The 60,948-nt window shown below is 40.5% G+C and overlaps 2 protein-coding genes and 1 pseudogene across 6 annotated transcripts; 1 reads left to right on the top strand and 2 right to left on the bottom strand.

Moving 5' to 3' along the window:
* Positions 1-3,187: 3,187 nt before the first annotated feature.
* arm (armadillo) lies at positions 3,188-17,127 on the bottom strand. 4 transcript variants are annotated; one of them, XM_028174606.2, is made up of 16 exons: positions 16,994-17,127; positions 16,640-16,707; positions 15,832-15,956; positions 14,871-14,976; positions 14,531-14,741; positions 13,816-14,398; positions 13,517-13,663; positions 13,005-13,130; positions 12,201-12,371; positions 11,258-11,428; positions 10,125-10,316; positions 9,724-9,838; positions 9,000-9,154; positions 8,264-8,330; positions 7,474-7,506; positions 5,891-5,996 (listed from the first exon to the last, which is right to left on the bottom strand). In XM_028174606.2, the coding sequence occupies exons 2-15, from the start codon at positions 16,674-16,676 to the stop codon at positions 7,502-7,504; spliced, it is 2,211 nt and encodes a 736-aa protein (XP_028030407.1). In that variant the 5' UTR covers positions 16,677-16,707; positions 16,994-17,127; the 3' UTR covers positions 5,891-5,996; positions 7,474-7,501. The 4 variants fall into 4 exon arrangements, with proteins under 4 accessions (XP_028030406.1, XP_089586562.1, XP_089586563.1 ...); XM_028174605.2 differs by lacking the exon at positions 7,474-7,506 and having other exon boundaries at positions 3,188-5,996; positions 13,005-13,127; XM_089730436.1 differs by lacking the exon at positions 7,474-7,506 and having other exon boundaries at positions 3,188-5,996; positions 16,640-16,709; positions 16,995-17,108.
* Positions 17,128-17,789: 662 nt separating this feature from the next.
* On the top strand, positions 17,790-53,460 carry LOC114243221 (uncharacterized). 2 transcript variants are annotated; one of them, XM_089730443.1, is made up of 9 exons: positions 17,790-17,926; positions 18,346-18,805; positions 20,284-20,439; positions 21,452-21,575; positions 22,310-22,413; positions 25,064-25,213; positions 37,450-37,530; positions 51,258-51,416; positions 53,123-53,460. In XM_089730443.1, exons 2-9 carry the CDS (start codon positions 18,461-18,463, stop codon positions 53,402-53,404), a joined length of 1,401 nt encoding a protein of 466 aa, XP_089586569.1. In that variant the 5' UTR covers positions 17,790-17,926; positions 18,346-18,460; the 3' UTR covers positions 53,405-53,460. The 2 variants fall into 2 exon arrangements, with proteins under 2 accessions (XP_089586569.1, XP_089586570.1); XM_089730444.1 differs by lacking the exon at positions 25,064-25,213.
* Positions 26,642-27,964, bottom strand: LOC149502238 (uncharacterized; annotated as a pseudogene).
* Positions 53,461-60,948: the final 7,488 nt, after the last annotated feature.

The following is a 60,948-nucleotide window of genomic DNA, read 5'->3' as shown; positions in this document are numbered from 1 at the left end:
CACGAGAAAATACGTCATGTGATGCGACTAACACTTGTCTTGCTTTTTAGGGTGAATTTATTATGAAATTATAGATTGTCTTAATTAAATAACAAAACAAGCGACACGGTTCAAGGATATTGTGAAACCATTCTTAGACATCGTTTTTTTTATTGCTTAGATTGGTGGACGAGCTCACAGCCCACCTGGTGTTAAGTTGTTACCGGAGCCCACAGAAATTTACGACGAAAATGCGCTACCCACCTTGAGATATAAGTCTTAAGTATAGTTATAACGGTTGCACCACCCTTCAAACCGAAACGCATTACTGCTTCATGGCAGAAATAGGGAGGGTGGTGAGACCTACCCGCGCGGACTCACAAGAGGTCCTACCATCAGTATCTTTGCGCAGTTTAGCTCAATACAATTTGACTTTAAAAATTCTAAACAAATTTTATAGCGGTTCTTATAGATTTTTTTTAAGCCCCATTTGCCGCTATTATAGCAAGATACTACTACTCATTTCAATGTATTTCAATATATAGTTGTAGGGTTGTAGGCAAATTTCTCACAAAAATGTTGTATAGATATGTAGAAACTCAGACTGATCAGATAGTCTACTGAGCCCATATTCAATAGCTCGGTGAAAGTTCTTGCCTGTGTATAATAATTTCCTATCAATCACTGTCACGCTTCACGGGCACCTAATAAATGCAAATCATATAAAACATTTAATTTTGTTAAAAATACTCGTGTGCTATAATATGGTAATGTAGTGTAACAGCCTGAAAAAATGCCAACACAATACAATACAATCGCCTAACTTATGAACAAATCGAAGAATATGGATTATAATACATTTTTAAAATTAAAATGGAACACCCTGTATTCAATAAAAGTTTTCGATCAAACGTCAGGCTAATTACTGACGGTCACGTGGGAAAAGACCGAAAACCGTTTAATGTAAATCAAACATGCATGAGTCGAGTTTCTTGATTGCTGACTTCGTGCTGTGATTTGGGGAATTCGAATTTACTGTTCACAAATTGCTAATTATCGTTTAACTTATTAATTGCCGTAGATTTAAAATTGTAATACTTATAGACCATCGGGTAATTGCTGGTATTAGCTTACGCTCTTTTGGGGTTTTCGAGCCCTTTGAATTGTTTGAGGACTGTGTAAAAGCTGTTTTACTAATCGTGCGTTACGAGTCGTATATTTTTCTTAATTTATTAGGTATCGAACACTGTAGTACATAAATATCTTCTAATACGACCTCCTGACTTGGAAAATTTTACTTATTTATTGCATAGAAGCTCATAGACGTCACAATTCAATGCCGCCATCCACCTTGAAATATAAGATTGAAGTTTCAGTTGTATTGTATAATGGCTGTCACACGGGAGAAATAGGACTATCAAAATTTCTACCACGCAAAGCCATACTGTCGTAAACTTGTGGACGTATCGTAAAGATCTATCACCATTAATAAAAATATTATAATATAATTACCATTTTAGGCTATAATATAAAAAAATCACCGATTTCTTATTGTGGCCCAAAAAAATAGTGGCAAAAGTTTCCCCATACCGCAAGTTAGACAAGAACGTCTAGATTCCTCACAGTTAAAACCAATAAGTCCCAGGTCGTAAATACATTTAGCAAAAACAACTATCTATCGACGAACTTTCATTCAAGAGGAATTTCGTAGTTGATGTTTGTAATTATTGAGCGGAAACTATTTCGCTACGAGCCGAGCGACTTGGAATACGTTGCGAGATTAGTGCTGCATGCCTCTAAGTCCTAATTGTGCATAATAACCGTCGGAACATAAGGTGAACTTGGCTCGCGGTTTGTGGCCTCACTCACCTACGGTAACAATTTGCGGTTTAGCCAAGTATGCTTTGCTGATATGTCTTGTACTAAAGTTTTCATTGTTATTGAAGTCTCGATTCTTGGAAATTTCTTAAATTAGATTGTCTTACAGCAATATTGTGTGAGTGATGCCGTGATGCTTGTGATCTCTTGAGACGAGGTTTAGTCAAAATCGATATTGAATTTAAAGGAGTTTAAATCTGGTCTTTCATATTGTGGAGCTGTTAGTGTGTGATGACGCGTAAGGCGATTAAAGTTAGCCATAAAATCTTGTATGACGCTTAGTTCTAACAAAAAAAGATTTAAGGGATATTTCTAAAAAACTAATTAACAATCTCACGCCGTTAAATATAGGTAGGTCCCTTGCGCATCCAGCGTACCTATCTAATATTGTATGTAACATAATTTAATGCGATTTATTGGTATTATTACGGTGCGCCGAATTCCTGTTAGATGCAAGCACGGTGTGGAAAAATAGCTACCTGATTTTAACATGAAAATCAGAATCAGGTCATCAAATATATTAGGAAAAAAACAAGGCGCTACCTACCGCCGAGAGCCCCGTTGAAATCATAGATAGCTTTATGTTTAAAAGTTGAAACCTCGTTTGAGAAAGACATGTAGTTGGACGCGGGATGCAAGGTATTCATACCAGTGACGGTTCGCCCCAAATACGTTCTCTCTAAATATGTTGAGGATGATCATAGTGGTTCAGGGTGGCTAGACAAGATACATTCAGATTTTTCGTTTATCGCCGCATAGTCTGACGAGCATACGGCCCACCTAATGGTGATTGGTTACCGTCACTCATGGATGTCGGCAATGCTAGGGGCAAAGCCAAGCCACTGCCTATAGTCTATGTTTGTAGAAGTCTCTAAAATCTTGCATTAACATTAGTAAACGGGGTCACGTGGTGTAATTAATATCAATCCTATCGATTGCGTACTTTCTCCAAGAGTTAGCACTGGTAGATTGGCACAGGTCGCACGAACGGCGTTTTCTATAAAAAAGCGGGAGCATCTTGACTATTTCATAGCAGATACTACCATGCTAATGACACAGAGCCGATTATTTCCATACATTACTATGGTTTCAAAGAGAGAATGAGTTACGTTTTATTTCGTCTTTTAAGATACCAACAAAACAGTAAATTTTTGTTCACTTATTGTGCACGGATTTGTGAACATACTTGTACCTATTTATTATTGTTTAAAATGGCAGCACGTGGTACAGGTAACTGCAAGAGTCGATCCAGTTGACAGCTGAGATTACTATAAGCGATTTACACCAACATTATTTAATCTTCAACAACACGATGAAATAAAACAAAACATTATTTAAAGTACTTAACTTTATTATCCATACACATGGATTTCAAAACGTATTTGAGTAATGTCACGATTCAATACAAAAAAAAATCGGTAAATCGATTTTTAAATACAAATAGAAAAAAAAATCATAAAGATATCCCTAGAGGATGTTTTTACTTTTAAATTAATATTCTTAAAACTACTACGATTACATTAGTCTAGAACGTTCTAAGAGTGCATTCACTAAATGGTGTGCTTTTTTATTTAAGGAATTCTATGATTACGTCATTACAGAATTACGGTTTTCCATCGATTACGTGGATCATATGGGCATGTTTCACAATGGCCGATAACAAATAGGTTCCGATAAACTGACCTTTGCATTACCGCTGACAAAGAGACATTAAGGCGATTGTGAAACAAAAACATATTGAACTTACACTAACACATGAGAACCAATCACACCTTTCACGATCACTTAGAAACGATTTATTAATTGAACCAAAACACTCACCTCGTTCAGTATTCATAGCCGCGTATGTTTAATTCTTCATTTCTTGTATACGACAAGAAACCACGTACGCAGTTTTGAATACCAAACGCGACACAACGTAGCTTGCACGCGACTTCGAAAAACAACAATGGCAGTCAATTATTTAAAAAATAACGTTACAAAATACATGCCTCACTCGTACGAGCAGTCTTATCCATAAATAACTATTAAAAAAAAAATGTCAAAGGAAAATTCACCAATGAACAATCAATTAAAAAAAAAAAAACGTATATTTTTAAATGCATCACTCTTGCATTATGTAATAGTAGTGCCCAGGAAATGTTATATTTAAAGCCTATTCAAAAGAAATCTTATCGTATGTATCCTAATTAACGCGTATACGAATTCCGTAAGTACGCTTATTAGAGTCGACGTAAATAATGCAGAGTTCTTGGTAATATTTTTAGGATAACAAATAATAACATTCTCATTTTCAGCAAGAATTTTAACCCGTTTGGAAGTCCATGTTTATTATTATTACAGAAACCTAAAATCACAATGAAACGTTTATTCAATAACTTCTCGAGCAGCACCACTTTTTTTTATATTTTGAATAAAACAAATACACAAATTAATATAACAATAAAATAAATGTTTTTTTTTTTGTTAGCTGTTATTTTAGAATCACAGTTTTGTTCTGTCGTCTCAAAGCAGATGTTGGTGTGAAAAGTTTAATTCCTAAATTCATAAACATAATATCATGATAATACATATTATATGCATGATTGTAGTCTGAACTGTCCAAGTAACAAATCATGGAAGGTTAATAATTTATTTTTTTAAAAAGACAGGTTTTAATTACATTCTGTGTCGTTTATCTCTTGCAACATAATTTCACTGGTTAGTTTTTAAAATGCATTTTCATTTAATCTTTGTTGATTGTTATGTTAAAAAATTATGTAATAATATATATAATTTTGGCAAACTACATATAAATGCATGTTATGTAGCAATGAAATTATTTCGCGAGTATACCAGTTTTAAAATTATCAACACCAACATTCTACAATTTGTACTACCAATTTTTGATGGTCTCCACACTGCACTAAGAATTAACTTAGCAAGAATGGAATCCATAGCTTATGTAATGCCGGAGGTATGGCTGACTAACTAAAATACGAATAAATGTTCTGTAACACAATACAATATTTAAAAAACAAAAATTGCATCGTGTAATAATTTAGTATGATATTAAACTAAACACAAAAGTAGGTATTTTTGTATCGTTCGGTCTGTGATAAAAGGCAAATGACGTCTCGGTCATTATTAAAACAAATTTTGTTGTATTTCGAAATGTCTTCACTTTGAATAAATGAATAAGATTGAAATTTAGTTGTTCAAGCAAAATATTGTTATTGCAATGACCATTGAGACGTATGTATTAATAAATAGGGTATTGGACTGAATCAAGAAAAACGTGTTAAGTTTAATGTCGCGATTACGGCGAAACTAATCTATCTGTATATCGAATTTTGCATTGAACGATATTTATCAGTTTAGTTACGGAAATAAAATTCACTATCTTATGACGTCACAAATCAATAATCATACTATGACAGTTTGTAATTACTAATCATTTAAAAAAAAACGTATTTTAATACTGAATAGTCTGAGAATAGACAATAACGAACAATTTGTACTTTGATTTCCCTAATGCAGTCAAATACCCACCCTATTGCATTTATGTACTATGACACAATTTAGCACGGACGATACATATTATGTATTACAATTCGCCTTTTCGCATTAAAAGTGTACAATTTCTAAAAATATTCGGAATTGAGTTAATATGCATAAGTATTTGGTATCACCAGTATTTTTCTCATAAATATGGTCAAAAGAGCGTAGTTTAGTTTTATTTTTATTTTTTTAGTTTACCAATGTTTTGACTACTATTAACAAAATGAAATTAAAAGACAGATATGTAACAGGTAAAAAAAATTGCAAAAATGATTAATGGTAAAAATTTTAACATATTAATTCCTGTAAAATTAGGAAGTTTTGAGATTATACAGTTTTATTGGTAGAAGACGAATTACGTGTGAATTACAATTGTGAATCGAGTTACATACAATAAAATTACATTTGAAACGTTCGATTTGTTTAAAGGTCTGTGTCGTACCAGGCTGCCACATTGTTGTTGTCGTGGGGTGGCTCGGGGAAGGCCAGGTCAGCTGACGCCGCGCCCGCGCCTTCCGCCTCGCCAATGTCCATGTCCATACCAAAACCGCTACCGATCTCAAGCCCCTGCATCGAATCTATCGGTATTTGATCGTAGCCTGAAATAATACGTTATGACTTTTTGGCGGGAACGCGAGGAGCGCAATTTTTATTTTTTTAAATTGCCCGTGTAGGCAAACGAGCATACGGTCCACCTGATGGTGAGTGGATACCGTCGACCATGGACTTCAGCCATGCCAGGGGCAGAGCCAAGCCGCTGTTTACCAAGCCAAGGAGAGTCGAGAAGTTGTGTGATATTTGTTTTGTCTATTTAGTGTTTGTTCAGGTTTAAATGTGTAGTAACAGTGGTTTATTAACTGCTTAGTTTACTGTGAAAGTGCACAAATATGGGAAAATTAAATAAGGCCGCTGAACGTAGCTTCTCGGGATCCTCCAAAAAGTCAACTGAAAAAATTTCAGTAAATGACCACCATTTTATTGAGATTATATTTCATCCCATATCCATATCATATCATCTCATTTCATTTAATTTAATGTCAATTGATTAAATTTCCTTCGTTTTTTATTATTCATAAACTGTAAATAATTACAACGGCGAATTATACAAATCTTATTACTTGACGCTGGCTAATGCACAAACGGTGCCGGAGCCAAAAAATAAAGAAGAAGAATAATACGTTTTTTGTAGCAAAACAAAAAAAAATATATCACGAGGAATAATTAAAAAAAAACAAAGGATAAGCGGAGTTTGAGCCGTAATTCATTACGGTTACGGGCATGATAAAACACAAAACTAGTTCACAATAGGGATGTGATTGATGGGCACTTGTCATTATGAAAATCGTGATTACATGACACATTACAAAAATATAAGAAATTAACAACTGCCAGTCCGACTTCCTTGAGATGTAGTAACAATGTGGCTGTCCATAGTGTTATAATTAATGCTTGTGGGAGAGTTTGAATGGGGTTATAGTGAAGTGTCTATACGACTTGGTATAAGCTTATGGCCTATTTCTGCAGTGAAGCAATCAACTCTCACATTTTGAAGGTTGAGATTTCGACCTCAGACAACCAAGACGGTACATCATAGTTGTCTCTGGGCTAAGTAATAACATAAGCATCAGTCTGCCCATCTACTGTCATTAAGAAATTTTGAGTTTTTTTTTACAACTAGGTTTAGCTGAAGGTTCAAGTTTCAAATGTGTTTTTGGGTTGAACAATTTAGCTTTGTATTATTGGGATTAGGTACATATAAAAACTTTCTATGACCGCATAGTTTTTTGAAGCAAACTGATTTAAAATGCAAAGCATTTACTATAATTATCGATACAAATTGCATTTGATTTGTATAATTTTTTTCCAATTTCGATAAGCTGATGAATATCTGAAATCGTATTGAAATCAACTACTGTGCTGTTTATTAGATTTATTTTAAAAGCTAATTTTTAGTATGGAGGTATTAGCGAAATTGTGTTACTCGATATTAAATAAAAAATAACACTTTCACACGAATTAGAAATCTAGTAAATTTATAATACAAACACAAAACATAGTAAATAACAGACCCATCACCTGAATTTAATGATAAATAGATCCCGGGTTAAGCTGCGTGTAAGAAGAGAGAAAAAAATGTTTATACATCATCATTTTTATATTACAAGTGTGCTTTTTCTATTCAATTTTCATATTTATGAGAACTATTCACGGTAGATCAAACTATTTTCTGTAAAAGTTTAACAACATAAATAGTAAATTTAAAAATTCGTTTTTTAAGAAACGACAAAATTCAACATGAATAATTCTCAATATTTAGATATCACAGAATCTATTAGATGAAATAAATACGTATATTGAATTGAAAACTATTAATCACTTTTTGTAATATTTAGAATTTTGTTTGTGTGTTACACTACCAATCATTGCATTGAATATGCTGTTAGCAAATGCAAGTACAAAACTATTAGACAAATAATGTATACTTTTCATTGTAAATTAATTAGTATACTATTTACTTATAGGACAGAATACACTTATTATGAAAAAAATAAAGATAACAAACTTGGAAACCTTTATACACATAATGATTTATCTAAAATTAAAATTGTCGCATCAATGTTTAATAATAATTATAAAGTATGGAAATAAAACTCGTATGATTATCTCCAAGTTGTACATAAAACATGTACAAAACAAATATGTGTATACATTTACTATTGCTATGACAAATAATGTGTCATATGATTTCCGTACAAAATTATAAATGACCTTAGATCACACACTCTAGATAATGTGATATCTATTAACTACCTACAGGCGCTGTTAGTTTTAAAACTATCCAAATTGATGACGTCAAAAGGCTTACCTTGTTGGTGAAACGATGGTCTGGTCCCATACAGGCCCTCGTAACCCTGCTCTGGCCCGAGCATGTCCTAGTGGAGATTCCCATTAAAAATTATATCAAGCAAACGGTGAAAATAAACTTGTCAAATGGTGCAAATCATAAATAGATTTCGATTGAGTTTTTTTTGTGAAAATAAAAAGAAAAAACAAATTTTTCTATAACCTCTGAACTAATAAGCAAATAGCATTTAGTTTTATTTAATAAATTTGAAACTGAAATAAATACTACAAATAAAAATCAAATAAAGATGATAGTTTACTTCGACGCTTGAAAGGCAAACGTGACTAAACGACAATAACTGATTTGTACATAAATGATAGGCAATAACCGTATTCGATGCGCAAAAAAATATATTTCTAGGTCTATTAAAATAATTTCAATCCTACAGCTAGATTCGTTAAAATATTTTTTTTTTTCAGGTATTTCAACTTTAAATTAGTCTACTGTAAAGTTCACGCATTGTCGTTTTTTCTTTTTATTGCCTTTGTAGGCAGACGAGCGTACGGCCCACCTGATGGTAAGTGGTTACCGTCGCCCATGGACTTCAGCAATGCCAGGAGCAGAGCCAAGCCGCTGCCTACTGCTAAAGTCACTTAGTTATGTTTGCCTTTCAAGCGTCGACTTAGTTCATAGACATCGAAAAACTCGACAAGGCAACACTTAAGCACCAATATCAGTTATAACCGACCAAACTCACCTGTATATCGGATTGTATCGGAAGGTCATTGGACCACATCTGGTGATCGTCGCGGAACAACGAATTAGTCAATTCCATCGAGAGTCTCTTCTTGTAATCGTGGGGCTTGTCTTCGGACATGCGGAACAGAACGGCTGCAGCGTACGTGGCGACCCCTGCAATATTCACACATCAACTCCTTCAGAGATATGTTAACAATGTTACATGTTTCTTCCATCACTAAAATTTTCCATATTCCCGCAAGTAGAACACACCTCCTTGGATATTCCCCTTTATCAAAGATTTTTAGTGAATATAACCAAATATGTGCATTAATTGACGGCATCGACATTTTTAACGATACGTGTCCTGGTCTCAAAAACAAACTAGTATCCCAGTTCCTTTGTTTATAATTGATGAGAGAATGCTAAGTAGTTAACTCTTGTTTTCATGTTATTTTCAATTTTTTTTGTTGTACTGTTAACATTTAAATTTAGCCTATTTTTCCGCTGTTTGTAAAATTGCTGTAACATGTCATAATGTGTTATAAGAGATTGCTGTACGTGCCTGTAACTAACTGGCTTACATACCAGTACTTAATTTTATACATGTTAATTTTAAGCTTGAATGTTTTGTGTGTATTGGCTGTTGGTGTGTCTAAATAAATAAACTAGCATCTACGCAAAACATCCGCAATTTTTCTGCTGAAAAGCGTGTTATTATACATATTTCACTAATTTCCAACCTTCATTTCTTGAATGCAGCAATTCAGTGAGCGGAGCGGTTGCCCCTTCGGCTTCGATCATTTCTGCTCCTTCTTTCTCTACGGCCAATTCACAGAGCACGCCGGCGGCAACGCGCTGTTTACAAAGTTCATATGAGTATAAGTACCACATTTCATGTGTATAAAAGTATATATTTTTATGTAAGTTTATTAAGATATAGCACCGTCCAGTTCGCTTATTCCTCTCCCTGCTAGATTGCCTGGAAGAGATCGCTTTCAGCGATAAGGCCGCCAATTTATGTCACCGACTATTATTTGTTTTATATGCTTACTCTGTACATATGGTGTTAAATAAAGTGTTATATTATTAATATTATTTCAAATTTAGTTTTAAAAGTTTCCAATAGAAGAATAACACGAACCTGAATATTTTCAATCTCATTGAACAACAGTTGCACGAATATCGGAATGACATTCTGCTGTCGGATCAGTTGTCTGTTGTGGCTTTCTTTGGCTAAAATATGCAAGGCTCCAACGGCGCCTTCCACGATCTCCTCCATACGAACGCCGTCAGCGTAAGCAGTATTGGCTCCACCGCCCGAAGAGCTGCGTTGCTATATTGGTAAATAATAATTGAATATAAGTAAATATTTACTGGTGGTAGGACCTCTTGTCCGCACGGGTAGGTACCACTACCCTGCCTATTTCTGTACAGCAGTAATGCGTTTCGGTTCGAAGGGTGGGGCAGCCGTTGTAACTTTGTAACTATACTGAGACTTTAGAACTTATATCTGAAGGTGGGTGCCGCATTTACGTTGTACATGTCCATGGGCTCCGGTAACCACTTAACGCCAGGTGAGCCGTGAGCTCGTCCACACATCTAAGCAATAAAAAAATAGTGTGAGTGAAATTGTAGTTAATACACTCGGGGTGGTGATGTCTTGGGTCGAATGGTCGAATCTGAGGTAGGTATTATATATTTTTTAAATCCATTGCGTTCACAAATTCTTGTTCATTTTATTTGGTAGTAGTTACTGGTGGTCGGACCACTTGTGAGTCCGCGCGGATAGTCACCACCGCCCTGCCTATTTCTGCCGTGAAGCAGTAATGCGTTTCGGTTTGAAGGGTTGGGCAGCCGTTGTAACTATACTGAGACCTTAGAACTTGTATCTCAAGGTGGGTGGCGCGTCTACGTTGTAGATGTCTATGGACTCCAGTAACTACTTAACACCAGGTGGGTTGTGAGCTCGTCCACCCATCTAAGCAATAAAAAAAATAAAAAAAAGTTTATTAGTTAGGTGTGATCTTTACGACCATGATTAGTTAAACCATCTTCTTGATTCTCTCTACTTAGATTCATATTGTATCTAGTTTCAGTGAATGTTAAAAACTGTCAGGCTTTAAGCTTGTTTATAATATGTATTAAAGCTTTTATAAATATCACATATGTTTATACACGGAATTTTACAACACCAGGAATCTTAATTTGGGACAGGATGACCATGCTTCATTTGGTTCCCCAAGTAGTTAGTTATTATTTTAAATGATGACTTACTCTCTGAGTGTCGTTGTAGGCACGCATCAGCAGGCGCACCAGATGATGAACGGCGCCATGTTCCCGCAACGGAGCGTAGTTGGCGGAGCAGAGCGCCAGATTGCGTACTAAGCCCACGACGGCCTTCACTAGAGGCCAGCGAGAAGGAGGCTGTAGCAGCTTCACGATCACCTGCAGAATTTCAAATAACAATTGGCATATAAGTTTTATAATACTCGAAGTGAGATGGGAAATTTTACAATATGTTTTATACCTGAAGTATACTATTAACAGTAGTTAAGACATTAGTTAAGACACAAGGTCTTGAAGAAAGAAGAAAATACCATTGGCCATTTATGACCTATGCAAGTGTAGTGTTTGCTCATGCGGCCCGTACAAACTTGAAACCCCTTCAAACTATTCAATCCAGTTTTTGCAGGATATCCGTCAGAGCCCAGTGGTTCGTCAGGAAGGTCGACCTTCACGACGACCTGGACCTAGCGTCCATCAGTAAGCATCTACAGTCGGCATCAATGCGCCATTTCGATAAAGCGGCACGACACGAGAACCCTCTCATCGTGGCCGCCCGTAACTACATAGCCGATCCCGCGGACCAAATGGTAAACAGTCGACGTCGCCCAAAACCAGTCATCTCAGATCCTCCTGATCCATTAACGGTGCTTTTAGGTACCCCAAGCACCGGTCATCGTTCTCATCGTACCCGTCGCTTGCGACGAAGGGCTCGGCGAGTAAATTAACCCATAGACATAGCCCACTGAGTTTGTCGCCGGATACGTGAGCTCCAAGTGTCGGACTGACAAGGTGTTGCGCAGCGCCGGGATGAATGGCCACGTTTATTGTCGGAGACTAAGACCCAGTTTGGGGTCCTAGCGCCAGCACAGTAGTAATAGTAACAGCAAACTAAGACAAGGCTTCACTAATTTAACCAAAAGTAACTACTGACCGGCAATCCATAATGCAGGCGCACTGCATTCTGCGCCATCTCACTGTCGTCATGCCTGGAGGTGAGGTGTCGCAGCGCACAGATGGCGGGCTCCGTGATCTCCTCGCGGTCCCCGGCCGACACCACCGTGCGGACCAGCGCGTCCACGCCGCCCACCTGGCATACCGTCATCTGCACAAACCAATATAACATTAATGTTTATTTCACACTAGCTGACCCAGCAGACTTTGTAGTGCCTCAATCGATAAATAAACTTTTGTATAAAATAAACTTAAAACAAACAAAAGGAATCCATCCGACGGGGGGGACATCACAGGAAAAACAAAATTGTTATTTTTATTTAATTCCGAGCATTTTCATATTTATCTACCTTTTAAACCTTCTCTGGACTTCTACAAATAATTCAAGACCAAAATTAGCCAAATCAGTCCAGCCGTTCTCGAGTTTTAGCGAGACTAACGAACAGCAATTCATTTTTATGTATATAGATAGAAGATAGATTTATTTATTTTAATTTGGTACGCGGTTGAGCGACCTCACGGTCCAACTGGTATTTGGTGGTTACTGGAGGGCTCCAGTAAGTCTATGGGCCTAGACATCACCATCAAAAATATTGTCATCAATTTTCATTGGTACTGACACATGCGGGCTCACAAGACGCCCTCCTACAAATAATCTTACTTTTGGACAATTACTTTATTAGGATATTATAAATATCACATCAGTTAATAATTTGACAATCAGGTTATAATTTCATGTTATTATATTTAAAATACTTCAGAAGGGAAAAAAACGATACAGTACCTTATTGCGTTGGTTGTTGCAAGTCAGATTGGAGAGAATTCCAGCAGCACAGGTCACGATGTTGACATCAGTCGAAGCTAGAACTTGCACGAGGCTTTGCAGCAATGCCTCCAGGCCTTCCACCTGCAGATTATTTTATTTGATATCTAATTATTGGTGCTCGCATTAATTTTTTGAGTGTAATTATAAAGTAACATAGCGAAACTAAATGTAGATAAATGCCTAACTTAATTGTAATCAAATTTATATATATTTAATACAGGTTTCTTTTAATACCTGCTTTACAGGAACTATTATCTAAAACGGTACTAGGACCGGTGAGTACACAATAGCACTAGAAAATATTTTATGCACAGATAATTAAATATTTAAATTTTATATAATTGATAGTTTAGTAGATTGTTACCTTTTCAGTATCTGCAGTACCATTACACTTCAATATTAGGTATTAAAACTATTTTAATATGTACCTATATAAACAAAATTAGTGCAGTTAAAGAACTATCTCTTACTTTGGTAGCAGCATCAGACAGATTCCTCAGAGTCCAAAGGCAGTTCTGGACGAGACGGCCGCTCGGGTTGCCTAGATGCATGGCCAGAGCTTGCATGCCACCAGCTTCCACTATAGCTGGCTTGTTGCTTGAGCATACCGACAATACCTGATACAATTATTAAAGTTTTGCATTGTTAATGTTTTAATACCAAGCACAATAATTGCTTCAATATTTGAAAAAAGCCTGCATTTTAAGTATCAAGTATGTTAAAAAATTTAAGTAAATTTGTGTATAGTTTTAATTAGAAACTAGCTGACCTTAAGAACTCTCGAAGTTGTCCACAGCAACTTTTCGTAATCGTAAGAACGCATAATGCGAACTAATTCGATTGGGCCCTGAGATGCTAGAATAATCAATTTCGATTCTTGATTCCCGTAGGCCAAAATCTGAAGGCAGTCAGTCACAATAGCTAGAAACTTGACATTGTTCCTTTGTAGTAATGCCACCATTTTTTGTAGACCTCCAGCTAGACGAACAGCCATCTTTGAACCGTCTTGATGCAACAATAAGTTATGCAGTGTTGTAATAGCATAAAAGAGCACAGCTTCAACTGGAGAGCTGAGTAGTTTCACTAATGCTGGAATTCCACCACTCTTGAAGATGGCAAGCAGACCTTGACGATGGTGAGATAAATTGTGTAAGGTGCCAACTGCCCCCTTAGTAGTTTCTAGATCATTGCTGTTGGAAATTGCGCGAACCAACGCAGCCACCATTTGTGGCGAGTTCATAATGGCGTGACGCGATGCTTCCTTCTTAGAGAGCTGATGCACCATCATGGCAGCTTGGGATACTACTACTTGATCTTCATCATTCAGTAGCTTTATCAACTCTGGAATAGCTCTGAAACAAATTTTAAATCAATAGGAATAGAAGAAATGAATAATAATAGTGTAATGTTTCTTTTTTTCATGCTTGTTGCCTGATGATCTGATAAAATACCTGGTGTTAGGCTATTATATTACATAATTATACCTGGTAGCCAAATCAGCATCATCTTGATAATTGATGAGGTTCACCACAGCATGCTTTAACATCTGGGAAGGTTCAGCTAAACGCTGGACAGCAGTTGGTTGAGCGGGATCCAGCTGTGTCGATGGAATTTCAATTCCTTCCTCCAGCGTTTCAGGAAACATAGCCGCACGGACTCTTTGAGATCTAGTTTGAGAAAGCTGTTGATTCATATCTGAAAGTAAGTCATATGATATTGAATACTACAACCCAAACAGCTTGTATTGTCATAAGAATTTTTGTGTAAAATTATTTCTATATTGTACATTCAAACATTTCTAAATGCAATGGGGAAACAACTCACCATCAACTTGTTCTTGAGTGAATCCCTGAGCAAAACCCTGATCAAGGTCAAACATAAGTTGGTCACCTTCCATCTCATCATCTTCCTTGCCAGTTAGTGATGGAACCTGAAGAGAATCATACATTTAACTAAAATAAATTGATGCGACTATTCAAAAAGGTAGGAGTCATCTGATTATCACTCTCAGTCAAGTTACAAAGGTACAGTTATGTATTCTCATAAAAAATCTTTTGTACTTTTGGGAATGAAAAATAATTTTTAAATATCAAATAAAAGTTAGCAATTATGACTATAGCTGATCTTTTGTGCATTTTTATGATATTTTATATTATTTTTCGAACTGTATACTAAGATTTTAGTTTCACAGTGCTTAAACAACTACTAAGAGGTACACGAGGCTTGATGTGTACTCTAAAAACTAAAATGCAAGAATATCTTCACACTATAATGGATGGCGTTTTACTCATATTTACTGTCCTTACTTAAAGAACACAGGCCAGATAAAATTAATGAAATACCATAACAGATTTCACTAAGGAAAGTACTGCTCAGTTCAATTCAAAATCTATTTAATATGCAGAAGTAATTTTCAAACTGCTAGTTTGTATGGTTCAGTCATGACTAAATGAGACAGAAAATGTTTTTTCTTTTTCTTTAGATCATTCTACGTTTAACAGTTAAAAGTTCCATGATAAAATCAGCAAGGTTTAGAGCACCCATAGTTCAGGTATCTCACATTATGAAGTGTCATCATAATAAAAATTTTAATCAAACTTCATAATTATTTTGTATATTGAATGACTTATGTTGTTGTATTGATAAAGATAGATTTCCAGTTGTGTCCATCCCAAAATTATGTTAAATTAAGAAGACAAGCCGTATTTTATTTTAATCCAATTTTTATAATGAAATAGGACAATATTACTGCTGTATTTTATAATAGACAGCCTGATAACATTACCTGGGTAGCAGCTCCAGAGTTGATTCCAGAGTCCACTAAATAGGAGTTTTGCTGCCACATCAATGTCTGCTGCTCTTTGTTTGGTGCCATTGGCACATCAGAAGCAACATAGCTGCTGTGCGACACTGCAAAATAATGATGTTTTCTCGTTTTTTATTCACACAAAACAGAGAGATATATATATATTTCTGTAGGAATGTAAAGAGTAGTATGGGTTTAATTTCAAGCGAACATAAAGAGAATTAGTAAGTAGTTGCAGGAGCTAAACTTAAACTAAAATAAAGTGGTTACTTTATGCCATTAATGTGAACTCCACGTACGTCTTTTGACAAGAGATTGAAGTTTCAATTATGTTGAATCCTAATCTTGTTATACCTGTATTTTCAATAATTGAAGAACCTTTTTGAGAGTTCTCAAATCATAACAAATTATATTTCAAATTTCCTTTTAATCTAATTTATTTGCAATTTGTTTAAAAATTGTTTTCAAATAAATGAACTGAGAATGTATGGTTCAAAACGTAATTTTTTCTCTCAGTTTCAATTCCAATGTTTTCGTGTTTTAGGATTTCTTTTTCTTTTGCTACTTAGCAGAGAATGTACTGAGATACAGAACAGTTAAAGTTCATTTATAAATTTATCGTTCAAGTAATGCCATATGCATGAGTCACGATAGACACAAACCGATTCATTCAATTGTATCGAAGTGAGTGGTTTGAACAGCGTTCAGTAAGTAAGTACTCAAACTTTTTGAATGGCAATGATATGATAAATTTACATTTACAAAAGAATCAATATAAATTACTTACTTGTGCGACTTTGCGATGATGGAATTTGATAACTCATGATTTAGACGATGCGACGATGCACCCGTCCCCTGTTGTAAAAAATACCATAAAACATGTCTCCGCTTTGTACGTTATCGATCGATTCATAAAAATTAAAGCATGGTTCACATTAGAACTTAATCACATAAACATTTGCGTTTATTTAATGCTTCCCACTCGGAAATACTTTTGGAACAGCGGAAAACAAAACAAATAAGTGCACCATGAACTAAATACCGAACACCACACCCGACCCCATAAAATTACTTGTACTGGTTGAGATATTAAGGTGACTTATATCATTATTTAATTAAAATTAATGCGAACAAAACTTACCTTGGCCGTGCAAGCCAAACAGTTAATATTTTCACGACTTTTAAATAATTTTTACAAAATAAATGCACAATATCCGACCCACCGTCACTCGATTCACACAACAACATGGCGGAGACTCGTCGAATTTCGTTTACTTTCAAATGCAGCTGACACTAGTATTGCTACTTCGTTCGCTCTAAGGTATTGCATATGCTTTTATCTCATTTTTTCTTCAAAGGCTCGGGGTGCCAACATAAAGTTCAGGGAAAAATTGTAAACAATACGATTCGTAGCACGCAGATTTGTATTTTTGTAATGATGCCTAATTGATTTGTAACTTTTTTATACAGCAGATAATAATTTTACATAATTGTTACGTCATATTATTATATTAAATGACCTAGTTTTAAAAAACCTGATGTACCTGAGCCTTGAGCACTGAGTCTACTCCCTGTCTCAAGGTACCTGAGGGGTTATTCCAGCTATGCCCGGACGGGTATGATTTTAAGGGATTGACATAAGTTAGACCACGTGACGTTTCGTTAGCAATTATTATGTCAATTCCATAATAAATATAATAAATACGGTACTTCTGTATGTACATATCTAATATTCACATTAACGCTAGTACATTCACAGATAATATACTTACTATTTAAGAGCACACTTTGTCTAGATCCTTAAGGTAGAGTAGGTCTCTATTGGTTACTAGCTAATATTTAAGTTTGTAGATTTAAGGCGGTTGATTTTATCAGGTATCTTTATTAACTTATGTGAAAATATTTCTAGGTACAAAATTATTTCGAATCAACACGGTAGAATCCTGCTCCAAGATCAATGCACGAAACAATGTCATAGAAGTTCCGTGGCCATGAATGCGATGGCGATATTACTTTCGGATTTTTTGGTGGCATCAAAAGCAAAAAAATATCGTGGGTTCGATTCCCAGATCAGGTAAACATTAGTGTGATGAACAGATTTGTTTACTATTTGTTTGGATGTTGATATCCGTATAAATGAATGAAAGTATTGAACCATTTTAAATGTTTCAAACGTACCTACTTTTAAAGGTATAGGTATGTATTTATTTATCTAGTTTGGGGCCAACTGAACATGTGTGATTTCTCCAAGCTAATTTTCCTTTTGTTATTTTGTAAACTTACAATTTGTACGAAAAATTTCGTCTTGATCAGCTGGGTAGTTAAAACATGAAAGCGCAACAAACCACCAATCCCACTTTCGCATTGAATAGTATTAGTATGGATTGAAATAGCTACGATCTTCTGCTTAACGGGACTTTTTTCAAAGTTCGTTTAAAAGAAGCACCTGTCAAATTGTAGATTGAAATGGATGATTTGTGTATTTTTTTATAGTATTTCATTAACACCGACCGCTGTGAAGCAAGAAAACCTCGAATAAATACGTGCTGTATCAATAAAGTCTTCAATTATTAGTTTACGGAATCAATAAATTAGTGACCACGTAAAAATGGCCAGCAGTGTATACAATATATCAACGCACAGCCGTTTCAATTTATCCGAAAGCGAATCTGATATACACGTTTTCGTAGATGAATATAGGAAACGCATAAAAAGGCAATTGGCACGAGAAGAGGAGCCGCCGAAGTCTTCGTTTATTTCGTTTGTTCAGAAAGGGCTCAGTATAACCGACCTAACGTGGTTACAAGACAATCGAGATAGATTCTTCAAGGGTACGGAAAACAAGACATTGGTGAAACTCGACTATTTATCAGAATGTGGTTATATTTTTTGTATGGAGTTTTCGCCGGAAGGAGATTTCGTGATTATCGGTCATTCGTCTGGATTAATTCAGGTAAAGAATCTTCAATTACCATTTTTGGAAATTGTCAGTTGGTATTATTCGAAGTGTAGAATAAATAAGTACTTACATGGACACTATGTGGCACGACCATCGATTAAATTGCTAAATAATGACTCAAAAATAAATGTGATATTAAAAATAGCTGAATATCGCGTAAGGCACAACAGCAACTAGATACATAATATCAATCTATTTTTAAACAAAAACTGTAGAACCAAAATCTGTGAATCTAGTAGGCTTGCGGTACAAACACATGGAGGAGAAAAATGAAGTTCTTTCGGAATACATTAAAAACATTAAATATCATTATAAAAATGAAGAAAATCCCGTAATTTGGTATCCACTTTTTCATAAAACGAGATTAAAAGAAAAGAAAGTCTACGCTTGGATTCAAGATAATTTTGCTAAATTTTTAAAAGGTACCGCGAATTATATTACTTATAATAGATGGTACTTCACGGAAAATGGCTATATTACGACTCTGCAGTATTCTCCAAGCGGATCTCATGTTATTGTAGGACATTCATCAGGCTTAATTCAGGTATTCAGAATTCCTTTATGCGTAGAAAATTATAAATTAGAACAAAATTTACCCTGAGTTTTTTTTAGTTCAATTTCCATTGTCATTATATATTTGTACTGTGGCGTTTTTTTAAGATAAGGTCCGAAGGTAAGCTACCACTGGAGTACAATAAAAACATGACGTAATTCTTTCAATGGATTTCAGTGAAGATTGAATTCTCAATTACATTGACACAGAAGCTACTTCTTCACCTTTCAATTGAATCCATTATTGTTACGGTAGATACAGTTAAAATGCTCGTGCGTACTTGCGACATGTCCACTGCCGATATTTACCGTGGATCAAACAGCTTTGGAATTAAAAACTATACTGCTAGGTTCTACTGACGAAGGTATGCATTAGCATCATAGGCGATCATACACTGTTCTTCGGAGTGTGTTAAATTGGGAGATAGAAATGACAAGACCTATGCGCTCAGCTGCAGAAGAGAAGAATGAAATGAAAATTCGTTTAATTCTGCCCAGACTAAGCATAATTGGACAGAAGCCTGGGCGAGACGAGCTCTCATTTCACATATTTTTATCTACAATGCAGTAGTAGTAAACTACTGTGCCTAACTAGGAGTCTGCCCAAAATAAACGGATATGTTTTTACAAATATATGTTTAAGTTAATATAATAATATGTGTGATTCACAAGGAAAGCGTAAGTGCGTAAGAGTTGAACGGTGTTTTTTATCGAATGGGGATAATGAGAACATCTAATGAGTCTATTCCATAAGACCACTGTGTTATTCGGAACCTCAGTATAAATTAATTTATTATTAAATACCTTAGGATTGATTAGGAATGTTGCTGATTCCTGGCCAATAACACAAAATTCCAGGTAGCAAAATGTACAATATGTTATTTGTTCCGTTTTTAATTTTAGTAATTTACTAATTATAGATGCGCCATGGTAGTACAGGTACAGTGCTATGTACATTGAGAAATGTGCAGTTTCCGCCCAAGCCAGTGTACGCCATTGAATACAGCATGGTCGAAGAAAGAGTTTGCTACGCTGCTTGTATGGACGGTGCAATTTACAGGATCGAAATACCCAACGTACGTCATAAATTTTTGATTGGTTGTGGTTGTGGAATCTCAGTCCGGTACCAATTTTTCTAATGAAATTCGTACTCAACTATTGTTCACGAATGACTTTCACAGTGAAGGAATAACATCGTGTAATAAAAATGAAACCCGCCAAATTATAATTTGAGTAATTACTAGTGGTAGGACCTCTTGTGAGTCCGCGCGGGTAGGCACCACCAACTTCTATGGTCGTGAAACGTTCCATGGTCGAGAAACACCAAGGCTCACAATTAAATATTCGATAATTTGTTTATTTATTCGAAATCAAAGATTTTGTTTATTCGTATGTTGAACTAAAATGTATCTACATGTTAAAAATAAAATATTTGCGAACTCTTTTGATGTCTTCAGTATCTTAGCGCCACGAGTTCTATGTATGAAACTAAGTAAAATGAATTTACCACTTAGGTCCATCGGGAATCGTTCACCAACAAAGCTCTAGCTAGATCCACTCAGTCCTCTCGTACTTCTCTGAAGTAATTTCATTCCGTCGAATGCAGAATTGAATTATTTATCGCAAGCGAAATTCTCAGCTATATTCACAGTTCACAAATATATTGTTAATGAAACTTATGACGTTCATCTGAATAATTGAAAATTAGTTTTTAAATGTTGCCGGTAAATTCAACATTATTCCTTTGCTTTAAATCTAAGTCTAAGGTACGAATATGTATGTATTTTTACTAAAAATAACGTAATACGTGTACATTAATATTTTTCTCAATTAGGAATAAATTTACATCAATACATACTTGAATGTATATGACATGATTCGTACAACGCTGGCTTTAAGGCTTGTGATATAAATACGACGGTATTTTTGCTGGTCCGTGATTTAACATACCAACGGTTCCACAAATCCAATGTTAGCTTATAGACAAGAGAGTGACATAAACATATCTATATCCCGGGAAAATGCAACGTGTTTAATTAATTTCCTAATCTACTCAAATCCAAATCTGATACGTCTACCTAATCTTAGGTTGTGGCGCCGATAGCGGAACCTCCACTATTCTGTATTAGAGCCGATCCTGCTCTAGAATCGTTCAACATGCAATTCTATGGAAGTCCTGGGATATCATCTTATTCCACACCATTCATCACCCGTGAGAGCAGTTCTTTTGATGAATAATGTGATAGATTTATATTATGTTATATTATACTAGGACATCAGAGTTTCATGGTAGGAAAGCTAAAAATAATCTCACCCTCCGACTGTTATGTAAATACATATTTACGTTTATATTTTTAATACGCTTTTATTAGCTTCATTAGCTTCATTAGCTTAAATACAAGTAAAAAATGAAAAATAAATAATAGTTTAAAAAAACTAACAAAATACGCTTTTATAGAAAATCCAACTAAAAATTGAAAATAAATTTTAATAAATTTGAATAAAAAATTGTGTAAGAAAAAATGATTTTATTGTAAAAAAAGCGTGAGGTGCATGGTATCAGTAGTTATAAATATTTTATGAACAGATATGAGTAGAAGGGTTATTTTGATAATATCCTGAAAAGCACCCCACGATTTCTTAAAATAAAATCATTTTTCTTACACTATTTTTAATTCAAATTTATTAAAATTTATTGTTACAGTATTTATTAATAAAATCGAACAATCTCGAAACGTTTCAAACATTTCAAAATTCCAATGTTTGGTTCAAATCATTTGATACAAAGTAAATTCTGGTAATCGTATCAAAAAAATTGAAGTATGTTATTGTGTAGGTACCTACATCGGTTTTGTTATAAGTTTTGATATAACACACAATATTGTTAAAAACTTTGTTACAACGTGTGACACTTATCCAAGTATTAACTAGTTTTTCTTGTGACAGAGCGATCCCCTGCGCTTTCTCTCGGTCTGACCGCTGATCAAACTAAAATGGCGGTCGGTTACGGAGATAGTTCAATAAAAGTATACGATATGGTGACTCAAGAAGTAAGTAATGTTTTTGTTTCTTGTTTGTCCTTTATCTGATATTTATAAATAGTGAATGTTTTAGGTTTGTATTTGTTTCGTCGTGTTCTATGCGACCGATAATTAAGTTATACACATACATAATTGCAAAAACGAAGCCTTTAGTTTCTTCAAAGAAGCTACTAAATCTTAATCAGGCCGCGGAAGCTAATTGGTCTGCATCAGGCCCTGTGAGAGCCGGTAGAACTTATCGTGTAACTGCATGCTCTTTCTGACGGCTATGCGATTCTAAATACTCACCGCCTCCCAACTTCCCTTAGCCAAGGATAGTGGAGTGAGTCCCTCGTTGACTCAAACGATATCCAGATATATTCACGTTTTTCTTAAGGAAATATTCCCTAAGGCTGTACATCTACGGTTATGTTGATCCTTGGCATTTAATATACCACGAACCCCACATTTCTGAGGAACATACAACCTTATTATTATATAGTATAATATTAAATTTACTTTAAACGAAATAATTTGATTTAAATCCTTAGAGTTCTATTCGTTGTTTGAGTATAACATATGTAGTTCAGCATAGGTAATAATTGCAACTGTCGCTTTTATTACCATTGCAATAAAGACACTCAGTGATCCGCTTTTTACTGCAAAGGCTGTCTTTTTTTTGCGGCATATTTTTGTCTTCATTTAGTGAATTTTAATGCCATTAATATTAAAAATGAGTTCGCATTTTTATCTGTGACATCCATTCATTCGACCTCGTTGAGTTCTCCTAACCTGGGCGGTCCCAGACAACATAATGTACGGTTTCATCTCACGAATTGCAGTACGCACAACGCTGCTTGATAATAATCAAAAGCCCAGTGACAAAAGGCCTAACGAATGATAAATCTGTATAATTCGGGACCGCTTGAACCATATATAATACCGTGAAGGCGTAGACGAAACCGCGAATAAAATGTTACGGTCCAATCTCGGTTTATTGCTCAAATAAATTTTACATAGCTGCAATTTTACGAGCCCTAGATCATTTGAATTCGGGACTCTGGTCCAAGATTCTTTCTTACAATTAGTTTTGGGTTTTTTTCGACTGCTATTGTCATAACAACCTTGGAGTTATCACATTAGGCAATGCAATCCCAGCGATAAGTGAAGATTTTATTATATTATTGTAAATGAACTAACGTGTAGACGACCCATCTGATGCTAGGCGGTTACTGGAGCCCAGTGGTACCAAAACCTAAATGCCGCCTTTAGAGATAAAGATAATGTCACAATTGGTTCGTAATAGCAGCTGCTGCTAACGCTTACTAGTCATCAGAAATATGTAGTAGTGCGTAGTAATAAAATAATTAGTAATTAATAACTTTAAAGCAGTAATGCGGTTTATTATGTGACAATATTGTAAAAGTAATCATAGTGTTAAAAGAATAGGTATGTAGGTAACTAATGGGTGATGACATAAGTTTTTTAACATGAATGATATAAATAACTTGAATAGCTATCCTTTTTTCGGGTTTCATCTCAAGTTGAAACTTTCACCACAGGTACTTAGGTAATGAATTCGACTTTGTCACGCTAACCACGAAGTGTTTGAGACATGGGAAATATCAAAATCTCATTAAACAAATATGGTTTTATATCAACCAAGTTAATAAATAAAACAATTCTACTGCAACAAGAACAAAGACATTTATTTAAAAAAAATCATTTCTGTTGCCTTCATATGCAGACGATTATACATATAGAGGGGTGAAAGGCTATTTGGTTTAAGCGACATTTCGGTTAATACGCCACATTTATCTTTGTAATTAAAGGCTTGTTTGATTTTATATTAACTAGTATAAAAAATTCGCTGTTTTTATATGAACTTCAATTATGTTTACGAATATTCAAATAACTAAAGATTTTTTTTCATAATATTTTTTTCAAATTTTAATTTTCAAATGCTCTCCTGTAAAGTTGCAAAAATGTCGCTTAAGCCAAATAGCCATTAAATTTCACCTGTCGACGTGTACGTCACACGAGATGGTACGAGGTCCGGTACTCATGGACGTCAGCAATGATAGGTACAGAATTGAGCCTTGCCTACGTAATTTCGATTTTTTCCGCTACCTAATCACTGTTAATAAGGATTGCGCCGTTGAAGTGGCAGTGAGCAGGGCACATTGCTCGTAGAACGGATGGCCGTTGGAGCCAGAGAGTTCTTGAGTGGCGATCGCATACCGGAAGACGTACCGTGGGTAGGCCGACCATCTATTGAGGTTCGCGGGGATCCGCTGGATGATTGGGCAGCGCAGGACCGGTCATTGTGGCGAGGCTTAGGCTGATAAGTAATCACTGATAGCCTAAGGGGCTATGAATTAATAGGCTCAACCTGAGAGAATTTGTTAACACGAGAAGTTCTGGCGAGAAATTCAGTAGGTTGTACAATCGAGCAAAGATAGAAATTGTCGAATACGAAAATGATCGGTGCTTGGAGAGCATAATAGTACCGAGAGTGTATTCGGAGGTTCCGACATGTTATGAACGACGGCGTTAAGATAGTTATCATGACGCGCCACTCTTTCAAAAAAACGTTCTGAAGTTGTCATAATTTTGAAATATTTATTTTACTACCTAAAAATAAGCTATTAATAAACTTAACTGGAAAACGTTTTCGTAGACAGAGCAGACTTACAAAGTCCACAAACTCCGTCTTCAGTTTATACCGAAGAAGTTACAGAGAATGCACTTCGGTCAAGTTTGCGCTTTGAGATGCCACAAGGATAGGCCCTACATGTTCGCGAGTGCTGCCTGGGACAAAACTTTGAGAGTTAGTAAGTCTTTAATTATTAATCATTCGCCTTTTTAATAATTTTACTTCATTAATTGAACGATAGTGCATTTCAAGGTAGCTGTATGTCACCTGGTATCCAGCTCTCTGTTTCCTTAGTGAAAGTAAATTAAAATTAGTAATGTATTTATTTTTGTCAGCACGTGACTGGGACGAATGACGTCATCGTGGCCTAAAAAATAAGACTGTGTACAAGTGCGATGGTTTTTACTATGCCAGTGCTCAAATCCCGCGGTCACATGTATTTTAATCTAATATTACACGTATTTAATTACACAATATTTTTATAAATAGCTTCCGCGATGAAAGAAAATCGTGTAATAAAAAACATATTCGCAAAAATTATACATTGCGAACGGTTAGGGTACTATTACTGCCCATTTCTATCTAGGAACAGCCTGGAATGCCGTTTTGAGGGGTTGGGTAAGGCGTTACGACTGAGACATATGCCACTTGTCTCAAGAATAGGTGAAGATATTCATATTCTATGGATTCCGGTAACCACGCAACATCAGGTAAACATAAATGAAACAAAAACGTCCCCGTCACTTATAGGTATCGACATAAAATGTAATTAGCACCATTACACAGTGAGATTGATATTTCAATAATTAAATAAAATTGAGATATGATTTTAGTACAACTTTGCTAACGATTCGCTAAGTAGTAATTAGGATTTTTGGTAGCGGCTCTTAAAAGTATTATTTTATTCACAAAAGGAGCTTTCGTTTGAAAACCACGTAGCTTCGGTCTTGTTCGTGAAATAAAATATTAAGCACGATTAAATACCTTATGAACTTAACTGAAGGCGCAGATTTGAATATTCTCAAAGTCCCTTTGAGCAAACGGCAAAATACTAAACAATTTACTTAATTATCCGCCGACAACACAAAGTTAAGGTACGCAGACTAAAAATACAATGCGGTCGACAAAATACAGACCGTTGTCGGTATTTAGCATTTATTCTTTTTGTCAGGAGCATGCAATGACTAGCTTATTTGTTTAGACGAATAAGTGCTGCAATTTTAATGCTGCTAAGAAATAAACAATATACCCTAAGGACTGTTTTGTTTTCATCGGGTAATTGCGGTGCTCGTAATCGTACGTACGTACGGTTGTGACAAATAAATATGTTAGAAAATCCAGTGTATATTTTTTTTTATAATACATTCGACAATCTACAACAATTGTACTGGCGGTAGGACCTCTTGTGAGCCCGCACGGGTAGGTACCACCGCTCCGCCTATTTCTGCCGTGAAGCAGTAATGCGTTTCGGTTTGAAGGGTGGGGCAGCCGTTGTGACTATACTGAGACCTTAGAACCTTATCTCAAGGTGTGTGGCGCATTTACGTTGTAGATGTCTATGGGCTCCAGTAACCACTTAACACCAGGAGGGCTGTGACCCCACCGAACGTGGTCTCGCCTTGTCGCGGCGGTGGGGCTTAAGCGTGCACCCCGATACCGTGGAGCAGCGTTGTCTGCACAGGGGTGCCGCGAACAAAGAAGACTGCACACCGTGTTCCCTTTTCCCACCTTTGATGGACAAAGGGTGCATGAAGCGGGAGAGGGCTCCCTTCTGGAGCCCTCTTGGATGCTAGGCCATGTCCCCGGCAGCTCTTTGGCTGCTAAAGGGGAAGGCCCTCCAGAGGAGGGTACCGGTACGCCGGCGTGGCCACACCGTGGTCAGACGTGTGGGTCTGTCAGTAATGGTAGACCCCACGTGGATGAGAAGTGAACCGGAGGGCACTCCCTTCCGGTCGCTGGTTGCCATGTCCCCGGCTGCCTCTTGGCGGCTACAGGGGAAGGCCCCCCAAAGGGGGGTACCGGTCTACCGGCGTGGCTTCGAAGAAGCACACCGCAATCCCTACCGAGTAGGGGACGGGGGCTGCTGCCTAGCAGGGGCCGTGAGGATGCGAACCTCTATAAAAATGCCCCAATCCCAAGTTTTTGACACCTGACGATGGGATGAATGGCTGGAGGGAGTCTAGTCCCAAGGGTTGTCCCATACCGTAATCCCCACTTGGTGGGGGGCGGGGGCCGCTGCCTAGTAGGGGCCGCGAGGATGCAAACCTCTATAAAAAATGCCCTAATCCTAATCCTGTGACGTGCCCGGTGATGGGATGAGTGGCTGGAGGGTGTCCAGTCGTGAGGGCCGTCCCAGGGGACCGACCCCTGGTTAAATAACAAAGGAACGAAATCAATGATGGCAGACTTAAAGAAAAAATTACCCCAGGAGGGTACCACTCTAGGTGGAGAATCCCTCCGTGCTTCCACTTCGGTGGGAGCATGCTGCCCCACGTATTCTGCGGGGGGCAAAGCATGCCACGATGAAGGGGGCTGTGCGACGGGCAGCGGAAAACCCGTCGAACCGAGGTGTGCCAGCGCTGGCTCGACGCGCTCTGCGCTCGTCAGCGACTGCGAGGCGGCTGGCCCGAAAGGGAAAGTTAGGCGAAAGAGAAAGTCGAGGGGAATTTCTTCCCGCGAAGGGGAGGGGGGGCTAACGTCGTCCTCTGACACGGATGCCCCACCGGAGAAAGTGGTGGTAGTCTCCGATTCGGCCTCTGCCGCGGAGGAGATGCCGCCCCCTAAAGGGAGACCCGCTCGGGGGAAGGGCGCACCGTCACCGGCGCCGTCATCGGCGTCGATGTCTGTCGCCTCGCTGGACGGGCGGACGACAGAAGAGGAGGAGGGCGGTCTTCAGGACCCTGCCTTGGTCATAGGCAGGGCCATGAAGACCGTCAAGTCGTATGCGGCGACCAGTACCAAAACCAAAGCTGCTGGCCGCAGGCTGCGAGAGGTCGTCTCGCGAGTCTCGAAGGTTCTGCCTTCGGTTGCTTCCGCCAATGACCAGGTGGTGCAGCTGATGGCGGAGAATTCGAGGCTCCGAGCACAGCTACAGGCACAGCAGCGGCCCGATGACAGGGTTGCTGCTACCAAGCGGGTAGCCGCGACGAGGTCGTCGCCCGCGTTGCCGCGTGACGCTGGGTCGCGGACTCCTCCGGCATCTGTGCCGGCGGTGTCGCCGCTGGTCTCCGGGGTCCCTGTCCCTCAGCGGCGGCTGGCGACCCGTGGCCCGTGCTGCCACCATTGCGCGCGGCACAGCGGCGTTCGCGTCTCCCGTCGCCGCGGTCTAGGGAGGCGACGGCCGTCGAGCGGCAGCAGGGATCCGCGGGGCCACGGATCTTGGGCCTGCCGGGACCGAATTGCTACAGCCTGGACGAGATTATCGACCGCACCGTCCAGGCTGTAATGGAAAGGCTGGGTGGCGGGCTGGCAGCTCTCGAGGCGAAGCGTGTTGTCTCTGGTGACGCTGAGCGGCTTGCGTCTACACCTGCCGCAGTGTCGGGTGCTGCGGTGGCCCGCTCCACCCCCGTACAGGCTCCAGCCACTAGGGCGGGCCCGGGGCGAGACAGAGCCAAGCGGGGGGGCGGCGCTAATGCGAAGTGCACATCGCAGGCGCCTCAACCCCGTCCGCTGCCTCCGCCCCCGTCTAACATGGACGAGGGGTGGAATGTGGTGGCCCGGCGGGGTGCCAAGAGGGCCGTACCGACAGCTCCGCAGGTGGGCGGAGCACCGGCCACCGCGGCGTCTCAGGCTGCTCCCCAACAGGGTCGAGCGCCTGTGGCCGCCAAGAAAAAGAAGACGAAGAAGAAGTCGTCGCGCGCGCCGCGGTCGGCGGCAGTGGTCTTAACGCTGCTGCCGGCCGCCGAGGCCAAGGGCATGTCATACGGAGATGTAGTCTCCCGGGCGCGCGCGGCTATTGATCTGGACGAGATCGGGGCGGGGGAGGGCCTCCGCTGTAGGCTGACGGCCAATGGGGCCAAGCTACTAGAGTGTCCCGGTGCCGATAGTTCCGGCATCGCGGAGCGTCTGGCGGCGAGGCTCCGTACGGTTCTGCCGGAGGAGGAGGTTCGAGTGCACAGGCCGGTCAAAATGTCTGAATTGAGAGTGACCGGCCTGGACGACTGCACCACTAAGGATGAGGTGGCGGCGGCTATTGCCGCCCGGGGCAACTGCGCCCTGGAGAATATAACTGTAGGCGAGCTGCGCCTCGGTTATACCGGGGCTGGCTCTGTTTGGGTGCGTTGCCCGGTAGAGGCGGCCACCTCCTTGGCTGCTCCTCCGCCCGGGAGACCGTCGGGGGAACCGGGCAGGTTGCGCGTGGGCTGGATAGCGGCCCGCGTGCGCCTTCTCGAACCACGCGCCTGGCGGTGCCTCAGATGCTTCAGCACTGGGCACTGCCTCGCTAAATGCGTGAGTGCGGTTGACCGCAGCGGATTGTGCTTTCGCTGTGGTCAGCCTGGACACAAGGCGGCCGTGTGCTCGGCTGCGCCGCATTGCTTATTATGTGCGGCGGCCGGGCGCAAGGCTGACCACCGGGCCGGGGGCAAGGCCTGCCCTCCGGCTAGCAAGAACACAGAAAGAAATCGGCGCCGCCAAGCTAAGCGGCGTCAAAAGAAGCGGTTGGCCGGGGGAGCACCGGCCGGCACTTTGTCCCCCGCTGAGGCGTTCGCGCCCGATAGCGGGGGCAATGGAGTAGGGGAGGGAGCGATGGATGTGGGCCAGCCTTAATGGATCACACCTATCGCTTCCTCCAAGGAAACTTGAACCACTCCGCTGGGGCTCAGGACATGTTGCTCTAGACCATGGCGGAGTGGTCAATTGACGTGGCTGTGGTCGCCGAGCCATACTTCGTTCCCCCAGCGGATGACTGTTGGTTTGGGGACGTTGATGGCGTGGCGGCCATACATATCAGAAGATCCGCGATGGTTCCCCCCCTGGCGATGGTGACCAGGGGCCCCGGGATCGTCGCGGTACAATTAGAGAATATCGTCGTGATCGGGGTGTACTTTTCTCCGAATCGGCCTACCGTCGAGTTCGAGCGGTTCCTGGACGGGCTAGAGGTGATCGCTCGTCAACTCGGTCCCCGTTCAGTGATACTGGCGGGGGACTTCAATGCGAAGTCTGTCGCTTGGGGTTCCCCATTCACGGACGCTCGTGGTAGGCTGCTGGAGGAGTGGGCGGTCGCGGTCGGTCTCTGTATCGTTAATAGGGGCTCGATCGCGACTTGCGTGCGGTGGGCGGGCGAGTCTATCGTGGACTTGACGTTCGCGAGCTCGCCCGTCGCACGGCGCATCCTCGGCTGGAGAGTGGTGGTGGGGGCGGAATCGTTGTCCGATCACCGGTATATCCGGTACGATCTTTCTGCCCCCGCGCCGACGCCGGCTGCAGGTGCCCGCGGGGTTGACCCCCCGCAGAGTGCATCCCGGTCATTCCCTAGGTGGGCACTGAAGCTCCTGAACAGGGAGCTCCTGGTGGAGGCCTCTATGGTGGCGGCGTGGGCGCCCACGCGCCCACAACCTGTCGATGTGGAAACCGAGGCCGAATGGTTCCGGGGTGCGATGCACCGCATATGTGATGCCTCGATGCCCCGGGTCGGCTCTCGGCATTCTGGACGGCGACAGTCGCCCTGGTGGTCGCCCGAAATTGCAAGACTGCGTGCGGTCTCCATTCGGGCGAGCCGCCAGTGCACTAGACACCGCCGTCGCCGCCGCCTGCGGCGCGACGAGCCCGTCGCGTTCGCGGAGGAGGAAGCTCGGCTGCACCGTGAATATCGCGCTGCGAAGGACGCCCTGCGGCTGGCCATCAGGCGGGCCAAGGAGCAGAACATGGAGAGACTCTTGGAGGCGCTCGAAGCGGATCCGTGGGGGAGCCCATACAAATTGGTACGCGGCAAGTTACGCCCGTGGGCCCCCTCTATTACTGAGCGTCTCCAGCCCCAGCAGCTGCGGGACATCGTTTCGGCGTTGTTCCCGCAGGAGCGGGAGGGTTTTGTCCCTCCCGCTATGGGCGGGTCGTCTGACACCGTCGACGGCCAAGCTCCTGCTGAGGTGCCCCGTATTACCGAGGCAGAGCTCCGGGTGGCCGTTGTCAAGATGAATGCGAAAGACACGGCCCCCGGCCCGGACGGAGTCCACGGCCGGGCATTGGCCTTGGCCCTCGGTGCCCTGGGGGACCGGCTCCTTGAGCTATATAATGGCTGCTTGGAGTCGGGACGGTTTCCGTCGCTCTGGCGGACGGGTAGACTTGTGTTGCTGAGGAAGGAGGGGCGCCCGGTGGATGCAGCCGCCGGGTATCGTCCTATCGTACTGCTGGACGAGGCGGGAAAATTGCTGGAACGTATTCTGGCTGCCCGCATCGTTCGGCACCTGGTCGGGATGGGGCCTGACCTGTCGGCGGAGCAGTACGGCTTCCGGGAGGGCCGTTTGACCGTGGATGCAATTCTTCGCGTGCGGTCCCTCTCGGACGAGGCCGTGTCTCGGTGTGGGGTGGCGCTGGCGGTGTCTCTTGACATCGCCAACGCATTTAACACTCTGCCCTGGACCGTGATAGGGGGGCACTGGAGAGGCATGGAGTGCCCCTCTACCTCCGCCGGCTGGTTGGGTCCTATTTGGGGGCCAGGTCGGTCGTATGTACCGGGTACGGTGGGACCCTTCATCGTTTTCCGGTCGTGCGTGGTGTTCCACAGGGGTCGGTTCTCGGCCCCCTCTTGTGGAATATCGGGTACGACTGGGTGCTGAGGGGCGCCCTCCTCCCGGGCCTCCGCGTTATTTGTTACGCGGACGACACGTTGGTCGTGGCCCGGGGGGATGATTATAGGGAGTCTGCCCGTCTCGCCACAGCGGGAGTGGCCCTCGTCGTCGGAAGGATAAGGAGGCTGGGTCTCGACGTGGCGCTCAGTAAATCCGAGGCTCTGTGGTTTCACGGGCCGCGGAGGGCGCCACCCGTTGACACCCACATCGTGGTTGGAGGCGTCCGGATAGGGGTCGGGGTGCAGTTGAAGTACCTCGGCCTCGTGTTGGACAGCCGGTGGGCTTTTCGTGCTCACTTTGCGGAGCTGGTCCCCCGATTGATGAGGACGGCCGGTTCTTTGAGCCGGCTGCTCCCGAATATTGGGGGACCGGATCAGGTTGTGCGCCGCCTCTACGCGGGGGTGGTGCGATCGATGGCCCTGTACGGTGCACCTGTGTGGGCTGAGCCGCGCAACCGGGCCACTATGGCTCGGTTCCTGCGCCGGCCGCAGCGCACCGTTGCCATCAGGGTCATCCGCGGATATCGCACCGTCTCCTTCGAGGCGGCGTGTGTTTTGGCGGGGACGCCGCCATGGGAGCTGGAGGCGGAGTCGCTCGCTGCCAACTATCGGTGGCGCAGCGAGCTTCGTGCTCGGGGCGTGGCGCGTCTCCCCGAAAGTGAGCTGCGGGCGCGGAAGGCCCATTCTCGGCGGTCCGTGCTCGAGTCGTGGTCGAGGCGATTGGCCAACCCCACGTGGGGGCTACGGACCGTCGAGGCGGTTTACCCGGTCTTTGATGACTGGGTGAATCGTGGCGAAGGACGTCTCACCTTTCGTCTGGTGCAGGTGCTGACCGGGCACGGATGCTTCGGGAAGTACCTGCGCCGGATAGGGGCTGAGCCGACGACGAGGTGTCACCATTGTGGACACGACCTGGACACGGCGGAGCATACGCTCGCTGTCTGCCCCGCGTGGGAGGTGCAGCGCCGTGTCCTGGTCGCAAAGATAGGACCTGACTTGTCGCTGCCTGGCGTCGTGGCGTCGATGCTTGGCAGCGATGAGTCATGGAAGGCTCCATCTCGCAGAAGGAGGCGGCGGGGCGAGTGAGGGAAAGCTCTCCTCACTACGCAGAAACCCGCCGCCGCCGAGCAGGGGGTCGGGACCGGGGTCGTATCCGTGACCTGGCCCCCTAAGAGCTAGGGGTCCCACCCGTTTTGTGCGGGGAGGGACCCAGACGTGGGGTGGCGTGCTCTGCACGCTCACCCGCAATAGGAAGCCGGGTGATGGTAGACCGCGTTCCCCCGACCGCTCTGGGGGAAGGTGTAACGCGGCGCCATCAAAGCGGGCTCTCGGCCCGCTGAACGAGGGAACCGGTGGTCGTGTCGCTGGCGGCCACCGGTCCGGCGTCCGTGGGACGGTGGGATGGATGTAATGTGCTCTGCGTCAACCCTGTCCCGCCGTTTCAATAGCCCCGACTGGGCTCCGGCCCGGTCCGAGGTAGGGCGCCGGTTGTGAGCGGCAGGAGTTTTTAGTGAGGTTCAACTCCCACATACCCCACCTGCCGCGCGGGTGGGGATCCGGCGATTTTCACCTGTGGAAAAAAAAAAAAAAAAAAAAGGAGGGCTGTGAGCTCGTCCACACATCTAAGCAATAAAAAAAAATCTATTTAAAACTGAAATTAATACTGAAGATTCGAGGCAAGATGTGTTTTCCGGTTAAGAATCAATAAAGAAATCTTAAACCGAACGAACAAGATTGTATTCTGTTTAAGCTACTCCTTTTTGGATATTGAGTAGAGTAAAACATAAATGCGTCTTCTAAATAAAATTATTTTCTAAGAGATATTCTAATTAGATTAAAAATATTAAATAAGTTAAACGAAATCAAAAAGTTTTTTATTGAAGTCTATCTTCAGAGGCACTTTGAAAAGCATTATAACTTTATTGCGGATTTAGAATGAAGTATTACCACTGAAAAGAATCAGTAAGAAACTCAGTATTTGTTCTTTTCCAAATATAGCTACGGACATCACTCAAAATTAAAATATATATATATATATATATATAATAGGAGTTAAAGTATGAAATTGCCGTTTTTATTGTAATAGGTACTTCGAATTGACATAGAACCTTCACGGTTTGAGATTTTTGAGTGAAACTTTTTTCAGATAGTGTTATGAGGTTCTTCTTTTAAAAAATGTGCAATATTCGGCTATCGACCTTCAGTTTTTTTTATTTTTTTATTGCTTAGATGCGTGGACGACAGCCTACCTGGTGTTAAATGATTACTGGAGCCCATATACATCCACAACGTAAATGCGCCACCCACCTTGAGATATAAGTTCTAAGGTCTCTAATTTTTTTCGTGATTTGGACAATTTTCTACATGACAAAAAGTTTTCTTCCCAGCAGGCAGTACAAAATCATTTCACACAGTTTGTAGAATCTAGATCACCAGAGTTATATCGCAAAGGCATAAATGACCTTCCTATTAGATGGCAGTAATGTATAGTTAAATGAAAAAAAAAACGATTTCAATTTTTCAGTACAAATCGGTAATTTCATACTTTAACCTCTAATATTATTAAACGTATACTTTACACAGAATAAAGATGACTTACACTAGAAAACACCTACATTTCTTTTTTTTTATTGCTTAGACGGGTGGACGAGCTCATCGCCCACTTGGTATTAAGTGGTTATTGGAGCCCATAGACATCTGCAACGTAAATGCCGCCACCCACCTTGAGATATGAGTTTTAAGATCTCAGTATAGTTACAACGGCTGCTCCGCCCTTCAAACCGAAACGCATTGCTCCTTCACGGCAGAAATAGGCAGGGTGGTGGTACCTACCCGTGCGGATTCACAAGAGGTCCTACCACCAGTAATTACGCAAATTATATTTTTTTTCTTTATTATTTTTTTTATTGTCAATTAAAATTTATTTCAATTAACGATTCGTGCTATTTATAATATGCACCCGAGGGAATCCTTGAGGGACAAGTTTAAGGAAATCAAAATTCTAACTTTAGCGTCCCAATACATTTTTGAAAATTTATTGTACGTGCGTAAAAACATTGTAGAATTCCCCAGAGTCTGCGATTTGCATAATGTGAACACTAGGAACAAACATAGGCTTGCGTTGCCGGCGGCTCGAATTAAGAAAATAAGCAACTCTTTCAGGGGGCTGGGTGTACAGCTTTTCAACAAGATCCCACAAAACGTTCAACTACTACCTGTTCATAGATTTAAGAAAACTGTCAAGGAACGTTTGTGCAACAAGGCATATTATAAAGTTAAGGATTTTTTACTAGATGGCACTACGTGGGAATGAGGCGTTCGCTCCTGGCCTTTTCATTTTTCATTATTATTATTATTTATTTGAATTGTATTTTTTTGACTTGTTTTTTTGTATACTGTAAATATGTTTTCTTGTTTAAAAAAAAAGAAAATAGTTGAGAAAATACAAAAAAAAAAAAAAAAAGCCCGCTGAGTTTGTTTCGCCGGTTCTTCTCAGGACTGTGGCTTTTTTTGGAACCGGTGGTAGAGTTAACATTTTCTTTTACATTTTGACATTCAACAAGTGTGTTTTTGATGACATCCAAGTTGAAATAAATGATTTTGAATTTGAAATTTGAATTTGAATTTGAATTTGAAGTAGTAAAATCCTTTTAATGGGAAAAATGATGTATTTTAGATGTTGTGCAGCTTGCACTCGTGAACTCAACACACGCAGGCAATCGTTAACGTAAACACCACTACTATATCCCTCGGATCGTGTATTTCTTTATACCAGAAAATGGCTGAGTTCAAAACTGAGCGTGTAGTTTCAGATCAGAAATAATGAAAAAATCAGGTAGATGTGAATCGAATGAACTATAAATCATCTAGGAGGAGATATTATGTATAGGTAACAACAAAGTTACGTTAAAAGTGAAAATTATCCAAATAATATTCTACAAAAGTTTTATTACAGTAACAAATAACAGTTTACGTTTTAAAAAAAAAAAGTGCACTTTTCCATTATTCCGTTTGAGTACGTGAAGCAAGTTGCTAAACACTAAACTTTCTAACACACCTTGAATAATAGATAGCGGACAACGACCGCGAACACACTCACGCTGACTTTGTGGAGATTAAAACATTTCTCTTTGAGGTTAAACATCAAAATTGTTATTTGAAGAACCTTAATTTAAGTACAAAAGAATTTTGAGTTATTAAATTGAAAATTTCTCCAGTACTGTTCTGATAAAACAATACGCGTTGTAGAGATACGGTATAATGTCGAATGTGTAGGTTTAAATAGTCGAGAACGAACGGAAAGAGCTTCTGAAATTCTTTTAACGTAATTCTGCTTTGAGGATACGTCACAGTGATAAAATGCCTGCTCTTCAAAGGCTTTTTGTACGAATATTTCGAGGCCTGACGTTATAGTTAAGCCTTTCCAGTCTGTTCGTAGTACAGATATGCACAAAAACACATTGCGGTCTAAATACGTTTAAATTTCGGACGTTTGTGAACGTGAGCTGTAAATACAGTAAAAGGAAACCGCTGACCGCTAAACAAAATGAAATTGTAACTAAAATAGCCTTCTTAATTTTTTTTAATTAATTGTGTCAAAACAGGATGTAACTAAATCGGTGGTCCAGTAATTAGCGTCCCTGGTTTCTGGGCTGAGGTTCGTCTGTATTATTCCCACGTCTGGCAAACAATAAACAAGTTTGTTTGCTTGTTGTCGGAATGTTTAATATTTATAAATGTATATATTTAAACGTATTTGGAATCCCAGCTTGGGGCCAGGTGAATGTGTGTGCTTTTCTCGGTCTCTTACCCAGTTCCATCAGGTGGACAAGAATTATCTAAGGAAAGAAATAAATATATGCAAAGTTACATTATAAATGCAAAGTTTTGTACATAGGTACTAATTAGAAAAAATGCCCTAACACAAATTAAACAGATTGACAATGTATTGTATGAATAATGCCCTTTCATGAAAAGTTTGAACAAAGTCTCAATTACATTGAATATCGCCTGTCCCACATTCTGAACGGAACTTACGGGTACTTCAGATATAGTCAAACTGGTGCTATCTAACTGTGTGGAAGTCGTCGTGGCCTAAAGGATAAGACGTCCGGTGCATTCGTATTGAGCGATGCACCGATGTTCGAATCCCAGGCGAGTACCAATTTTTCTAATGAAATACTTACTCAACAAATGTTCACGATTGACTTCCACGGTGAAGGAATAACATCGTGTAATAAAAATCAAACCCGCAAAATTATAATTTGCGTAATTACTGGTGGTAGAACCTCTTGTAAGTCCGCGCGGGTAGGTACCACCACCCCGCCTATTTCTGCCGTGAAGCAATAATGCGTTTCGGTTTGAAGGATGGGGCAGCCGTTTTAACTATACTTGAGTCCTCAGAACTTATACCTCAAGGTGGGTGGCGCATTCAAATTATAGATGTCTATGGGCTCCAGTAACCACTTAACACCAGGTGGGTTGTGAGCTCGTCCACACATCTAAGCAATAAAAAAAAGTGGCGAAACCTATCAACTGGAGAAATAAACTCTTATATCTTCCTTAGCAATTCGAATGGAAGCACTTCAGAGATTGATTCTTCTATTTATGTTCTTTTGCTTAGATTTGGGATATAAGGTGTCAAGTCGGCTGCGTTATGACGTTCGAAGGCGTTGACGTATGCAGTGATAGCATCGATCTAAATGTAAGTGAAATATTCGTTTTTTACACGCTTTATATTAGCTTCACTTGTATGTATGTTTGTAACTGACTCCTTTAGACGCGATTTTGACTCACTTTAAACGGCCAGATTTCATTCAAACTTTGTAGACTTATCAAGGACCGATGACAATACACTAATTTGATAAGATTATTCCATTATTCAATTTGCAAAATAAGATTTTTGCCAATTTATATAATTTTTATCTATAGTCGATAAGGCAGGAATTGATGTTAAAGTACTTAATAGTTTTAAAAATACGCTTTTATAGAAAATTTAACTAAAATTGAAAAATAAATAATAGTTTAAAATACTAAAAAACACGCTTTATAATAAAATTAACTAAAAAATAGAAAATAAAATTTAATAAATTTAAATTGAAAACAGTGTAAAATATATTTTATTTAAAAAAAAGCGTGGGTTGCTTTTTAAGATATTTTGAATTTAATATGTTCATGAATCGAATCCAAAATCCAAATATTGTACAAATTGTTCGCTCATTATAATTTTAATTGTATAATAATGCTAAGAATTCGCTTTCACTTGACAACGCTTTGCTTGGCCGCTAAAAATTCTGTCAATCGCATTGACGTCAGTGGTCCCGAGATCGACTTTAATTTAGTCGATTTATCAACTTCAAAGCACCATCAACGAGCGTTCTTCGAATTCTGCGCCAAATTACAAAGTCAAGTCGCTGATCAAAGGTAATGGAGATGTTTCAACCAGATTACTTACTGCTTACCGGTCAGTTTTACAAAGGAAGGACTACGGAGTTATCAATCTATCATCTATTTATTAATATCATCAATGAATACAATAAAATTGTAGTGTATCCAGTGTAAAAAAAGGTAGTAAAAATCGAAATGGAGTAGGTAACAAAGAAATTAATAAAAATAACAGACATTCTTTGATAATTAATTTTTTCTTTCTTTAGTCTGTCTGATTTTTATTCGTGCACATCTCTGGTACTACCGAATGGATTTTAATGTAGTTTTCACAAGTAGACAGGTATTTACTTGAAGCATAATACCGTTTAATGAAAATCGAATTCAACAAAGAAAGTGGGCGTCATTAAAATACGAAGTATTTCTACTAAATATAATAAAAATAATTATAAAATAAAATAGTAATAGAGAAAATATATTGAGACTATATATAGATATGTTACTTATGAAAAATTTGCTAATTTTGTATTTCATTACAAAATCTGGTACCTTTGAAGTCATCGTGGCCTAACGGATAAGACGTCCGGTGCATTCGTATCGAGCGATGCACCGGTGTTCGAATCCCGCTGGCGGGTACCAATTTTGTAATGAAATACGTACTCAACAAATGTTCACGATTGACTTCCACGGTGAAGGAATAACATCGTGCAATAAAAATCAAACCTTTAAAATTATAATTTGCGTAATTACTGGTGGTAGGACCTCTTGTGAGTCCGCACGGGTAGGCACACCGCCTCGCCTATTTCTGCCGTGTAGCAGTAATGCGTTTCGGTTTAAAGGGTGGGGCAGCCGTTGTGACTATACTGAGACCTTAGAACTATATCTCAAGGTGTGTGGCGCATTTACGTTGTAGATGTCTATGTGCTCCAGTAACCACTTAACACCAGGTGGGCTGTAAACACGTCCACACATCTAAGCAATAAAAAAAAAATGTATCTGCGGGATGCGCCGCGGCCATATCGCTCGATACATATGCATTGGTTGTCGTATCCTTTAGGCCACGACGACTTCTGACAGCAATCATAACGATATATACGATCATCCCTGACCTGTATTCAGATTTTACTATAACTTTCATCAATATTACGAAGGGAGAATACTTTCTGAGTCGAACTGACTAAAACCTCCTGTCGCTCAACAACCAACGTCCAAACCTCGCATGAGACAGAGCTCATGACAAGGCAAAGGGGGGAAAGTGAAGCGTTTAGTGTGGAGCACATCTCTCCCATCACCCTCCCCCTCGGGACGCCGGACTGGCGGTCGTCGGCGCCACGACCACCAGCCCTCTCGGTCGGCAGACTGTCCGAAGCCCGCCTAGATGGCGCCGGTTAGAGTGGGTTACCCTACGGAATACCCCGCTGGGCCAGAACCAGCGTGGGTCGAGGATAGCCGGCCTTCCATCACCCGGATGCTCTTGGGTAAAACGCGTGCAGAGCAGCTTGCACGTCGTCTTCTTAGGCCCCCCTCGCCGGTCCCCAGACCGACATGTGAGGGGGACCCGAAACACTTAGAGGGCCAGGGCTTGGGCGAGATCCGCCTCCTTGGCCCCCGCTCGACGGCGGCGGGATTGTGCGTCTCTCACGCGCCCCGCCGCCTCCTTCTGCGAGATGGTGCACTCGCAGAAGTCGAGGATCGCCTTCCACGACTCGTCGTCGCCGAGCATCGATGCCACAACACTCGGCAACGACAAGTCGGTTCCTATTTTTGCGACGAGGACACGGCGCCACCCCTCCCATGCGGGGCAGGCGACGAGCGTATGCTCTGCCGTGTCCAAGTCGCAACCACAATGGTGGCACTCTGCCGTCGGCTCGGCTGTGATCCGGTGCAGGAACTCACCGAAACAACCATGCCCAGTGAGCACCTGCGTGAGCCGGAAAGTGAGGCGTCCTCTGTCACGATTCACCCAATCCACAAGGACCGGGTGAATCGCCTCGACTGTCCTACGACCAGCCGAAGGATCAGCCAGCCGTCTGGACCATGACTCCAGCACGGACCGCCGAGATTGGCCCCTCCGCGCTCTGACCACACTGGGGCTGGGACACGCCACGCCCCGGGCACGAAGGTCAGCCCGCCACTTATAGTCAGCGGCGAGCGCCTCCGCTTCCAGAACCCAAAGCGGCGTCCCAGCCAGTACACACGCCGCCTCAAAGGAGATGGTGCGATAACCACGGATGACCCTGACCGCGATGGTGCGTTGCGGCCGTTGCAGCAGCTTCGCCCCCCACGGCCAGGGACTGGCCCCACACGGGCGCCCCGTATAGGGCCATTGATCGCACCACCCCCGTATAGTGACGGCGCGTCACCTGGTCAGGCCCCCCGACGTTGGGCAGAAGCCGGCTTAACGCGCCGGCCACCCCCAACAAACGAGGGACCAGGTTCTGAAAGTGAGCACGGAAGGTCCAACGACTGTCCACCCACCGTGTCCGGTACACGTGACCGATCTGTCCTCTAAGTAGGAACCCACCAGCCAGCGAAGGTAGGGGGGCACTCTATGTCGTTCCAGCGCCCCCCCTATCACGGACCAGGGCAGGGTGTTAAACGCATTGGCGATATCGAGCGACACCGCCAAAGCCACCCCACCCCTGGAGACGGAGACCCCTCCTCCGAGAGGGCCCGCACGCGAAGGATCGCGTCTATCGTTGAGCGGCCCTCTCGGAAGCCATACTGCTCCGCCGACAGATCGGGTCCCACCCCGACTAGATGCTGGATGATGCGGGCTGCCAGAATGCGTTCCAGCAGCTTGCCCACCTCATCCAGCAACACGATGGGACGGTACCCGGCGGCAGTATCCGCCGGGCGCCCCTCCTTTCTCAACAGCACGAGTCTGCCCGTCCTCCACCATGAAGGAAACCGTCCCGACTCGAGGCAGGAGTTGTAAAGTCTCAAGAGTCGGTCCCCTAGGGCACCAAGAGCCAAGGCCCAAACCCGGCCATGGACGCCATCCGGGCCGGGTGCAGTGTCCTTCGCGCACATTTTGCGAACGGCCACACGGAGCTCCGCCCCCGTTATATGGGGCATCTCAGCAGGGGCTTCGCCATCGTAGTCCGGCGGCGCGTCCATAGCGGGAGCGACAAATCCCTCCCGCTCCTGCCGGAACAGCGCCGAGACGATGTCCCGCAGCTGCTGAGGCTGGAGACGCTCCGTGATCGGGGGGGCCCATGGGCGCATTTTATTGCGCACCATATGATAGGGCCGCCCCCACGGATCCTCATCCAGCGTCTCCAAGAGACCCTCCATGTGTTGGTTCTTGGCTCTTGGCTGATGGCCAGCTGCAATGCCCTCTGCGCGACGCGAAATGCGCCGTGCAGCCGGGCCTCTGCTGCCGCGAACGCAACCGGATCGTTGCGCCGCGGCAGGCGGCGGCGGCGACGTCTGGCGCACTCGCGCCTCGCCCGAACGCACTCCACGCGGAGTTGCGCAATTTCGGGCGACCACCAGTACGCCTGGCGATTAGGAAGTCGAGGGCCGATCCGGGGCATCGACGCATCACAAATGCGACGCATCGTGTCCCGGAACCACCCCGCCTCGCCCTCGACCTCGACCGGGTGTGGACGCATGGGCGCCCACGCCGCCACTATAGAGGCTTCCATCAGGAGCTCCTTATTCAGGCGCTTCAGTGCCCACTTGGGGAATGACCGAGACGCACTACGGGGGTGGTCCCCGTGGACGTCCGCGACTGTGGAGCGGGCGGAGAGATCAAACCGAATATATCGGTGATCTGACAGCGTCTCCGCCCCCTCCAAAACCTTCCAGTCGCAGATACGGCGTGCGATGGCTGGGCTCGCGAACGTAACGTCCACAATAGACTCGCCCTGCCACCGCACGCACGTCGCAACCGAACCTCTATTCAACAAACAGAGGCCGGCCGCGTTCGCCCACCTCTCCAGTAGCTTACCACGAGCGTCCGAGCGGGGGAGCCCCATGTGACAGACTTCGCGTTGAGATCCCCCGCGAGAATCACTGGACGGAGAGCGAGGCGGCGAGCAATCGCCCCGATCCCGCCCAGGAAATGCCCGAACTCGACAGTAGGCCTGTTCGGAGAGAAGTACGCCCCAATCAAGACGGTCCCTTCCAACTGCACCGCGACGAACCCTTGGCCCCTGGTCACCATCGCCGCGTCTCTTCTTATGGCTATGGCCGCCAGGCCGCCATCGTTCCCGAACCAGCAATCATTTGCCGGGGGAACGAAATATGGCTCGGCGACCACAGCCACATCTATAGACCACTCCGCCATACTCTGAGACAGCATGTCCTGAGCTCTGGCGAAGTGGTTCAGGTTTCCTTGGAGGAAGCGATAGGTGCGGTCCATTACTGTTGGACCACGTCCATCGCTCCCTCCCCTTCACCGCTGCCCCCACCCTTCGGCACCGGCACCGCAGCGGGGATTACAGCGTTGGCCAGTGCTCCTCTGGCCAACTTTCTCTTCTGCCGGCGCTTTGACTTCCGGTGCCGGTTGCGTTCGGTGTTATCACCGGACGGGAGGCACGCCTTTCCTCCCGCTCGGTGGTTAGCCCCGCGCCCGGCCGCAGCGCACAAAGCGCAGTGCGGGGCGGCCGCGCAGGACGCCGCTTTATGGCCCGGCTGGCCGCAGCGGAAACACAGACCGCTGCGGTCAACCGAGCTAGTGCACCTGGCGAGACCGTGTCCGGTGCTAAAGCACCGGAGGCATCGCCAGGCGCGTGGTTCAAGCAGGCGCACGTGGGCCGCCATCCAGCCCACGCGCAGCCTGCCTGGATTCCCCGACGGTCCCCCGGGCGGAGGAGCACCCAGGGAGGCAGCCGTCTCCAACGGGCAACGCACCCACACTGAGCTGGCCCCGGTATAACCACGGCGCAGCTCACCCACGGTCACATAGAATAGAATACTTAAGCTATTTAAAATAAATATAACATTACCTATACTTCTTTAAAATATTAATTTAGCTCAAGCTGAATTTAGTTAAGTTTCGTTCCGGTACAAATCGACCCACTACCGTGAAACAGAATACCAGGAACGTTCAGTGTTGGAGAACTTCGAATAAAATTTTGTTGCTGAAGTTTATGAAGTTATGAGTTGCCGAAACGAGTTAAATTATAAGTTTATTCGTAATTTCTCGGTAAATACTTATAAATTTGAAACAAAATGTACACGTAAACATTCCCAATAATAAGTTATGTTTTCATGTTTCCGTCTGCTTGCTTTTTGTTTATATTAAATACTAGGTGATTTTGGCAACAATAAGGTATTGTTTTTTCCAAATATATTAAGAATCACGTGGATTTATTGACACGACCATACAGCCTACTTGATACTTTACAACGAGACTGCTTACCTTGAGATTTTTTTAATGCCAAGTCGTCGTGGCCTAAAGGATAAGACGTCCGGTGCATTCGTATCTAGCGATGCACCGGTGCTCGAATCCCGCAGACAGGTACCAATTTTTCTAATAAATAAATACGTACTTAACAAATGCTCACGATTGACTTCCACAGTGAAGAAATTACATAGGATAATAAAAATCAAACCCGCAAAAAATATAATTTGCGTAATTACTGGTGGTAGGACCTCTTCTGAGGCCGCACGGATAGGTACCACCACCCTGCCTATTTCTGCCGTGAAGCAGTAATGCCTTTCGGTTTGAAGGGTGGGACAGCCGTCGTGAGACCTTAGAACTTAGATCTCAAGGTGGGTGGCAGCATTTACGTTGTAAATATTTATGGGCTCCAGTAACCACTTAAAACCAGGTGGGCTGTGAGTGAGCTCGTCCACCGATCTAAGCAATAAAAAATAAAAATAAAATTTCAGGGGAACAGCTAAGCGACTATCTACCTTTACATATTGTTTTCGAGCCTCTTTTCTCTTTCTACTACATATCACTTCGGTACCGCCGAGGAGAGTTCGTTTCCAAGCAAAAATGTATTATGTAGCAAAAAATAATTCTCTCTCTGTGGGTGGTTCGCGGTTTAAAGGAGATATTTCTTATTGCTTACACGGGTGAACGAGCTCACTGTCCAATGGTGCTAAGTAATTACCGGAGTCTACAGACATCATAACGTGAGTATCGCAATGCTCCTTGAGACTTGACGTCTATCTTTCAACTGCTTAGAAATTACGTATATTATAAATTTTGCGAGTTTGAATTTTAATAAATGATGATGACTTTTTTCATTCTAAAAACTGGTAGATACCTGCCTGCTAGATTTCAATCCCGGCTAAGTCGCTTCGCTCGAGACGGGTACACCGGACGTGTTATCCTTTAAGCCAAAACGACTTCAAATAACAGGATTATTTTTAACAATTCCTAAGGTCACATCCTACATAGCATAATCTATACATATAAAAATGAATTGCTGTTCGTTAGTCTCGCTAAAACTCGAGAACGGCTGGACCGATTTGGCTAATTTTGATCTTGAATTATTTGTGGAAGTCCAGAGAAGGTTTAAAAGATAGATAAATACGAAAATGCTCGGAATTTAATAAAAATAAAAATTTTGTGTTCCCGTCGGACGGATTCCTTTTGTTTGTTTCAAGTTTATTTTATACAAAAGCTTAGGTATTTTGTTTATCGATTGAGGCACTACGAAGCCTGCCGGGTCAGCTAGTATGAGATAAAACAAAAATATCACTTTGCTTATTCGTAGATTCGAAGCCCCAAGCGAATCGTGATCTCAGTTGCATTTTGACGTGAAAAGTCAGCACCGTTGCAATTTTAACAAAGAAAAAGCAAATAAATCTATAAAATTTAGCTTATAAAAGATAGCCTACCGGAATAGATAGGAGTATTTTTAAGCCAACAGTAATATGGAAACCATAAATTAGATATACCGTCTATGTTAGATTTTGTCAATACATTTGTCTTCTCGTAAAAGTTCAAATAAACCTTAAGTCGCACGAAATTTGTTACAAAGCGTTCGCTAACCACTTAAAGTTCGTTGCGAAACTTTACAGTATTTGAACAATAATAAAGTTTCAGCCTTTGTTATCTCTCGTACTAAATTTTTTTTTTTTTTTTATACAGAGTATACTTTTTGTTTTAATATTTTTTTAACAACAAACCCCCGGTACGTTCTCGGGGTTAGAGTGCAATTTTTAATTAAAACTTACCGTTGTCATGTCTTCTAAAGTCGGTGTTTCAAACCTCGAGCGTACCTCGTTACGAAGTTTTACGACGCCTCGCTATGAGTCTCACTCCTTTGATGAATATTATTGTGCTTCGAATTTTTTGCTGCTGAATGCTTTGACTTTACCGTGTGCTGAAAGATGCGGGCTATGTAATGCTTAGTTGAAGATTATGATTGACCGTGTTCTTGTGTTTGTAGTGTAATAGCTACTTATATGTTTTTGGCAATATGATGAAAATTCGTAGAAGATCCATGATAACCGACATGGGCGAAATGATTGCGTCATTGAAGGTTGCTCGTAGAACAAATGGCTGCCGGAGCTAAAAAGTTCTCGAGTGGTAACCGCGTATCGGAGGACGTAGCGTGAGTGGTCCTCCCAAAAAATTACGTCCGACCAACGATACAACGATACCGACGACCTCTTGAAGGTCGCGGCAATCGGTTGAATGCAAGCAGCTTAGGACCGGTTCTTGGAGAGAGGCTTGCGGAAGGCCTATATCCAGCAATGGACGTCTGTAGGCTGAAAGAAAGAGACAGATAATTTTTAGAGATTAGAGATTACAAAGGACAATGCCCATTTTCTATGGGCGTTTGGGCCCCTAAAAAAAGTTGTCGGGTGATGATGATTTTAACTTAATTTGATAAACAAAGAAATATCGTTTCATATTCAGAAAACGATTTTTATATTCTCACCCAGGTTTAAGAGAAATCTGTTTTTTTCTGCAGCTAAAATTAAGTTGTTATTTGTTTTCTTCGAAATCAATAATTGCTCTCATCATTATTTACAGTTAAATAAGTTAATTGTGGTTAATGTTGCTAGAAATAAGCCCTTACGTACATTTTATTATTATTATATCCTCATAAAAATAATAAAATGAAATGAAATCCGGAAGCTGGCAACGATATTGTTGTTGTTGTTTTTAAATTCGCCAACAAGCAGGCAAAGAGCGTAGCCTATACAGCCTAGTCTGTCATAGTTATATTTTTTATATATTTTTTATGTTAATAAAAATCCGGTGTATTTCTTTTTATTGCTTTTTGGGAGTTTTGACGTCAACTTGATGAATAGCACATTGAGTGAGCGTGAACTTCCGCAGACCTTTTATCTTGAAAAAAAAAAAAGTCACTGCTATGTTAGCCACAGTTTTATTCCAATGCCTCAATAATCGTGAACAACGATTATTGACATTTAATACACAAAACAACACCCAATTTGTATATTATACATCACAATAAGCTATTAAAAAAACATAAAATAAAACTTCAAGTGACGCTTCACTCGGGTTGCTGCCAAAACTCTCTGATCATATATAATAAGAATAGAGTAATGGTAGGCCATTGAGATTTTTACTAATGGAATCATTAATATCTAAAAATATTAAATAATTCATGGTTTTAAGTAATAATCATTATTACAATACATAAATATTGAATTGAACAACAATAAACTAAAAAGTCTGTGAATTATAACCATTAGCAATTTTTTTAATTTGTTGTTCAAGTCACAGACAACTCTTTCGTTTGTCAGCATATAAGTTTACTATAAGGCTATATGGGCTAATTTTCCCTTTGTCTATTGGCGAATTTAAAAACTATGGCACTCAGTTTTGGGATGTTATCAAATAAGTAATTTATTTTTTTGTAAAACAATGCCAGGGTGAAAGAAATGTTGATACATAAACTAAACAACATGAAAAAATAAGGCATAGTTTTTCAAGTACAAATAGTTTTGTCATGAAGTTGGCCCACTTTTGGGCATTGTCCTTTGAGTATATTTGATTGAGACTAATAGAGTTCGGTGGGTATATTTATCGTGAATATTATTACGCGCTGGGGTTCGGGATAAATAAAAAAGTCTACCGAAGTACAAGTTAACACTGTATTAGCACTTTGAAGACTTAAAACACTCAACAAACACTTTAAAATTCTCAAATCGCTTCTTCCGCTTCACTTCAGGTGATGCGTTCGCTGTTTCGCTTCGAGTAGTTCCGATTAGTGATTGACTGCGTGCCATCTCTGCAACGCTTTTATAGCCCATACCACATCCCTAGAATTATCGAGAATATAACGCACATTTCGAGTATTGTGTTTCCGCTATCTGACAATAGATGGCGTTGTAATTCTCGAGCGTTCTAGGTGCTACTAGATCCTTCGATATTCGTTCGACTATTCGGCGATAGATGACGTTACTCTTACCGGCGTAACAATATTATAATCGTTTTCTTTGTCATACTAAGTTCTTAATTTGTCGATACTAATGAAAGAACTTGTGAGTCCACAGCGGCTACTACCATAATCACTTAATCTCAGGTCGACCGTAAGCTAGTCAGCTTATGTGCGCTAAATGAAATGATACCACATAAATATTACCTACATCCGTGCGTATTTTAGTAGTTCAATTCTGAAATCTTTTTTGTTTCGACTAAGAATCGTTTGGTTCTAATACACGGTATTCATTCTAAGTTGTTCACAGTATTCTGAACAAGTTGATTGTATTTTTGTGAAACATTTTGTATATTTATTTCTACTGTGACTACGAAGCAAAGAAGTCAATTTTTCGTATCAATAATTCGCTTTCAATGTCTTCAAGGTCGAGAAATGATATAAGTCCCTTCTAAGAAGTAGTTCTGTAAATCACTTGAATATTTTCCGCTTTTTATTGCCAATGAAGGCAGAAGAGACTAGGGTTATCTGATAAAAAAGTTTTATAGTAAACTACTGGATCCCGGTTACGCGTTGCTGTAACTATAATTTTTTTTATTGGTTAGTTTGGTGGATGAGCTCACAGCCCACCTAGTGTTAAATGGTTACTGGAAGAATAGACATCTACAACGTAAATCCGTCACCCATCTTGAGATATAAGTTCTAAGATCTCAGTAAAGTTAAAACGGCTGCCCCACCCTTCAAACCGAAACGCATTACTGCTTCACGGCAGAAACAAACAGGACGGTGGTACCCTCCCGCGCGGACTCACAAGAGGTCCTACCACCAGTACAATTGTATGAAAAACAATTTCTTGAAAATAGTCGCGCGTCACATATCGTACGTTGATGGTACTATAACAAAAACTTTTCTTGAAGTAACAAAAATACTTCTTCCAAGTTTCTACATACCTTAGAGGACTAATATAGAAACACAGACTTTTGATCATGTAAATTACCATTGCTTTTACAAGTTGAGTATAGTAAAAAAAAGGAAGGCACACAAGAGTCTGCAGCCCAATCAATATCCAAGGAATCTTTTTTTATTGCAATTGTAAGCAGACGACAAACAGTCCACCTGATGGTAAGTAGTCATCGTCACTCTTTAACATCAGCAATGCTTTTGAAACCTCATTTGAAGAAAATATAATGGGGTAATGGAAACTCCGAGCGGCGTTTTATGGTAATTTAATGGAAAAAAAGAAGAAAATTTTATTACAATTGATGATGATCTCTGAATGTGGCACTAACTGCGATAAAACCACTCTTCTTTAGTCTAGTTCGAAAATATGTAGCGTTTCCTTGTTGATTCACTCTCGATGAAACATTAGCGAAAAATAAGAAGCTTGGAATTTTAAATAAACCAATTTCTACCGCATTAATTACATTGATGCCTTAGTGCTTACTGATTCTGACTAATTTAGCAAGGATTCCGGTCTTGATTCAGGGTAGAAATCAGTATCTTGAATAAAGATTTTTGCTATTCGAGTCCCGAGTCTCCTTAATCTTATGTTGTACATGTGTAACCAGTATTCATAGTACAAACGAAAATCCAAGCACGGCGACGTTGAAAGTTGATCATTAAAAATACAATCTAATGCATTTTGGTTTAGAATTCTCTTTGTTTATTCACGCTTGTTTTATGTTTGTATTTTTACAGTTAGTAATATTAATTCAGGGAAGTTTCCCGATATAGTACTGTCACTGTAAAACCAGTAACTATACTTGAGACCTTAGAACTTATATCTCAAGGTGGGTGGCGCATTTACGTTGTAGATGTCTATGGGCTCCAGTAACCACTTAACACCAGGTGGGCTTTGAGCTCGTCCACCCATTTAAGCAATAAAAAAAAAAGTTGCTCTTATTGAGTACTTTTATTTAGAGTGATTCACAGCTAAGCGTGTGCTACCTTGCTAGATTCGAACCAGTTAAAATCCATCAGTGTTGTGCTGCAAAAATACGTTTTCGAATATACGAATTCCACTATTTCTATTGAAACACAAGTCTCGATTTTAAAACGAACGCCCAGAGTGAAATGAATTTTCCGTTTCAATTCATTCAGATTTAACGCGGATTAAAATGTTTCTATTTCTGTTGGCTTACGAACGGACCGTGAATTATTTTGGTTTTCGTTTTCACTGTCATATTTTTGTCGTCCTGCTTAATTCTCATGATCTCAGAAATTTTCGCGATATGTTTAGTAAGTAAAACAGGCACGGAATTGTTTATCTTGAATGAAATTTGATTTGAAATATTTACCGTAGCATTTACAAGTTTTAGATTTTACTAAAACTATTTTTATAGTTTAATCGTTGCCTTGATCCTTTTGATTATAATGATACGATTAGTTATTTTTTTAAATGAAAACGTTGAAATATTATGAAGTCATCGTGGCCTAATGGATAAGATGCCCAGTGCGATATCGAGCGATGCGATTGTGCCCGTTATCGTATCACATCGGAAGGTACCGATCTTTTAAATGAAATACGTACTTAACAAATAGGGATGTAGGTGAAGGACGTAACATCGTGTAATAAAAATCAAACCCGCGAAAAATATAATATGCATAATTACTGGTGATAGGACAATTTGTGAGCTCGCGCGAGTAGGTATCAATGCCCTACCTATTTCTGCCGTGAGATAGTAGTGCGTTTCAGCTTGAAAGGCGGGGCTGCCGTTGTACTGTAAAAACCGAGAGTTAGAATTTTAATATCTTAAGATGGGCGGCGGCATTAACGTAGTTGATGTCCATGAGCTCCAGTAACCACTTAACACCAGGGGGGCTGTGAGTTTGACCACCCAACTAAGCAGTTAAAAAATGCATTATATTTTTTTTTGAAAAATGTCCGTTGTAAATATTATGAGGTTTCAGTATTACGTGAAATAGGGCATTATGTGAAATAGGGCATTGATTGAGAGTTCTATAGTTAAATTTTTCGTAAAAAAAAAGAACGTGAATAGTTTAAAGGTCTCTCAATAGTAAAACAGTCACTGGGCAGAGTTCTGCTGAATTGTTACTGATGTTTAGTTATTTTGGGGACAACGACCTCTTTGACCTGAATACTATGTCAAATGTAATTAAGTAAAGTAAATTTAAAGTAAAGCAAAAATAACTCTATATTCATTCGGAATAATAAAATATAAAACAATAAACGCGAGACTAAGCTGTAAAATAAAAAAAAAGTTTTTAATTCAAATTCTCAACATGGTTATCCGACGATCTAATTGGCAAACAATAATTTTAATACATAGTATAGTATTTCTCGTTGTCCGTAAAACAAAAAAACAAGTTAGTTGAGATGTACTTTTGAATTCAATCGTTACCGCGCAACTCAATTGTTATCTTTTTTTTATTGCTTAGATGGTTGGACGAGCTCACAGCCCACCTGGTGTTGAGTGGTTACTAGAGCACATGGATATCTACAACGTAAATGCGCCACCCACCTTAAGATAAGTTCTAAAGTCTCAAGTATATAGTTACAACCTATAACCCTTCAAACCGAAACGCATTACTGCTTCACGGCAGAAATAGGCAGGGCGGTGGTACCTACCCGCGCGGACTCACAAGAGGTCCAACCACCAGTAAAAAAATTAGTATAATATTCTTTAGTATTCTAGTACATTCTAGATTGTGAATATTGTAATTTCACATTTCTAGCTGTTCATTCCACGAGCTAATTTTTCAGAGGGACCACTGCATAGCCGGCAGCTGGCAAGCGACGGAAGCGTTGACAGTGTGGGATTTAGTAGCACGGAAGAGAATGAATGTAATAAGGGTGCAGAATCGTCGACAAGACGTGGACGGCGAGTACATTTACGCGTGTAGATACTGGAATTCTTCGGAGGTGAGTTTTTTTAAAGAATTCCAAATTTAGTTCTTCTTGTTTGGAATTTCTGGGTCTGCGGAGGGACTTCGCATCTCTTTCTTTTTTGTACCGTATGTTCCATGGGGAGTGCCCTGAGGAATTGTTTGAGATGATCCCATCATCTCGTTTTTACCATCGCACCACCCGCCACCGGAGTAGAGTTCATCCATACTACCTGGAGCCACTGCGTTCATCCACAGTGCGTTTCTAAAGATATTTTTTGCCACGTACCATTCGGATTTGGAATGAACTCCCCTCCACGGTGTTTTCCGAGCACTATGACAAGTCCTTCTTCAAACGAGGCTTGTGGAGAATATTAAGCGGTTGGCAGCGGTTCGGCTTCGGTTCGGTTCGGTTCGTTTCCCGAGTGCTATGACGTGCGCTTCTTCAAACAAGCCTTGTGGACTTTCGTCTAAAAGTAATTACGTCCTTACTGTTTTAAATAACATTGTTAAGTAGCTACGTACCCAACACGTATTCACCAATGACCTTTACGGTAGGTAGCGGCTTAGCTTTATCCCTGGCATTGCTGAAGTCCATGGGTGACGGTAACCACTCACCATCAGGTGGGCCGTATGCTCGTCTGCCTACAAAGCTAATAAAAAAAATAATAATAATAGCTTTTACCTCGCCGACTATCTAGGAGCTTATTTTTATTGCTTGAGCTAGGTACACTAGTTTACGGAGCACCGCACGTTAAATAGCTATCAAATCTTATTAGAGTTGAGATCTAAATTTAAATTTAAGCACCAACAGTTATCCCACTCTTCACAATAGTTACTAGATGTCTTAGCCAGAAGCCCAGGGATGTTTCAAAGAACAGCGAAACTAGTCAATGTTTTTAATATCGAGTACTGAATTTCAGTACCATAATAAAGTTTGAAACACCTTTACGGTGAAGTAAAGCCGAACATTACTTGAACTGTCAAGAGCAAATGATACCCGGGAGACTGCAATGAATCTAAAAGGCTCGGCATTACTGGAACGAGCTGTCTAAACCGCCGAACATTAGATTTACTCTGTGAGGGCCTTTATTTCGATATTGTACTAATTTTGGGAATTTATATTTTATCTAAACGGAAAAACTTGCAAAAATATTACTCTTATAGACGCGTGGATTAGCTAACGATTTACCTGTTATTATATGATTACATTGTAGTCTGAACTCCACTGCCCACCTTGAAACGTGAAGTCATGGTCTCCGTATGTATAGCATTTAAAAAGATTAGATGAATAATACAATAGCAAAAGTGTTTTTTATTTCAAACTACATAGATGACCCGGCAGACTTCGTAGTGCCTCAATCGATAAATAAAAGACCTAAGCTTTTGTATAAAATAAACTTAAAACAAATAAAAGGAATCCGTCCGACGCGGGACACATCAAAGGAAAAACAAAATTGTTATTTTTATTTAATTCCGAGCATCTTCATATTTATCTACCTTTTAAACCTTCTTTGGACTTCCATAAATAATTCAAGACCAAAATTAGCCAAATCGGTCCAGCCGTTCTCGAGTTTTAGCGAGACTAACGAACAGCAATTCATTTTTATATATATAGATAAGTAGATATAGATATCACAAATATCCGTAGGGCATCATATCGTCTCATTACTGTGGTTGTCAAACGCAAAAATGAATCCCAGACATTTCATTATAATAATACCTCCTTATATTTGGTTTCAGTACAATCGTAAAGGGAAATATGCCATTGTCGGTGGCAGCGGAACGAATTGCTTGGAAGTGATCAATCTACACAACCGATATATTTCATGTTCTTATCCAGCCTCCGGCACTGTCCTGGCTGTAGCTAGCCACGGTGAGAGGGTAGCCTTCGGTGGAACTGCCCCAGTGTTTAACATTGCGAGTTTCCATGATCCTAAGCACGAGAAGCAAACATATCACGAAGAAGAAATTGATATCGAATACAAGGAAAGTATCATATTACGCGACGAAGATTTTATGTGAGATTGATTTTTTTTTAAACAACTTTTAACAAAATAAATATATTTATTGGCACAGAATATTCTTTTTTTCTTTTTAATTTACTGTAAGAATTAAATTGCTATTTTCAGCTCTGTACTTCGAAGGTAATGAATGTATGATATGGGAATATTCTCTTTCACACGCGAACAGAACATCACTGAATATTGTATACCATTTCAAATTTACATTAATGACGTTCGAACTTGTTTCGCTTTAGTTGCGTTACAGCAGATTATGACGATTCCAATCACAATTCGCAAATGAACTTTGAACTCATAGCCGCGATAATCGTTAGGAGCATATAATAAAGGCTCGTAACGACAATCTGCAAATTGAAAAACCAGAAAAAAACAATTGAACGACTTTTCGACAAAAATCGTACTTGGGCAACATTGAAAAATTAAATTGGGCATTCCGAATTCAGCGGAGGCTACATACAATAGCGAACAAGTTCTTTAGAATTTAAATAAAGAAGCGCTCTCTAACAGCGCGATCTCATGTGCGGGACGTTGGTGAACTTTCAACTTTTACCCGCTTATAGTGTGGCCGCCGCCCCCCAACCGACCACCGCGGTAGGGGGACACCCCTTTCCGTACTTGGACCGAATATTTACAGCGCAACCTAAATATAGCGTGCCGCTGCTCAGCTGGTACGGCGTAGGAGGTGGAGGGTAAACATTTACCTCCTCTCTCGGTAGCTTGTCGTGTGAAAGGCCATTCGACCGCCGTTATCGGAGGTGAGCGGTCGTCTCTTGAGGTCGCACTATGACCATGACCGTATGCTTAGTAGTCTATAAAGCTGGTAATAAAGACGTTGACAAGGGCATATCATAGCATTTGACATGCGAAGCCATTTCATAAAATACTGCTTCCGCAATTAAGCTAGAAGAGAAAACATACCTGTAGATATCAAGGATATTTTACTTGAAGGGTTTTCCTCATTACGTATTCAGATAGAATCTACTACCTACAGCACGCATACGTAATTTAATTTGCATGGGTAATCTACGTTTACAAGATCTACGTATTAAGCATGTTAGTTTGTGTGTTACGTAAGCATTTCGTCTAAAAGTAATTACGTCCTTACTGTTTTAAATAACATTGTTAAGTAAGTAGCTACGTACCCAACACGTATTCACCAATGACCTTCACGACTATGGTACAGCATCGCATTAAAATTTAAGCTGTCTATGTTTGTAAATTTGCCACCATCCGGGCTGTCTTTGTCACGAAGTAGTCGAGCGTTCCAGTTCAAAGAGTGGAATAGCCGACATCATGTCTGATGGTGGGTTGCTGTATTCGTGTTAGAATGTCTACAGGATTTTCTTCGACTTTCTCGAGTCACCGACGTAATTAAACCTAGGTTTACAGTTTAATAATAAATACGTAACAAAAAAAATAAAAAGCCTTTTATTTCTTGCTTTTACATGGTACAATTTCAAAGAAAAAACAGTGTGCATAAATAATTGTTCACTACTTTACATACTTTACTTTACATACTTTATACTTTTTTAATGCATCTAAAAGAACGATAAAAATATTATCGTGCTTAAATAGTTTAATTACATATGTTTCCGATTCGAATAATAGTGTGATTGAAAATATTTACAGTTTTTTACGGTTTAATAACGAGCTTTAAATATATATATATATTTCCGATAAATTCTATATTTATAGTAGTAGTTCTTTTCTAGCATTGTATTATAATGCTGGAATGCTTTATAGTTTTCGTGTTTACCGACGTCTAAGAGGTTGAAATGTCGACAAACTCGACCTCAACTATTAACACGGCAATAATAAAGAGTAATTAATAAATGCGTGATTAAATTGTGTTTTATTCATGTAACTGTTTCTTGCCGTCTAGAGATGATTCAAAAAAGGCGCTCTAAGCCTCATATTTCTTCAGCACTGCTTCATTAATGAGCCATTTATTAATCTATTCAACCTTGAGAATCGTTTTAGTAACGTCTATAGAGTACAGAAACAACTTAACGCCAGTTCGAGATTTATTCATCGAGGACAATAAAAACATTTTTATCTGTCAGTCGGACAGATAAATTACTAATTCAGTACAGATTCGGATGGTAGAATATTTTGTGATTTAAGCAGAAACTAAAACAATTAAGGCCCTAGATAAACGTCCAGAAGAGCTCGTTACATTTCTTTTCCGTAGTTGTTTGAGAACATTAACTTATTGCTTTAGTGTTCGTTGCGAATTTGTTTTGTGAAAGTTAGCAACCATGATAAATGAAAGAATAGGCCTCGCTGGAAAACTAAATGTGATTTAAATAAAACGTTTCCTTAGTTATTTAACTAAAACTACTTACTTAAGTAAGTTAGATCTTAGTCTTTTTTATTTTATTTTTATCACAGCCCACCTGGTGTTAAGTGGTTACTGAAGCCCATAGACATCTACAACATAAATGCGCCGCCCACCTTGAGATAAGTTCTAAAGTCTCAAGTATATAGTTACAACGGCTGCCCCACCCTTCAAACCGAAACGCATTACTGCTTCACGGCAGAACTAGGCGGGGCGGTGGTACCTACCCGCGCGGAGTCACAAGAGGTCCTACCACCAGTAAATAGAAACTATATCTCTATCTATAGAAACGGTTGACCAAAAACTATGAGCTTCCCTCTTCGGTGTTGCCTAAGCGCTACGATATGTCTATGACATGCCTATCTCACACGCGGCTCGGTTGTGGTTTTGATGGCCACGTAACTACTATACGTCAAAAATACAATTTATGCATAGTCTGTTCCATTTCAACATTTGGCTAGTCTACGTGATGAGATATATTTATAATATAAATTTATGAATAAAAATAAAGGTAATTACAGACGGAAAGCTTTCGGTTCCAATACCATTTACTTTCTACGTTTTATTGGTTTTTTTCTTGGGCGTTTTCGACGTAAGGCCATTAGTAACACGAGTTTTTGTTTACAAAGTCATTTCCGTAATAGGCGGCCATATATCAAAAGTTTTGGTTAATTTCGTTTTAGCTTTAACGGCGGGAAATTCGGCGGTATGACGTAGCCCAAACGGATTTTAATTAAAATGCGACTACTAGAGTTATAGACAAAATTACGAGTACAAAAGTAGGTAATTAAAAATGTAATTTTCACCAAAGAAATGCTTTTTTTTTCATTTCAATGTACAATTTTGAATAAAACAAAGGCCTTTCCCATTTTACGTCTTTCGTTTCAACCTAAAATTTAACCTCAATCTAGTCGAAACCTAGACAGAATCTCGACGGTCTCATGACCTAATGCCATGACTTACTTGGCGCCGCCTTGAAGATAAACAATGGTCTGGCAACATTTCTATCAAAGTTCTATTTTTTTCTTAAAATATGTCCCCTAATTATTTTTTTATGGGAAATTCTTGGTTTGTAACTATTAAAAAGATTTTTAAACTAAATAATTGATCATCGAGTTTAGTTTAGAAAAAAAAAATTAAGCGTCATTTTAAGGGAAATATGCAATAACTGAAAATATAATTATAATGCAATAGAATTTACAAGTTTTAGATTTTACTTAACATTTCAAGAAAGACACAAGTGAACCTTCGAAAATTAAAAAATAACTAGCAAAAAAAATTGTTTATTTAAAAGAATGTAGAAATAATTCAGTCGAACATTTTCATTTCCGTTCAAATATTAAAGATAAATAAGGTTTTCTAATACGTTTCCACTTCAGTTCCAGTCCCCGATCAATTTAATCGAACGCTCGCGGTAATAGCGTAGGTTTTATTAAAGAAAATAAATTATAAAAGTACTCCCGTACTCCCGATCCAATACGTTCTGACGTCATAAGGCGGAATTAAAAAGTTTGCGGATTCGGGCGTAGCGCCGTGCCAGCGTAGAGGGGTACGTGCGGCGTAGCGGGGCGTAGCCCGGGCGGCGTAGCTGCATCGATCCGCGGGCCGTGACCTTGACCCGCCCGCGTTCCCGGATGTACCGGCATTCGCCTAGTTGCGCCATTGTCGCTTTATTTAGCTCTTCTTTTATTAGTTCTGATTTTATAACCTAATAACCTAATGCATCACGATATCCAGACACACCTCACATTGTCTAGACCGATTTGTTTTACTCGTCAGTCGCATGTCATTCGCAGTCTTGAGGTAAGCTATGATTGGATTGTATTCTGTGAAGTTTATGTTATTTTAAAAACAATCCTATTAATACTCCTTAAAATACGCTGTAACCTCGATTTTTGTAACAACATTCATTTCCCCAAACGTACGCAAACAGTCCGTTATAAATTATTTCAAAATTATATTGTTGACAAGGGAAGCAATTTTTCCTCTATATCTAGTAAAGGACCGTCCGTTAGATGAATAATTTATGAATCAAAATACAAATTATGGATTTCATAAATTTTTTACATTAATTTTTGTGTGCCTAAAACATCTTTATTATTTGGTACGTTTCTAAAAATTCAATGTTTGGTATGGTGAAAGCCAATAAATTTGAATGCGAATATAATTTTGTTTGTTAAAAGTTATGATGAATGATGTGAAATTCCGGAGTATATTAAAAATGTTTTCAATAATATTTTACTGTTTTATTTGCTCATTTTATATAAGTAACAAAATGAAATCAATAAAGTTCTATGAAAAGATAAATTTTCCTAAAATCATATCGAAAGTCAAAATATTATATTATAATGCTTTAGAAACCTTACAACTTAGTTTTTTGTACATAAGTTTTATTCTAGAGCCTTCTGTTATCAAAAATAATTCTGTTAGCATAACATTAATTGCTCATCATCACATAAAGACGTCACCACTCCGAAAGAGTCATACAAATAAATGCAATTAGGTACGAAAAACGATGGAGGCATAAAATGTAAGATAATTGAAATCTAATTATGTCATTTGAACTGACAAACAAATGTTGACCGTGTTTTAATAACTGTGACGTCTATATGAGTATGCCAGACTTTTTTGAAAGCAATATATTAGGTCTCTACCTCTACCTTTACGCCTACCTTTTACTGAATACTACATTTAACAAAGTACTGACTGAGGAATCCTGACGTGTTGCAGGAAAGTTATACGATTTTTTACATAACAGTCATTGGATCGAGTTGGTATTATGTTAATTTATATGCCGAGCCCAAGTGGCACTAGACCTTGACTTGACAGTACCACTGAAATTGCTGTCAAGGAACGACAATAACAGGTGGTAGGACCTCTTGTCAGTCCGCGCGGGTAGGTACCACCACCCTACCTATTTCTGCCGTGAAGTAGTAATGCGTTTCGGTTTGAAGGGTGGGGCAGCCGTTGTAACTATACTGAGACCTTAGAACTTATCTCAAGGTGGGTGGCGCATTTACGTTATAGATGTTTATGGGCTCCAATGACCACTTAACATCAGGTGGGCTGTGAGCTCGTCCACCCATCTAAGCAATAAATAAAAAAAATTAAAGTAATTAAAAGTTATTTATTAAAGTATTTAAAATTATTTCGATCCATCGATATATGACACATGGTATCGATCATGGTATCTCTGCCAGCGAAGTGGTAATTTTTCAATGCCCTTCTTGAAGAAGTCAAAAGTACGGGAGCCAAGAAACTTATATAATGTACAGAAATATTACTATACAGGTATATGGCTAGTTAAGCTTCGTTTGATAAAAAGAAAGTTTCAAAGACGTCTTCTTGTTAAACAAAAGTTTTAAGTTTGATAAGTAAATAAATATTCAAACTCAAAAATAAGAAATAGCGTTGGCGTAACTCGTTATTTCAAAGATATTGTTGTTTAATTCAAAGACTGATCAATGACGTCAGCTCCCATTACAAATTATATTCCACTATTGAAATTCATCCACCCATTAAGTATTGAGCGTCCCAACTTAGCTTATTGTAATGTTCATAAGGACGTTTCGCCTACAATCTATACCTATATTAATACGTGAAGCAAAAACTTTGTGCCCCTTTTTACCAAAATTGCGCAGACAGAGGAGTATAAAATTTCTCACACTTATAGAGAAGGAATGCAGAATGTTAATATTTTTTTTAATTATGCATAAAAACACATTCAATAAATAAATAAAAACATCAAACACATTGCATACCGTGTATTTTACACACATGCATTTATACTCTTTTGCTTAATGTTAAAGTCTGTGGTCAAATTGAGAATAGATTTATATTGTTTGTCTTTAATATTATTTATCTATAGTGTAGTCTGGCGAAATCTGTGATAAAAGAAGTATAAACCTTTGACAATAGAATCTAAACAAAGTTCAAAATTATAATTTAAATTAATTATAGTTGAATTTCGACCGCTAGGCGACCATTAGTTACTATTAATGTGTGTTACACTCATACGGAACTTGTATATTCAAACACATCTTGAAAATGTCTTTGGCGCGATTCGATTTTTACAGATTTTCTTTAATTCTATGATAGCTATCGTTACATTAATACATTGATGAAGATGAATAAGTAATGTTGACTATATTTTATTACTGTTTTGGTATTGACTCTCACGTATTTGATACTAAATTGGTCAGCATAATGAAGATTTATCAGCCATTTTTAATGTAGTACATGCCTCATGTTTTTAATTCCGAACTACTACTCTAATTCTTATCTTTAAAGTTGGCTATAGACATGTCATCATGAGTCCGCACTGTTCCCCTTATAGTTGCCGCGAAGAAATCTTTTCGGTTTGCAGGGTAGGGAAGCCGTCACTAATGCTATAGAGACCTGATATCTCAATGTAGGACGATGACACTCAACTTGGTAGGTAAGCGCTTGCGGACATGAGCTTGCGCTCTATGCTAATATTAAAGTCAAAGGTCACGATACAAAACAAAAGGATTCGTTTTCGTTAATTACGAACACAAAGACCGGGATGTGCTTCAGAAAGGAAAACAAATTTACATTTCAAGTGTAAAGCTTTGTGTTATTAATTGTTTATTAGGTTCAACTGTAGTTAGGAGTGTTTTCGTTATTGTAATTCAAATAACATTTCTAATGTTGATGAACTTTTTAATGTCTGTATTAATAAATTCTTTATATCGTTTTAATGTTCGGACACTTTTTTTTTTTTTTGTGAACCAGTAAAATTAAGGGTTGCGTCCCAGCTGTTTTTAAATATTTACTAGAGCACGCACAACCATACATAAAAGCTGAATAATTTGCCTGCTAGAATCTCAACGCAGGTTATATCATGAGTTTAGAAGTCGTCGTGGTCTAAAGGATAAGACGTCCGGTACATTCGTATCAAGCGATACAGCGATGTTCGAATTCTGCAGGCAGATACTAGTTTTTGTAATGAAATAATACTTAACAAATGTTCACGATTGGCTTCTGCGGTGAAGAAATAAAATAGTATCATAAAAATCAAACCCTGAACATTATAAATTGCGTAATTCCTGGTGTTAAAACGTCTTGTAAGGCCGCACGGGTAGGTACCACCACTCTGCCTATTTCTGTCGCGAAGCAGTAGTGCGTTTTGGATTTGAAGGCTGGGGTAAAAACAGAGAGCTTCGGACTCATGGTTCAAGATGGGT

This window comes from Bombyx mandarina, chromosome 10 (assembly GCF_030267445.1).
Source record: "Bombyx mandarina strain Sakado chromosome 10, ASM3026744v2".
Classification (NCBI taxonomy): Eukaryota; Metazoa; Arthropoda; class Insecta; order Lepidoptera; family Bombycidae; genus Bombyx; species Bombyx mandarina.
Note: the sequence above shows the minus strand (reverse complement) of the source record. Positions and strands in the feature narration are given on the sequence as shown.

Excerpts from the sequence above, each read along its gene's own strand:
- arm (XM_089730436.1), bottom strand. The coding sequence starts at position 16,676 with ATGAGTTATCAAATTCCATCATCGCAAAGTCGCACAA. Across the intron at positions 13,131-13,516 it reads TGTCTGATGCTGCTACCAAA|CAGGTGGAAGGCCTGGAGGC; the intron begins GTAAGAGATAGT and ends TAAAATAATCTG. Across the intron at positions 11,429-12,200 it reads GCCTGCATTATGGATTGCCG|GTGATCGTGAAGCTGCTACA; the intron begins GTCAGTAGTTAC and ends GAAATTCTGCAG.
- LOC114243221 (XM_089730443.1), top strand. The coding sequence starts at position 18,461 with ATGGCCAGCAGTGTATACAATATATCAACGCACAGCCGTTTCAATTTA. Across the intron at positions 21,576-22,309 it reads TTCCACACCATTCATCACCC|AGCGATCCCCTGCGCTTTCT; the intron begins GTGAGAGCAGTT and ends TTCTTGTGACAG. Across the intron at positions 25,214-37,449 it reads CCTGGGACAAAACTTTGAGA|ATTTGGGATATAAGGTGTCA; the intron begins GTTAGTAAGTCT and ends TCTTTTGCTTAG.